This window comes from Oncorhynchus nerka, linkage group LG15 (genome assembly GCF_034236695.1).
Source record: "Oncorhynchus nerka isolate Pitt River linkage group LG15, Oner_Uvic_2.0, whole genome shotgun sequence".
NCBI lineage: Eukaryota > Metazoa > Chordata > Actinopteri > Salmoniformes > Salmonidae > Oncorhynchus > Oncorhynchus nerka.
In genome coordinates this window covers 16,984,713-17,054,530 of record NC_088410.1, presented here as the reverse complement: position 1 = coordinate 17,054,530, position 69,818 = coordinate 16,984,713, and the positions used below count along the sequence as shown (strand labels likewise).

Below are 69,818 nucleotides of genomic sequence, written 5' to 3'. Positions count from 1 at the left end.
CCCAGTCTGTTGTTGAGTTGTTCCACATCTAAATAATAGATCATGTAATGTGAGTACACATCCCTACAGTTATAGGTTCTATAGACTGTCCCAAATAGCACCCTATTCCTACATACTGCACTACTTTCAACCAGAGCCTCATGGTCTTGGTCAAGCACTGTGTTGGGGATAGGGTGCCATTTAGGTCACATTCATAATGTTGGGTTGTTGTAAGGTTGCTGTAATGGATTTATTCTGACCATGGTCCCCTCCCTTCCTCTCCTCCTCTGGTCCCCCTGTCCCTGTCTCTGGGTGGGGAACGTCACCATGGACCTCACTGAGAAACACATATTGGACCTTTTCAAAACGTATGACCATCATGCCCCATTTCTATCTGTTTTAGTTCTGTATCTGCATCTCTAACTACATGTTAGTCAACAGACGCTCTAATACAGAGAGACTTACAGGACGACTTTCAGAGTTCCACATTCTAATTCTATCTCCCCTCGTCTACAGTAAATAACATATAAATAGAATGTAGAACTCTAATACTCTCAATGTTCTGTCTCTCTAGATGTGGTTATGTGTGTGGTGAGATAGAGAGTATCAGAGTTCTACATGAGAGATTCTGTGCCTTTGTCAACTTCAAGAATGCCAACATGGCCGCTGTCGCCTTAGAGAGGCTCCAGGTGAGTGGTGGGATGAAACATAATGCTGTCTAAATGCATTTTACTATGTGAGATGTGCTTTCAATTATTTAGCTTAATTAAACTACAGGAGATTGTACTTTTGGGAATATTCTATTGGTTCCTTTGTACTATTGGGACAATGCTATTGGTTCCATTTCACTATTGGGACTAGGCTATTGGTTTCACTGTACTATTGAGACTAGGCTATTGGTTCCATTGTACTATTGGGACTAGGCTATTGGTTCCATTGTACTATTGGGACTAGGCTATTGGTTCCATTTCACTATTGGGACTAGGCTATTGGTTTCACTGTACTATTGGGACTAGGCAATTGGTTCCATTGTACTATTGGGACTAGGCTATTGGTTCCATTGTACTATTGGGACTAGGCTATTGGTTCCATTGTACTATTGGGACTAGGCTATTGGTTCCATTGTACTATTGGGACTAGGCTATTGGTTCCATTTCATGTATTTTGACAGTGGCTGCTGTTGTATGGATGTTCAGAGATGTGTACATGTCACTGTTGGGGTCAGGATGGGGACTACCCAGACCACCGAGACTACCCTGACCACCTTGACCCACAGACCACCCTGAACACCACGCACCGTCCGGATATAACAGAGGGAAGAAGAAGAGGAGGAAGAGGAAGAACAGAATAATGAATATGAAGATTGAGGTAGAGGAATAGAGACTGTGTACCTACCTTAAAAGGGAACAGAAAGCTTGGACAGAATGGGGGTGTTGGGGGGGCCACCACTTTTGTAGTCCTCTGACACACAGCACAGACAGAACACTGGACATACAGTATGAGTGTGTGAAGTGTCAATCAAAGTGAAGAGCTCCTCTGATTTCTTTGCCCCGCTCCCTCAGCCTGAGCTGATTTTGAATTGAATTGCAAATGAATATAGGGCCTGTTCCAGGCAGACTATATTACAGTCGCCTGCCAGATCTCACAATGCCTGGATAGGTGTTTGTGTTTAAGATATCAGTTAACCTGCGTTTCCTGACTGCGCAATCGATGATGTGGCACACAACCATTGGTTGCTGCGCACAGAATGACTGCAATATAGTCAGCCTGGAACGCCCTCAGTGTCCATGTGGTGTTCTAACATTCACACTAGACCACTTTAACTGAAACAAGTAGTGTGCTACTGTGGATATTGGATCAAGGCCCGTATCTTCAGTTCAGTGATTTTATACTGTACATGATGTTCAGTGGACTAATTCAATTCAAGTTGACTAAATGGACAATATGAGGAGCACAGAATGATTGATTGAGAGCATCAATGTAACAAGACAATCTGTCTGTATCCTCTCAGAATGTGGGGGAGCTGAGTGTACAAATGACTTAGTGTTTTATTATGTCAATCAGTTGTATTCATTCATAATAAAATACAGTTTAATCAAATCAGATGTAGTGTCATTATTAATGTAATGTCATTATTCAGAAAGGCTATGGATACTGGTGTTATAAAAACCAAAAACCGTTTTACCCACATGTTTGGGGAATGAACAGCACCCCCACCAGAACTAGTGTTTCTCAAAACTCTCAGGAGGGACCCATCTATCCACTCTCCATATTGTAGCCACCAATGAAGAAATACAAGTAGCCTATGACATATCAGACAGACATTTCTTGTAAAGTCTCTCTCCTCATGAAGATGTTCACACCGTTCTTAAAGCCCTTCACTGGCGTGTTGGTTGCCAGGAAGAGGCATCATGAAGACAGGAAGTCAGCTCTGCAGCACCTTTCAGCCCCTCAGTACATCTAGTTGCTGTCAACCACAGAACTCACAGCATTCTGTTTCATTCTCTGCTTGGACAGTGAGCTCACCTCCCCTCTCTCTCCTCACACTGTAAGTACGCTTGATGATGTCTATATTCTCATTATTACTTGTTTCTAGTCATCAAACTTCTGCCAGGCATGACAATTCAAACGTCTGCAGGGCCTGACTATTCAAACTTCTGACAATATTTTTATATTGTTGTTTTGTTTGTCTGTTAACCTAGATATACATAATGTAGACCTACACACAGTGTGTTTGTCTGTTAACCTAGATATACATAATGTAGACCTACACACAGTGTGTTTGTCTGTTAACCTACACATACATAATGTAGACCTACACACAGTGTGTTTGTCTGTTAACCTAGACATACATAATGTAGACCTACACACAGTGTGTTTGTCTGTTAGCCTAGACATAAATAATGTAGACCTACACACAGTGTGTTTGTCTATTAACCTAGACATACATAATGTAGACCTACACACAGTGTGTTTGTATGTTAACCTAGATATACATAATGTAGACCTACACACAGTGTGTTTGTCTGTTAACCTAGACATACATAATGTAAACCTACACACAGTGTGTTTGTCTGTTAACCTAGATATACATAATGTAGACCTACACACAGTGTGTTTGTCTGTTAACCTACACATACATAATGTAGACCTACACACAGTGTGTTTGTCTGTTAACCTAGACATACATAATGTAGACCTACACACAGTGTGTTTGTCTGTTAGCCTAGACATAAATAATGTAGACCTACACACAGTGTGTTTGTCTATTAACCTAGACATACATAATGTAGACCTACACACAGTGTGTTTGTATGTTAACCTAGATATACATAATGTAGACCTACACACAGTGTGTTTGTCTGTTAACCTAGACATACATAATGTAAACCTACACACAGTGTGTTTGTCTGTTAACCTAGATATACATAATGTAGACCTACACACAGTGTGTTTGTCTGTTAACCTAGACATACATAATGTAGACCTACATAGAGTTTGTTTGTCTGTTAACCTAGACATACATAATGTAGATCTACATACAGTTTGTTTGTCTGTTAGCCTAGACATACATAATGTAGACCTACATACAGTTTGTTTGTCTGTTAACCTAGACATACATAATGAGACCAACATACAGTTTGTCTGTTAACCCAGACATACATCATGTAGACCTACATACAGTTTGTTTGTCTGTTAGCCTAGACATACATAATGTAGACCTACATACAGTTTGTTTCTCTGTTAACCTAGACATACATAATGTAGACCTACATACAGTTTGTTTGTTAACCTAGACATACATAATGTAGACCTACATACAGTTTGTTTGTCGGTTAGCCTAAACAAACATAATGTAGACCTACATAAAGTTTGTTTCTCTGTTAACCTAGACATATATAATGTAGATCAACATACAGTTTGTTTGTCTGTTAACATAGACAAACATAATGAGACCAACATACAGTTTGTCTGTTAACCTAGACATACATAATGTAGACCTACATACAGTTTGTTTGTCTGTTAGCCTAGACATACACAATGTAGACCTACATACAGTTTGTTTGCCTGTTAACCTCGACAGACATAATGTAGACATACATACGGTTTGTTTGTCTGTTAGCCTAGACATACATAATGTAGACCTACATACAGTTTGTTTGTCTTTTAGCCTAGACGCACATAATGTAGACCAACATACAGTTTGTCTGTTAACCTATATATACATAATGTAGACCTACATACAGTTTGTTTGTCTGTTAACCTAGACATACGTAATGTAGACCTACATACAGTTTGTTTGTCTTTTTGCCTAGACGCACATAATGTAGACCAACATACAGTTTGTCTGTTAACCTAGATATACATAATGTAGACCTACATACAGTTTGTTTGTCTGTTAACCTAGACATACATAATGTAGACCGACATAAAGTTTGTTTGTCTGTTAGCCTAGACATACATAATGTAGACCAACATGCAGTTTGTTTGTCTGTTAGCCTAGACATACATCATGTAAACCAACATACAGTTTGTTTGTCTGTTAACCTAGACATACATAATGTAGACCTACATACAGTTTGTTTGTCTGTTAACCTAGACATACATAATGTAGACCTACATACAGTTTGTTTGTCTTTTAGCCTAGACGCACATAATGTAGACCAACATACAGTTTGTCTGTTAACCTAGATATACATAATGTAGACCTACATACAGTTTGTTTGTCTGTTAGCCTAGACATACATAATGTAGACCAACATACAGTTTGTTTGTCTGTTAACCTAGACATACATAATGTAGACCTACATACAGTTTGTTTGTCTGTTAGCCTAGACATACATAATGTAGACCTACATACAGTTTGTTTCTCTGTTAACCTAGACATACATAATGTAGACCAACATACAGTTTGTTTGTCTGTTAGCCTAGACATACATAATGTAGACCTACATACAGTTTGTTTGCCTGTTAACATAGACATACATAATGTAGACATACATACAGTTTGTTTGTCTGTTAACCTAGACATACGTAATGTAGACCTACATACAGTTTGTTTGTCTTTTTGCCTAGACGCACATAATGTAGACCAACATACAGTTTGTCTGTTAACCTAGATATACATAATGTAGACCTACATACAGTTTGTTTGTCTGTTAACCTAGACATACATAATGTAGACCGACATAAAGTTTGTTTGTCTGTTAGCCTAGACATACATAATGTAGACCAACATGCAGTTTGTTTGTCTGTTAGCCTAGACATACATCATGTAAACCAACATACAGTTTGTTTGTCTGTTAACCTAGACATACATAATGTAGACCTACATACAGTTTGTTTGTCTGTTAACCTAGACATACATAATGTAGACCTACATACAGTTTGTTTGTCTTTTAGCCTAGACGCACATAATGTAGACCAACATACAGTTTGTCTGTTAACCTAGATATACATAATGTAGACCTACATACAGTTTGTTTGTCTGTTAGCCTAGACATACATAATGTAGACCAACATACAGTTTGTTTGTCTGTTAACCTAGACATACATAATGTAGACCTACATACAGTTTGTTTGTCTGTTAGCCTAGACATACATAATGTAGACCTACATACAGTTTGTTTCTCTGTTAACCTAGACATACATAATGTAGACCAACATACAGTTTGTTTGTCTGTTAGCCTAGACATACATAATGTAGACCTACATACAGTTTGTTTGCCTGTTAACATAGACATACATAATGTAGACATACATACGGTTTGTTTGTCTGTTAGCCTAAACATACATAATGTAGACCTACATCCAGTTTGTTTGTCTTTTAGCCTAGACGCACATAATGTAGACCAACATACAGTTTGTCTGTTAACCTATATATACATAATGTAGACCTACATACAGTTTGTTTGTCTGTTAACCTAGACATACGTAATGTAGACCTACATACAGTTTGTTTGTCTTTTAGCCTAGACGCACATAATGTAGACCAACATACAGTTTGTCTGTTAACCTAGATATACATAATGTAGACCTACATACAGTTTGTTTGTCTGTTAACCTAGACATACATAATGTAGACCTACATACAGTTTGTTTGTCTGTTAGCCTAGACATACATAATGTAGACCAACATACAGTTTGTTTGTCTGTTAGCCTAGACATACATAATGTAAACCAACATACAGTTTGTCTGTTAACCTAGATATACATAATGTAGACCTACATACAGTTTGTTTGTCTGTTAACCTAGACATACATAATGTAGACCTACATACAGTTTGTTTGTAAGTCGCTCTGGATAAGAGCGTCTGCTAAATGACTTAAATGTAAATGTAAATGTATGTTAGCCTAAACATACATAATGTAGACCGACATAAAGTTTGTTTGTCTGTTAGCCTAGACATACATAATGTAGACCAACATACAGTTTGTTTGTCTGTTAGCCTAGACATACATCATAAAGCCAACATACAGTTTGTTTGTCTGTTAACCTAGACATACATAATGTAGACCTACATACAGTTTGTTTGTCTGTTAACCTAGACATACATAATGTAGACCTACATACAGTTTGTTTGCCTGTTTGTCATAATGTTATACGGTTTGTTTGTCTGTTAGCCTAAACATACATAATGTAGACCTACATACAGTTTGTTTGTCTTTTAGCCTAGACGCACATAATGTAGACCAACATACAGTTTGTCTGTTAACCTATATATACATAATGTAGACCTACATACAGTTTGTTTGTCTGTTAACCTAGACATACGTAATGTAGACCTACATACAGTTTGTTTGTCTTTTAACATAATGTAGACCAACATACAGTTTGTCTGTTAACCTAGACATACATAATGTAGACCTACATACAGTTTGTTTGTCTGTTAGCCTAGACATACATAATAGACCAACATACAGTTTGTTTGTCTGTTAGCCTAGACATACATAATGTAAACCAACATACAGTTTGTCTGTTAACCTAGATATACATAATGTAGACCTACATACAGTTTGTTTGTCTGTTAACCTAGACATACATAATGTGACCTACATACAGTTTGTTTTGTAAGTCGCTCTGGATAAGGCGTCTGCTAAATGACTTAAATGTAAATGTAAATGTATGTTAGCCTAGACATACATAATGTAGACCGACATAAAGTTTGTTTGTCTGTTAGCCTAGACATACATAATGTAGACCAACATACCGTTTGTTTGTCTGTTAGCCTAGACATACATCATGTAAACCAACATACAGTTTGTTTGTCTGTTAACCTAGACATACATAATGTAGACCTACATACAGTTTGTTTGTCTGTTAGCCTAGACATACATAATGTAGACCTACATACAGTTTGTTTGTCTTTTAGCCTGCACATAATATAGACCAACATACAGTTTGTCTGTTAACCTAGATATACATAATGTAGACCTACATACAGTTTGTTTGTCTGTTAGCCTAGACATACATAATGTAGACCAACATACAGTTTGTTTGTCTGTTAACCTAGACATACATAATGTAGACCTACATACAGTTTGTTTGTCTGTTAGCCTAGACATACATAATGTAGACCTACATACAGTTTGTTTCTCTGTTAACCTAGACATACATAATGTAGACCAACATACAGTTTGTTTGTCTGTTAGCCTAGACATACATAATGTAGACCAACATACAGTTTGTGTGTCTGTTAGCCTAAACCAAACATAATGTAGACCTACATACAGTTTGTTTTGTCTGTTAACCTAGACATACGTAATGTAGACCTACATACAGTTTGTTTGTCTTTTAGCCTAGACGCACATAATGTAGACCAACATACAGTTTGTCTGTTAACCTAGATATACATAATGTAGACCTACATACAGTTTGTTTGTCTGTTAACCTAGACATACATAATGTAGACCTACATACAGTTTGTTTGTCTGTTAGCCTAGACATACATAATGTAGACCAACATACAGTTTGTTTGTCTGTTAGCCTAGACATACATAATGTAAACCAACATACAGTTTGTCTGTTAACCTAGATATACATAATGTAGACCTACATACAGTTTGTTTGTCTGTTAACCTAGACATACATAATGTAGACCTACATACAGTTTGTTTGTAAGTCGCTCTGGATAAGAGCGTCTGCTAAATGACTTAAATGTAAATGTAAATGTATGTTAGCCTAGACATACATAATGTAGACCGACATAAAGTTTGTTTGTCTGTTAGCCTAGACATACATAATGTAGACCAACATACAGTTTGTTTTTGTTTGTCTGTAAACCAACATTAGTTTGTTTGTCTGTTAACCTAGACATACATAATGTAGACCTACATACAGTTTGTTTGTCTACATACATAAGTTTACAGTTTGTTTGTCTTTTAGCCTAGACGCACATAATGTAGACCAACATACAGTTTGTCTGTTAACCTAGATATACATAATGTAGACCTACAGTTTGTTTGTCTTTTAGCCAGTTTACAGTTTGTCTGTTAACCTAGATATACATAATGTAGACCTACATACAGTTTGTTTGTCTGTTAGCCTAGACATACATAATGTAGACCAACATACAGTTTGTTTGTCTGTTAACCTAGACATACATAATGTAGACCTACATACAGTTTGTTTGTCTGTTAGCCTAGACATACATAATGTAGACCTACATACAGTTTGTTTCTCTGTTAACCTAGACATACATAATGTAGACCTACATACAGTGAGTGTGAGTTTTGCATGTGAATCTACGTGTAAGATATTTGGATAGTGTTTCATTTATTTAGGGTTAATATTTTACATGCATTTTTAAGTGCAGAGAAACAGCATGGGCAGTGCCATTAAGGGCTGTCTCCATTTTAAAGTAGTTAATTTACTCTTCTTCGTCTTTGGTGAGTTTAATGACGTGGTTTCAAGTATAAGACTTGTGGAAGCTATTTTGAGGCCTCTGAGAGCAATATATTGTTCGGGAGACTTTTTTGTAAGAGTGAAATTAGGAGTAAGATTGATTGAGTGGATACTTCATAAGAGCTTTAGGAGTAGTATTAACATGAGACAGTGATGGTGGGTTGTGTTTAGGAGTAGTATTAACATGAGACAGTGATGGTGGGTTGTGTTTAGGAGAAGTATTAACATGAGACACAGTGATGGTGGGTTGTGTATTAACATGAGACACAGTGATGGTGGGATGTGTTTAGGAGTAGTATTCACATGAGACACAGTGATGGTGGGTTGTGTTTAGGAGTAGTATTAACATGAGACACAGTGATGGTGGGTTGTGTTTAGGAGTAGTATTAACATGGGACACAGTGATGGTGGGTTGTGTTTAGGAGTAGTATTAACATGAGACACAGTGATGGTGGGTTGTGTTTAGGAGTAGTATTAACATGAGACACAGTGATGGTGGATTGTGTTTAGGAGTAGTATTAACATGAGACACAGTGATGGTGGATTGTGTTTGGAGTTGTTAACATGAGACACAGTGATGGTGGGTTGTGTTTAGGAGTAGTATTAACATGAGACACAGTGATGGTGGGTTGTGGTTTTGTTGGTTTAGATGCACACACTCAGTGTGACTTCCCTGTTCTACTTTCCAAATGAATGAGGGCATCATGAGGACTGGAGGCTGCAGTATTGTTGAGATGCCAGTAGGGGGAGCTCTAGTCTAGAACACTGAACCTTCAGTACCACTTTGATGCAGCTGATGAGGAGTGATGGTCATGGGTGTGTAAATTGAATGGGTTCTAATTGAATAACATCATGGAACTTTGACCTGTATATACAGAACTCTGTTATAAATAGAATAGTCAACACATTGTTTAAAAGACCACAGTGAAAATTGACACATTTTTTTAATATAATTAATATATGCCCAGACTTGTCTTTTACAATAATTTCTGTTCAAATACAGTAACAGCCCTTTTCTGGCGTGTTGGTCTGGTTGTCATGTTAATGTCTTTAATAAACAGGAAGGACAGTTCTGCATCCACTACTTGTGTTCTGACTGCTTTTATAAGGTTTCAACACTTACTTCTTGTTTTCACTCACTAACAGACAGTTGACTCACTGTACAAGACCTCTCCTCTTCACTTCACTCTGGAACTACTCTTGACAATATCTTGAAATATAGTTACTTGAGTCTCACTTGGGGTAATGTATCAAGAGCCTCACAGCTTGATGATAGGTGCTGTCATTCTGGTGGTCAGTCTTTAGTCACTGGCTGTTTAGAACTTAGGGATAGGTGCTGTCTTGACCTGGTGGTCAATATCTGGCTGTTTAACCTCACAGCTTGGGGAAGGTGCTGTCATTGAAGTCTTTGGTGGTTGTTTTTAGTCATAAGTCTGTTTAGCCTCACAGCTTGAGGATAGGTGCTGTCATTGAACCTGGTGGTCATACTTTAGTCACTGGCTGTTTAACCTCACAGCTTTGGGATATGTCATTGAACCTGGTGGTGGTCTTTGTCATTGAGCCTCACCTGGTGCTGTCAGTCTTTAGTCACTGGCTGTTTAGCCTCACAGCTTGAGGATAGGTGGATTGAACCTGGTGGTGCTGTCATTGAACAGCTGGTGGTCATTGAGGATAGGTGCTGTCATTGAACCTGGTGGTTGGTCTTTAGTCACTGGCTGTTTGCCTCACAGCTTGAGGATGTTTCATTGAACCCAGTCTTTAGTCAGCTGTTTAGCCTCACAGCTTGAGGAGGTGCTGTCATTGAACCTGGTGGTCAGTCTGTTTTTCACAGTCACTGTAGAACCTGGTGGATTTGGTCTTTAGTCACTGGCTGTTTAGCCTCACAGCTTTGAACCTGGTGGTCAGTCTTTGTCACTGTCTGTTTAGCCTCACAGCTTGAGGATGGTGCTGTCATTGAACCTGGTGGTCAGTCTTTTCACTGTCTGGCCTCACAGCTTGAGGATAGGTGTGCTGTCTTTAGTCACTGTCTGTTTAGCCTCACAGCTTGAGGATAGGTGCTGTCATTGAACCTGGTGGTCAGTCTTTAGACTGTCTGTTTAGCCTCACAGCTTGAGGATAGGTGCTGTAGACCTGGTGGTCAGTCTTTAGTCACTGTCTGTTTAGATTGAACCTGGAACCTGGTCAGTCTTTAGTCACTGTCTGTTTAGCCTCCTAGGTGCTGTCATTGAACCTGGTGGTCATTCTTTAGGCTGCTGTACAGCTTGAAGGACCGTAGAGGATTGAACATTTATCCTCCTGTATTTGGGGTTCTGAGAATAAAACAGCTTCAGAATAATCAATGTAGAAATATGTGTTTACAGTTCTACAGATCTGTTCAATAAGTTGTTGTTGTTGATGATGCATTTATTGTATCCATTATGAAGTAATGTTTGCATCATACAGCATATCATCTTTAATAGACAGACGTAGACAGACATGCAACACATCACACACATTACAAACAAAGTGGAATAGACTTACAGACAGACAGTATTCACATAGACAACCATATAGCACAATACAACACAACACAATATGAGCCTGGTTCATTTTCAGTAATGAGGCCATGGACCCCATTTACAGTTTCTACTTCAATGTATCAGGTGGAGTTATTCACCAGCTATAGAGTGAGTTGTTGTTTATGTTTCTAAGACTGCAGGGTGGGAGATGCAACAATGGCCTTGAGAACAGCAGGAAGTGTGTCGGTGGTCTTTCTCTGGTCTGTAGCAGGTATGATCTTTCTCTGGTCTGTAGCAGGTATGGTCTTTCTCTGGTCTGTAGCAGGTATGATCTTTCTCTGGTCTGTAGCAGGTATGGTCTCATTCTTATCTTTTAGTTGCTCTGTTTAATAATCTAAAGACATTTCTAAAAGGATAAGAATCATAATGTTATTCTGGTGTGTTCTGTTAGGAGTCTCCACTTCACTTTAAATAGTTATCTTTCACACCTCACTGAGTGATGCTTATCTGTGGTTTCCATTCACAGTCAACTCAGCAACTATGGCAACAAAGTGTGGACAAACCTTACTGTCAGTGTGAGCCAAAAGACCTTGACTTCATTCTGATTCCCTTTTGTTGTGTGACTGTGTTTCAGGGATTCTGGGTCAGAATAGCAGCATTGTGACCTACACCAAGAATAGTACCTGTACCTTGAAGGGGTCAACAGTGGATCTGTCCTGCTCTTACACATATCCCAGAGGTCAAACAGTCACAACAACCACATGGTATAAATGGAATAGTTTGACCTGGACTCAAATCCAAGATAAATATGAGGATCGTATAGAGTACCGGGGAATAAGGAGAATGACTGCACCCTGAGAATCACAGACCTGAGAGAGGAGGATTCAGCATCATATTACTTCGCATTTACAACAGGCTCAGGACATCTGGCTCAGATGTCACTCTCTCTGTCACAGGTTCTGTAATCTGACATAAAGAGAACAGTTACCACTTCTAATGATTTATTACATTTTCAATGAGAACTTGGAAGGGTGCCGACTGACAGATGTTCTCCATTGTTGTTTCATAACTACAGATCTAAAGGTGACTGGGGGAATGTGGACAAGAGGGGAGTATTGGACGACACTGACCTGTAGCACCACCTGTACTCTGACTGACAACCCCACCTACATCTGGTACAAGAACGGACACAAAGTAAAGGAGGACACCTCCAGCCTGGACTCAGACTCCTTTAGTGATGCAGACAGTTACTCCTGTGCTGTAAAAGGCCATGAGGATCTCCTCTCTCCTGCAGTGTGTGAGTGTGGATTCAACTCAGTATTCTAGTATACCTTTTCAAGTGTAATTATTCTGTCTAATAAACAGTCCTCATAGATAACACTTAGCATAACAGTAACACAGGATGGCAGAACTATTTTGGATTACTGATGCTCACGATCCCACTGTGTAAATCATGCATTCTTATCATTATATTTCAGTTGTCCAGGGTCAGAGCTGCAACAGAGTGACTTACACCAAGAGGAGAATCTGTGTCTTGAAGGGGTCAACAGTGGACATATCATGTACTTATTTCAGTCTTTATAACATCACATCATCACTCTGGTTTAGTCCAAAACAGAGTGACAGCTGGAGGGATGAGTTGATCCCTGAGGACCTAACCACAGACCCAGGGTATGCAGGTCGTGTGGAGTATGTTGGAGAGAAGGAGAGAGGTCACTCCACCCTGAGAATCACAGATCTGAGAGAGGAGGACTCTGCTGAGTACAAGTTCATATTCAACACACAAACCTCAGGATGGGGGTACAGCTTCCCTGGAACAACTCTGACTGTCACAGGTAACACTGGATCATGTTTATACACACAGGATCATGTTTATACACACAGGATCATGTTTATACACACAGGATCATGTTTATACACACAGGATCATGTTTATACACACAGGATCATGTTTATACATACAGGATCATGTTTATACATACATTTCTATTAGATGTTTAATTATACATGTTTTTATCCATAATACACTATTGGTTTAATGATGTTATTGTCATTTACTCTGTATTCAGACCTGCAGGTGAAGGTGACTCCTGCCACAGAGGCAGGGAAGAGGACACTGACCTGTATCACCACCTGTACTCTGACTGACAACTCCACCTACATCTGGTACAAGAACGGACACAAAGTAAAGGAGGACACTTCCAGACTGGACTCAGACTCCTTTAGTGATGCAGACAGTTACTCCTGTGCTGTAAAAGGCCATGAGGATCTCCACTCTCCTGCAAAGTGTAACTGTGGACTTTTACATACAATATTTGTTTCAGGTTGTCAGACAATCATTATTGAATTTTCTGTGAATGTGACGTCCACTTCTGCTTTAGATCCGTATGCTTTGCCACGCAGTGTTGAATGGGCTTCAAGATATATCATCAAATTCATGAAAATGCAGTCAATGGATGAATTTACTTTTATCAAATACCTTTCATTATTCATGTTGTGCCTGTACACCACTGCACTTCTTTCTTTGAGCACTGAAGACCCATGAAAAAATAACTACAAAAGTTTAAAAACTACAAAGCTGAATGATAGTCACTTCCTGGTTACTTTCACAGCATATGATTTAAACATTGTTGTTTTGTTTTTTTCATTGATACTTGGAGGTGAGGTGCCCTGATTGGTGTCACTCGTTAGTCAGAATGTGTTACAACTGTGGGGTTTTATTTTGTTTGCCTCTTCTTGGGTAAATGTTGTGGGCGCTCATGTCTTTTTGTTCCAGTTGTTGTTGACAGTACATTTTCAATGGACTCACCCATGAGTGTCTTTCAGAGCCCACTGGTCTCATTTTTGTCTTTGTCAGTGACTCTTTTATTAATTCCCATTTTTGTTTTGGTTACATTTGAGGTTTTCTTGCTGGGGAACGTAACAGCATAAGTGAATACAGTAGATATTGTAATTAAGAATTTTATAAAGGTGTTATATTGTCTTGTATTTCAGGTCAGAAGTGTTGGAGTGTGACTTACACCCATCAGAGTATCTGTGCCTTGAAGGGGTCAACAGTGGACATATCCTGCTCTTACACATGTCCCAGTTACCATGAGATCAAACAAGCTTTCTGGTTTACTAAATGGTCTGGTATGGAGGCTGAAGATCTGAGCTCAATGCCAGGGTATGAGGGTCATATAGAGTACCTTGGGGATAAGGAGAGTGACTGTACCCTGAGAATCACAGACCTGAGATTGAGTGACTCTGCTGGGTTCAGGTTCAGATTCATAACATCTGGAAGAAAGTTTTCTGGCTCACCTGTCTCCCTGACTGTCTCAGGTAATCTGTCACTCATCTCACATCTATGACACATATCTAGATAGCTGTAATGTGAGTGTGGTATTGTATGTATGCTAATGCATATAACGTATGTGCTTCAGTGTTTGCTGTGATTTTAGCTGTGCTTTTGTATGTGCCATTAATAAGGTAATTACAGTCATTAATTTAATGAATTTGAATGATTTAGTCAGGATAGTCAACTCCGTAATATTTTCCACTGTTTTCCAGGAAGTCCTGGGTTTAATAGAATCAATTTAATCAGATTAATAAAACACAACATTCTGATTAGCATACTATACAGACACTGCAGTGTTATGTAACAGGGAAAAAAACATATCATATTTCACATAAGAGGACATATATAGGAGGAGAATAATGATTTGGTTCCTTTTACTCTAGATGTTGTGTTGGAGATGGATCCTACATCCCTGTCAGAGGGAGAATGTCACACTGAGATGTAGAACCAACTGTACACTGAACCCCATCACAGTCTACAGTTGGTATAAGAATAGACAGTCTATACCAAACAGCAACACCTCCTCTCCTGTCTATATCCTATTCTCAGTCAGCAGTGAGGATACAGGCAGATACTCCTGTTCTGTAGAAGGACATGAGGATCTCCCCTCTGCTGAAGAGACTCTCAATGTCACATGTAAGTACAAGGGGTTTAAACCTTTAGTTTGGTATATTAACATTGTAGTGACAGATATTAGCTTCACATGATACTTGAATAGAGAATCTTCAATAAGAGGGTGAATCTAAAAGTAATTGTGTGGAAAAGTACATTTGTGGAAAGTTAATAGAATATTTGCAACTAACCTAATTTGTACTCCTTCTAAATCCACTGTCTTTTACATCAGATAAACCAAAGAACACCTCAGTGTCAGTCAGTCCCTCTGGTGAAATAGTGGAGGGCAGTTCAGTGACTCTAACCTGCAGCAGTGATGCCAACCCACCTGTGGACAAATACACCTGGTACAAGAAGAACGTAACCTCACCAAAAGCATCAGGACAGAGTTACAGCATCACTAACATCATCTCTGAGGACAGAGGAGAATATTACTGTGAGGCCCAGAATGGAAGAGGATCTATGAGCTCTACAGCTCTGATGATCATTGTAGCAGGTAAAGTTACATCTCAGTACAAAACTACATGTTTCAAGCTAATTTTAATCATTATGTTTTGGCTTAGTTTAGAACTATACATTGGGTTATAAGATCCCTTAACAAGTATTGGATGAATTCCTTCATTAAGTTATAGGCCCAATGCCCTTAACCACTAGGCCACCTGGGGTGGCAGGTAGCTTAGTGGTTAGAGCGTTGAACTTGCAACCAAGATTGAATCTCTGAGCTGAAAATATAAAAATCTGTCATTCTGCCTCTGAACAAGACAGTTAACCCACTCTTCCTAGGCTGTCATTGTAAATAAGAGTTTGTTCTTAACTGACTTGCCTAGTTAAATAAAGGTACAAAAAACTGTTAAAATGTATTTGTAATATATCAACTTACTTACTTACAGAGCAGAACTCACTCTGTTCCTCTTTACAGGAGATTCACAGGAGGAAGTGATGCCACAGCAGACACACAGGTGATTCTATTAGTTGCAACAGGGTTTCAGCTGTGTCGTGCTGGACAAAAAACTAAATGTTCACCCAGGGGGTTACAACTCCATTTTCATTCATTTACAGTGACATGACAGTCTCTCTCATACTATTTTCATTGTTCTCTCTCTCTCTCTCTCTCTCTACCCCCCTCTCTCTCTGTCTCTCTCTCTCTCCCTCTCCACAGAGTGTCCGTCCTGACTGTAACAGTGACACGTACACAGCTCTGAACTTGAGGACCATGTCCCCTGACTATGACACTCTGATAGTAAGTCTCTTTTAATGAATTTGGTTTGCTTATGAGTGTGTGTTTTATACAGTACTTGAATGTTTTAGAGTAAATTATGGAAAGACTGGTGTTTCAAAGAACTCATGCATTTCCTCTCTGTTACGGCTTTATTGTGGAGAAGGAGAGTCGGACCAAAATGCAGCGTGATGATGATTCATGATATTTTAATGAAGGAAAAAACTATACATGAAGAAACTACAAAATAATGAAATGTGAAAACCGAAACAGCCCTATCTGGTGCAAACACAAAGACAGCAACAATCACCCACAAAACACTCAAAGAATATGGCTGCCTAAATATGGTTCCCAATCAGAGACAACGATAATCACCTGCCTCTGATTAAGAACCGCCTCAAGGCAACCATAGACTTTCCTAGACAACCCTACTCAGCCACAATCCCAATACCTACTAAAACCCCAATACAAAAACACACCACAAAATAAACCCATGTCACACCCTGGCCTGACCAAATAAATAAAGAAAACACAAAATACTAAGACCAAGGCGTGACACTCTCTCCCTCCCTCTCCCTCCCTCTCCTTCTATCTCTTTCTCGCTCTCTCTCTTTCTGTCTGCAGAGTGTCCATCCTGACCCCAAAAGTGACATGTACACAGCTCTGAACATGAAGACCAGGTCACCAGAGTATGACACCCTGGCAGTAAGTGTGTGTGTGTGTGTGTGTGTGTGTGTGTGTGTGTGTGTGTGTGTGTGTGTGTGTGTAAAATGTTTAGTGGGAGTGCTACTGCAGTATGTCTTTTTTCAGAATGTGAGGGGAATCTCCCACTGAAGAGAAGCAACACAGAACCTGGACTGAAGAGAACACCCACAGATCCTGGACTGAAGAGAACAATCACAGATCCTGGACTGAAGAGAATCACCACAGAACCTGGACTGAAGAGAACCACCACAGATCCTGGACTGAAGAGAAGCACCACAGAACCTGGACTGAAGAGAACCACCAACATTGAACCTGGACTGAAAATGATCACCACACAACCTGGACTGAAGGTTCCAATACAAAATGAGGCTCTATTCTATTCTATTGCTGTCATATCTAGAAGTTTTTACACACCATGAACTTTAACTTTTCAGTAAATACTGGAATATATATTTTGGAATGGAATATATTGATGATAAATTAGATGTGTTATATTTTTTTAATGTAAATAGCCACATTTTCTTGTGTACCAATCTGTTTACTATCTTTAGTTTTATTTCTGATCTTTTTCTGTGGGATTTTGTCATATACAGATGTTTTATAACATCAATAGTCCTACTTTCCTCAGCAACTAATATGCTTAATATTGATAACAGCTTTTTAATATATTTAGCTCTTGGACCATGTTTCTCCTGATGTGTTTAATGATGATTTACTTTGTATTGCTGTCAGATATTATTACTAATGTTATATTACATAATAACATATTGTTCCGTGTCATTATATTTTTTATATAAAAATAAATATAATCAGTCCATTATTATAATTTTCAACATTTTGGTAGGCTATTTGTTAGTCAACTTGTCTATCATTTCTAAATACATGCAGTGACGACACATCATTCAAGGCAGCTGAGGCAGAGCTAAATCTGTTTTCAGCCCCATGGTTAGCTTTTTTTGTTGCTTGTTTTGCATGTTTTGAAATGAATACGTGACATATCAGTTTGCAAATAAAGTTAATAAATAAATAAAGCATTGAGTTAATAAAGTCGCAAAGAAACATGGTCTCTTTTTTCCTTTCTTTAGTTAAGGCAGCTCCAAAATGCAGGTGTTGCAGCCTAGCTCAGTGCTTTCTGTGGTGGTGGGGCAGCCAGTATAAAATACGGAGCGTAGGGGTTGGTAATGTTCTCTAGTTGTGCTCAGTGTTCTGTCACTCATGGGGACACTACGTAACCGCAAAATCTACGCAAAATCTACGGGTAGAGCTCGAAATGTCAAGCCCCTTGGGTGCTGCCATAGAATTATATTAGAAATGCCCATTCAACAAGGCTCAAGGTCATTGGCTTAGACAAAATTACGTCAAATCGCCTTAAATCTACCGTAGCTTTGATTGGTCAAACTTTCAAAATCTTAGCTGGAAGCTAGACAAGCAGTCATCATCATGCATCAAGTCGACAATCTACTGACAAATGCTTATCAATCCTTGTCATATGAAATTATAGATAAAACGTATCAGTGCTCATTGGCCATTGGACATAAACATTACACAACAAGTTGGAAATCACAAATTCAACAATTAGTGCTAAGGCAGCACTGCAGGCCCGGGTTTGATCCCGGACTGTTACAGCCGGCTGTGACCAGGAGACCTATGAGGCGGAGCACAATTGTCCCAGGGTCATCTGGGTTAGGGGAGGGTTTAGCCGGCCAGGATGTCCTTGTCTCATCAGGCTCTAGTAACTCCTTGTGGCCTGGTGCCTACAAGCTGACGTCGGTCGTCAGTTAAACAGTGTTTCCTGCGACACATTGGTGCCTGCTGTTTGTCCTCCTGTCCAAGGGGTGGAGCTGGAGAGCACAGGCTGGTGATCAGGTACCTAGACCGCTGGATGCAGAGAACCCCTCACTCTCATCAGAAGACCAACCCTATAGGCCTCAACACCTCCTCAGCCTCCCAGTACGCCTCCACATGGTAAGGACATCTGTTTTTGAGGAGAATACTACTGTGAGGCTGAGAATACAATTGCATCTATGAACTCTGCAGCTCTGATGATCATTGTAGCAGGTAAAGTTTCATCCTTAATACCTCAATACAAAATTACTTAATAATTATACTTTGGATTATTACACTTGTGTTAATAATTACAGGATTGTTTATAAAATCCCCAAATATTAACAAGTATTACATTGATATTCTGTTTTATTATCATAATAATATTCAGTTCATTAGAACATGCTGTGTTCTCATATCATCCATATTTTATTGTAGGGAAACAGACCTCAGTTCTGACTGCAGCTGTAGGAATCATAGTGGTTGTTCTGGTTCTCATCCTCTGTCTCTCTGGCTTCATGTGCTTCAGGTGCGTTTTGAGGATGACGATGTCCACTATGCTGCTGTGAAATTCAACCTCCCCTGTGCTTCCACCTGGTGAGCTTATACTGCATTAATGTCATTCATATGCTGCAGTTTATTGTAGGAGATGTCATCAATAAGCAAAACAGTTGACCCTTTGAGACCGCTATGAACCCAAACTATGAACCCAACAATGGACATCTCAGGACATTACTATGACATGTCTAAAATGAGGGAGTGATGTGATGATGGTGTTGATGAATGTTTTCTGTTCTAAATGGCACCCTATTCCCTATTTAGTGCACTACTTTAGACAGAGCCCTATAGGGTGCCAACATTTGGGACGATGTCTTTGTTTCATTTCGGTTTCTCTCTCTTCAGCAGCACAAGCAGCTAAGGAGGACTCCTCTGTTCTCTACAGTACAGTCAACAAACCCTGAACCAAGAAGACCCCAACACAACAAACCCAGAACCAAGAAGACCTGAACGCACCAAACCCAGAACCAAGAAGACCCTAACACAACAAACCCAGAACCAAGAAGACCTGAACACAACAAACCCAGAAAGAAGACCTGAACACAACAAGTTTAATGCGTTTATATGGGCTATAAGTAAAGGAGTGTTAATTGCTTTTGCAGTATTTTTACAAAAAAAAAAATTATGGATATTTTTATTCCTAAAGGGGAACTGAAATTTAAAATCAAATATCCAAATGATCCACGGTATGACCACCTTAAAACAATTCCATATGTCAGCTAGTGGAACCCCCCAAACGGCTTAGACTTTTAGAGGTTCAGATTCCCAGTGTCAGAGGGAGCAATGACCAACACCTAGACACATAAATCAAATCAAATCAAATCAAATTGTATTTGTCACGTGTGAAATGGTGAAGGACACGCTCTTAAGCAACAATGCAGTTGTTTATATGTAAGAAAATATTAGATTTCTTTAAATTAAAAAGTGCAAAAAATAACTATATAAATGACACAATAAAATGTAAATAACGAAGGAGCAATAAACATTTACATGAAAGATTATTCATTGTCATTTTCGAAAAACACCCGTCACTCAGACACAATAGGACACAATAATCCCAGACAGACAGACAGACAGACTTAGTTATATTCATGTCAGGGTTCACTTTGGGTCCATTGCTCTGAAGATCAGTGAGCTGAAGACATCTCTTTCACACAAGAACACAGTGGACATTCAGAGCAGCTTGCCTTGGCCTTGGCATAATGACAGCTCACTGTTGTCTGTTGTTTCTAGCTAGCTAATGTTGGTAGCTAAATGTTAGCTAACTAACTAGCTCACTAGTTAACTATGGGGTGTTGCTGTAATTCAGCGGCAGCGCATCATATTGTTCACAATCCAGTCCATTCAGAGTAGCTGTGTGATGCACAAAAATGCTTGTTTATCGCTGAATAACAGCAGCTTCATGTAGCTAACAAGCTAGTTGAGCTCACTAGTTCACTCAATTCAAACGCCAGTTCAATATAAGTCCCAATAACACATGACTTTTACGTGCGTGACTATTATATTCTATATATATTTTTTACATTTTCTACCTTCTATTTTAGATATTTTCATCGGACTAGTAGGGACAGGCCTGGAAGCTGCAGTAATGTTGAGATGTCAGTGGGGAGAGCTCTAGTCTAGAACACTGGTACCAAAGATACTCCCCTTTCATCTGTTCTGGAACCTTCAGTACCAGCTGATGAGGAGTGATGGGAATGGGTCACATTTTGTCTCTTGTAGAACATGTAGGTCCACTCCTCAAATAAAGAAATGTAACTACAGTTTTCTGACTATAGACCATTTTCTATTTAGATACAGTAACATCCCTTATGTGACATGCTGTTCCTGCATGTTAATGCCCTGACTATGCTACTTTAAAATGTTTCAACCACAGAACTCACACATAGGCTACACCTGCTTCTACTAACACTTACAGTAGACTACTTCTTGTTTCCACGCAGTGACAGTAAGTTGACTAACTGTTCAAGACCTCTCCCCTTCACTTCACTCTGTAAGTACACTTGACGATATCTTGAAATATAGTTTTAGTTTTGATGTTTTTAGCCAAACATCACATGACTTCCTGTATCTTTGTACTTGTTGGTTAATTTTGAACTGTGTTTTGGTTGTTACATCAGGGCCTGTATTCATAAAGTGTCTCAGACGGTCCATATAATTATGATCTAAAAGGCTAAACTGATCCCAGATCAGCTCTCCTACTCTGATACACTTCGTGAAAACTGATCCTGGACTGTGGTTTCATGTGTTTAGTTTAGTTCAGTTTATTCATTTACACGTTTAAAACATGATCAGTAGAGTTTGCCAGTAATATTATAATAGGGTCAAGTATAACTGTGTGTGTTTGTGTGTGTGTGTGTGTGTGGGGGGGGGTTGTGTTTAGGAGTAGTATGAACATGAGACACAGTGATGGTGGGTTGTGTATAGGAGTAGTATTAACATGAGACAGTGATGGTGGGTTGTGTTTAGGAGTAGTATTAACATGAGACACAGTGATGGTGGGTTGTATTTAGGAGTAGTATTAACATGAGACACAGTGATGGTGGGTTATGTTTAGGAGCAGTATTAACATGAGACACAGTGATGGTGGGTTGTGTTCAGGAGTAGTGTTAACATGAGACAGTGATGGTGGGTTGTGTTTAGGAGTAGTATTAACATGAGACACAGTGATGGTGGGTTGTGTTTAGGAGTAGTATTAACATGAGACACAGTGATGGTGGGTTGTATTTAGGAGTAGTATTAACATGAGACACAGTGATGGTGGGTTGTGTTTAGGAGTAGTTTTACCATGAGACAGTGAAGGTGGTTCTGGCTTTGTTGGTATAGATCACACTCAACATCACTCTCCTGTTCTACCTTCCTGTCCTATATGGACCTATTACAGGCCTCCTGAATCATGTCAGAGTACTTTACACAGAGATTCTATGAAATTACTAGTTATTAGATCTAATAAGTAATTTTATGCTTCTTTACAAGGACATGATAAGCACTTTATATGCACTTTACAGTATCTCGATGTGACGAATCCGGCCGAAGATGGTGCCTCTTCCTGTTCAGGCTGCGCTCTGCGGTCGTCGTCGCCGGCCTATTAACTGCCATCGATTCCCTTTCCTTTTGTTTCTGTTAATTGGGTCTAATTGGGTACACCTGTTTTGAGTTAGTTTTGTTTATAGGCTATTTAAGGGCACTAGACCCGCTGGGTGTTGTGCGGGATTGTTCTCTGTTTATTTGGTGTTGGTGTATTAGTGTGATCGCTATTTTCCGGACAGTTTTAGTCATGTGTATTTTGGACGGGTTGTTTCATGCGCCCTTGTGTTTTGCATGTCCATGTCTCCGCTGTCGTTGGCATAAAAGATCCACGTACGGAATTACCTGCTCTCTGCGCTTGACTCCTCCACTCACCATTCATAGAAGTCGTAACACTGGACAGCATGCTACATTAGACTATATGTATAACGGGCTACATTAGACCATATATGGAAACAGGCTACATTAGACTATATATGTATAACAGGCTACATTAGACTATATATGGGTAACAGGCTACATTAGACTATATATGGGTAACAGGCTACATTAAACTATATATGTATAACAGGCTACATTAGACTATATATGTATAACATGTTACACTAGACTATATATGGATAACAGGCTACATTAGACTATATATGGATAACATGTTACACTAGACTATATATGGATAACAGGCTACATTAAACTATATATGTATAACAGGCTACATTAGACTATATATGTATAACATGTTACACTAGACTATATATGGATAACAGGCTACATTAGACTATATATGGATAACATGTTACACTAGACTATATATGGATAACAGGCTACACTAGACTATATATGGATAACAGGCTACATTAGACTATATATGGATAACATGTTACACTAGACTATATATGGATAACAGGCTACATTAGACTATATATGGATAACAGGCTACACTAGACTATATATGGATAACAGGCTACATTAGACATTATATGGATAACAGGCTACATTAGACTATATATGGATAACAGGCTACATTAGACTATATATGGATAACAGGCTACATTAGACATTATATGGATAACAGGCTACATTAGACTATATATGGATAACAGGTTACATTAGACTATATATGGATAACAGGCTACATTAGACTATATATGGATAACAGGTTACATTAGACTATATATGGATAACATGCTACATTAGACTATGTATTATATATGGATAACAGGCTACACTAGACTACATATGGATAACAGGCTACATTAGACTATATATGGATAACAGGCTACATTAGACTATATATGGATAACAGGCTACATTAGACTATATATGGATAACAGGCTACATTAGACATTATATGGATAACATGCTACACTAGACTATATATGGATAACAGGCTACATTAGACTATATATGGATAACATGCTACATTAGACTATATATGGATAACAGGCTACATTAGACTATATATGGATAACAGGCTACATTAGACTATATATGGATAACATGCTACACTAGACTATATATGGATAACAGGCTACATTAGACTATATATGGATAACATGCTACATTAGACTATATATGGATAACAGGCTACATTAGACTATATATGGATAACAGGCTACATTAGACTATATATGGATAACAGGCTACATTAGACTATATATGGATAACAGGCTACATTAGACATTATATGGATAACATGCTACATTAGACTATATATGGATAACAGGCTACACTAGACTACATATGGATAACACGCTACATTAGACTATATATGGATAACATGCTACACTAGACTATATATGGATAACAGGCTACATTAGACTATATATGGATAACAGGCTTCATTAGTCTATATATGGATAACAGGCTACATTAGACATTATATGGATAACAGGCTATATTAGACTATATATATATGTATAACAGGCTACATTAGACTATATATGGATAACAGGCTACACTAGACTACATATGGATAACAGGCTACATTAGACTATATATGGATAACAGGCTACATTAGACTATATATGGATAACAGGCTACATTAGACTATATATGGATAACAGGCTACACTAGACTATATATGGATAACAGGCTACATTAGACATTATATGGATAACATGCTACATTAGACTATATATGGATAACAGGCTACATTAGACTATATATGGATAACAGGCTACACTAGACTACATATGGATAACAGGCTACATTAGACTATATATGGATAACAGGCTACATTAGACTATATATGGATAACAGGCTACACTAGACTACATATGGATAACAGGCTACATTAGACTATATATGGATAACAGCTACTAGCTACACTAGACTACATATGGATAACAGGCTACATTAGACTATATATGGATAACAGGCTACATTAGACTATATATGGATAACAGGCTACATTAGACTATATATGGATAACAGGCTACATTAGACTATATATGGATAACAGGCTACACTAGACTACATATGGATAACAGGCTACATTAGACTATATATGGATAACAGGCTACATTAGACTATATATGGATTACAGGCTACATTAGACATTATATGGATAACATGCTACATTAGACTATATATGGATAACAGGCTACATTAGACTATATATGGATAACAGGCTACATTAGACTATATATGGGTAACAGGCTACATTAAACTATATATGTATAACAGGCTACACTAGACCATATATGGAAACAGGCTTCATTAGTCTATATGGAAACAGGCTTCATTAGTCTATATGGAAACAATCTACATTAGACTATATATGGATAACAGGCTACATTAGACTATATATGGATAACATGCTACATTAGACTATATATGTATAACAGGCTACATTAGACTATATATGTATAACAGGCTACACTAGACCATATATGGATAACATGCTACATTAGACTATATATGGATAACATGCTACATTAGACTATATATGGATAACATGCTACATTAGACTATATATGGATAACAGGCTACATTAGACATTATATGGATAACAGGCTACATTAGACTATATATGTACAACAGGCTACACTAGACCATATATGGATAACATTCTACATTAGACTATATATGGATAACATGCTACATTAGACTATATATGGATAACAGGCTACATTAGACTATATATGGATAACAGGCTACATTAGACATTATATGGATAACATGCTACATTAGACTATATATGGATAACAGGCTACACTAGACTACATATGGATAACAGGCTACATTAGACTATATATGGATAACATGCTACACTAGACTATATATGGATAACAGGCTACATTAGACTATATATGGATAACAGGCTTCTTTTAGTCTATATATGGATAACAGGCTACATTAGACATTATATGGATAACAGGCTATATTAGACTATATATGTATAACAGGCTACATTAGACTATATATGGATAACAGGCTACACTAGACTACATATGGATAACAGGCTACATTAGACTATATATGGATTACAGGCTACATTAGACTATATATGGATAACAGGCTACATTAGACATTATATGCATAACATGCTACATTAGACTATATATGGATAACAGGCTACACTAGACTACATATGGATAACAGGCTACACTAGACTACATATGGATAACAGGCTACATTAGACTATATATGGATAACAGGCTACATTAGACTATATATGGATTACAGGCTACATTAGACTATATATGGATAACATGCTACATTAGACTATATATGGATAACAGGCTACACTAGACTACATATGGATAACAGGCTACATTAGACTATATATGGATAACAGGCTACATTAGACTATATATGGATAACAGGCTACACTAGACTACATATGGATAACAGGCTACATTAGACTACATATGGATAACAGGCTACATTAGACTATATATGGATAACAGGCTACATTAGACTATATATGGATTACAGGCTACATTAGACATTATATGGATAACATGCTACATTAGACTATATATGGATAACAGGCTACATTAGACTATATGGATAACATGCTACATTAGACTATATATGGATAACAGGCTACATTAGACTATATGGATAACATGCTACATTAGACTATATATAGATAACAGGCTACATTAGACTATATATGGATAACAGGCTACATTAGACTATATATGGATAACAGGCTACACTAGACTACATATGGATAACAGGCTACATTAGACTATATATGGAAAACAGGCTACATTAGACTATATATGGATAACAGGCTACACTAGACTATATATGGATAACAGGCTACATTAGAATATGTCACATCAGGGCCAGTATTCATAAGGTGTCTCCCCCGGTGTGGTTGAGTGTGTGTGTGTGAATGACACAGTGGATTTATCTGAAGACCCTTCAGGACCAGACTGATAGGGAGGAGGGTTGACATATATACTGATACTACATACTACATATATGTGTGTGTGTGTGTGTGTGTGTGTGTGTGTGTGTGTGTGTGTGTGTGTGTGTGTGTGTGTGTGTGTGTGTGTGTGTGTGAGTCACTTGCTGTTTATTCTCACAGATAGGAGTTATCATTGAACCTGGTGGTCAGTCTTTAGGCCCCTCACTCCTCAGTCCTGGGCTGCTTCTGTCCCGAGCTGCCCCTCTATCCCGAGCTGCCCCTCTGTCCCGAGCTGCCCCTCTGTCCCGAGCTGCCCCTCTGTCCCGAGCTGCCCCTCAGTCCCGAGCTGCCCCTCAGTCACGAGCTGCCCCTTGGTCCGGTGGGGATCTGGGTGAGGACTATTAGGCCATGGTCGGCGGAGAGGGTGGATTATCCCAGGACGCGAAGGGGAGGAACAAGGACATTAATGGAGTGGGGTCCGTCCCGAGCCGAGCCGCCACCATGGACAGACGCCACCGGACCCTCCCTATGGTTTGAGGTGCGTCCGGGAGTCCGCACCTTAGGGGGGTTCTGTCACGCCTTGGTCATTGTATTTTGTGTTTTTGTTATATGTTTGGGTAGGCCAGGGTGTGACATGGGTTTATATGTTGTTTTTCGTATTGGGGTTTGTAGTTTTGGGATCGCGGCTGATTAGGGGTGTTGTATAGGCTTGGCTGCCTGAGGCGATTCTCAATCAGAGTCAGGTGATTCTAGTTGTCTCTGATTGGGAACCGTATTTAGGTAGCCTCAGTTTCGCTTTGTATTTTGTGGGTGATTGTTCCTGTCTCTGTGTAGTTTCACCAGATAGCCTGTAATATGTTTCACGTTCCGTTTGTTGTTTTTGTATTCACAGTTATTTCATGTATCGTTCCGTTTTCTTTCATTAAAGTAACATAAGTAACCACCACGCTGCATTTCGGTCCGACTCTCTTTCTACAACAGACGAACGCCGTTACACATTTTTGCTTAAGTTTCATTTAATTAATGTTGTGTGGCTGTGTTTCTGCTTTAGTTCCGTATGCTTTGCCACGCAGTGTTGAATGGGCTTCAAGGTATATAATCAAATTCATGAAAATGCAGGCAAATGGATGAATTTACTTCTATCAAATACCTTTCATTATGTTTTTACACTTGTACACCATTGCACTACATTTTTGAGCAGTGAAGACCCATGAAAAAAACTACAAAAGTTTAAAAACTACAAAGCTGAGGGGATAGTCACTTCCTGGTTACTTTCACAGCATGTGATTTACACATTGTTGATTTTTTCTTTTTTTTACTTGGAGGTGAGGTGCCCTGATTGGTGTCACTCGTTAGTCAGAATGTGTTACAACTGTTGGGTTTTATTTTGTTTGCCTCTTCTTGGGTAAATGTTGTGGGCGCTCATGTCTTTTTGTTCCAGTTGTTGTTGATAGTACATTTTCAATGGACTCCCCCATGAGTGTCTTTCAGAGCCCACTAGTCTCATTTTTGTCTTTGTCAGTGACTCTTATTAATTCCCATTTTTGTTTGGTTAGATTTGAGGTTTTCTTGCTGGGGAACGTAACAGCATAAGTGAATACAGTAGATTCAGCCCAGTCAAAACTGTTCGCTGCTCTGGCCCCCCAATGGTGGAACAAACTCCCTCACGACGCCAGGACAGCGGAGTCAATCACCACCTTCCGGAGACACCTGAAACCCCACCTCTTTGGGGAATACCTAGGATAGGATAGAGTAATCCCTCTCACCCCCCCTCCCCCTGAAAAGATTTAGATGCACTACTGTTCCACTGGAGGTCATAAGGTGAATGCACCAATTTGTAAGTCGCTCTGGATAAGAGCGTCTGCTAAATGACTTAAATGTAATGTAAAAATGTAGATATTGTAATTAAGAATTTTATAAAGGTGTTATATTGTCTTGTATTTCAGGTCAGAAGTGTTGGAGTGTGACTTACACCCATCAGAGTATCTGTGTCTTGAAGGGGTCAACAGTGGACATATCCTGCTCTTACACATATCCCAGTTATCATGAGATAAAAAAAGCTTTCTGGTTTACTAAATGGTCTGGTATGGACACTGAAGAGCTGAGCTCAATGCCAGGGTATGAAGGTCATATAGAGTACCTTGGGGATAAGAAGAGTGACTGTACCCTGAGAATCACAGACCTGAGATTGAGTGACTCTGCTGGGTTCAGGTTCAGATTCATAACATCTGGAGGAAAGTTTTCTGGCTCACCTGTCTCCCTGACTGTCACAAGTAATTTGTCACTCATCTCACATCTATGACACATATCTAGATAGCTGTAATGTGAGTGTTGTTTTGTATGTATGCTAATGAGAATGTTGTGTTTTAATCTGTTTTATTGATTCTATGGAACCCAGGACTTCCTGAAAACAGTGGAAATGATTACAGAGTTGACTGTCCTGTCTAAATATATCATATGAATGACCGTAATGACCTTATTTAAGGGCAGTCATGCAGACACTGCAGTGTTATGTAACAGGGGAAAATTATATAATATTTCACATAAGAGGACATATATAGGAGGAGAATAATGATTTGGTTCCTTTTACTCTAGATGTTGTGTTGGAGATGGATCCTACATCTGTGTCAGAGGGGGAGAATGTCACACTGAGATGTAGAACCAAATGTACACTGAACCCCATCACAGCCTACAGTTGGGATAAGAATGGACAGCCTATACCAAACAGCAACACCTCCTCTCCTGTCTATATCCTATTCTCAGTCAGCAGTGAGGATACAGGCAGATACTCCTGTTCTGTAGAAGGACATGAGGATCTCCACTCTGCTGAAGAGACTCTCACTGTCACATGTAAGTACATTGAGGGTTTTAATGTCCACTTTGATGTACTGACAATGTTGATACTTGAATTTAGAAGAGATTGTTTTACACATAAATATATATATCAATACATATTTTAGTGTGTAACATCCTGTCGCTCCCTGACCATAGAGAGCCCTCGGATCTCTATGGTGTTTAGGTCAGAGCGTGACTAGGGGGGTGTTCTAGTCATTTATTTTCTATATGGCTGGTTCATGTTGCACCTCAGTACTGTCGGTCGTTGTTAGTTTATTGGTTTATTTTAAGTTTCACTAAAAATAAAGATGTAGAACTCCAATCATGCTGCGCCTTGGTCCGTCTCTCCACACGATCGTGACTCATCCATTTCCCTGAATGTGCATTACCACAATATCTTCATTATTTTTAGTGATTGTGTTTCACATTTTCTTTTGCTCTGAATAAATAATTTATTATAATTTATAAATGATTTCAAACTCACCCGTAAAATGTAAACACAACTGTTGCTATAAATAAATACAATGTATTTTACACCAGATGGACCAAAGAACACCTCAGTATCAGTCAGTCCCTCTGGTGAACTAGTGGAGGGCAGGTCAGTGACTCTGACCTGCAGCAGTGATGCCAACCCACCTGTGGACAAATACACCTGGTACAAGAAGAACGTAACCTCACCAAAAGCATCAGGACAGAGTTACAACATCACTAACATCATCTCTGAGGACAGAGGAGAATATTACTGTGAGGCCCAGAATGGAAGAGGATCTATGAACTCTACAGCTCTGATGATCATTGTAGCAGGTAAAGTTACATCTTCAATACTTCAATACAAATTGATGTTCAATAAGAAATGATGTTTCAAGGTAATCTTCTTCTAGTTTGCCTCATTACACTTTGGTTTATAACTATACATAGGCTTCTATATACAAGAATTGCATTCATGTCCTGTTTTGCTGTATATTCGTTTTCACTTCATAATAACCTGTACTCATATCATCCATTTGATCTTTTAGGGAAACAGACCTCAGTTCTGACTGCAGCTGTAGGAATCATAGTGGTTGTTCTGGGTGTCATACTGGCTTCATGTCTCTCTGGACTCATGTGGTTCAGGTGAGTGAAAATGTATATTTTAAAGATGATTTTACTTTATTATCTTCATTACTTTATTAATATATTCATTCATTCACTCATTCATTTACAAAACAGGAAGAAGGTCTTCAAAACCACCTCTGACACAAGACACATGACAGGCAATGGACAGGTGAGTCTGTTGAAACAGATGTAGGATTGTTTTTATTGCTTTGTGGGACATTTCCACTCTTCTTGCTGTCTGTCACCAGGTCTATTTATATTGTCTGTTCTCTCTCTCCATCAGCGAGACTCTAGTCCAGTGTATGACAACATCTCAGGCATGGCCTTCACCCCTACTGCAGCACAGACAGCGGCCACCGTCGACCAAGATGACATTCACTTCACCAGCATCCACGTCTCTCACTCCAAAAACCAGGAAGTGCCTCTGTACTCCACCGTCCAGCTGCTTCAACCCCAGAAAGAGGATGAGGATGTCCAGTACGCTGCTGTGAATTTCAACCTCCCCAGTGCTGTCACCTGGTGAGCATATTCTGCCATTACAACAACATAGAATATATACTATGTAGAACATGTGAACACACAGACAACATCAAGGCCATTCATATGCTGCTGCTTATTGGAGGAGAGGACAATGATGTCATTAAAATAAGCAAAACAGTTGACCCCTAGTGACCCCTCATTGCTCCCTGATAACTCCATCACTATCTGAGGGTTGAAGGAGAAATCTTCATGTCAAGTGACATTTCATTGAACTCTATGGTGAACTCTAGGGGCATACTATGGTGTGACAGTGAACATTTTGAAAAGTCACAGTTTTAATGTCTAAAAGGTTCCAGTAGTATTCTTCAGGCCAAATGGCATTTCCTGAAACTACAAACTCAACCATTTACATCTCAAGACAGTTACAAAGACATGTCTATAATGAAGGAGGGATGTGATGATGGTTTTGAGTAACTGTTCTGCTTGCATTCCAAATGGCACCCTATTCCCTATTTAGTTCACTACTGGTCTAAAGTAGTGCATGCAACAAGGGAGTAGGGTGCCATTTGGGACTCACTTTCAGTTTAACGTCTGTTTCTTTCTCCAGGTCCACGGTGGAACAAGCAGCTGAGGAGGATCCCTCTGTTCTCTACAGTACAGTCAACAAACCCAGAACCAAGAAGACCTGAACACAACAAACCCAGAACCAAGAAGACCTGAACACAATAAACCCAGAACCAAGAAGACCTGAACACAACAAACCCAGAACCAAGAAGACCTGAACACAACAAACCCAGAACCAAGAAGACCTGAACACAACAAACCCAGAACCAAGAAGACCTGAAAACAACAAACCCAGAACCAAGAAGACCTGAACACAATAAACCCAGAACCAAGAAGACCTGAACACAACAAACCCAGAACCAAGAAGACCTGAACACAATAAACCCAGAACCAAGAAGACCTGAATACAATAAACCCAGAACCAAGAAGACCTGAACACAATAAACCCAGAACCAAGAAGACCTGAACACAACAAACCCAGAACCAAGAAGACCTGAACACAATAAACCCAGAACCAAGAAGACCTGAACACAACAAACCCAGAACCAAGAAGACCTGAACACAACAAACCCAGAACCAAGAAGACCTGAACACAACAAACCCAGAACCAAGAAGACCTGAACACAACAAACCCAGAACCAAGAAGACCTGAACACAATAAACCCAGAACCAAGAAGACCTGAACACAACAAACCCAGAACCAAGAAGACCTGAACACAACAAACCCAGAACCAAGAAGACCTGAACACAATAAACCCAGAACAAAGAAGACCTGAACACAACAAACCCAGAACCAAGAAGACCTGAACACAACAAACCCAAAACCAAGAAGACCTGACAAACCCAGAACCAAGAACTGAAAACAACAAACCCAGAACCAAGAAGACCTTGTATATCTGGACCCGTATATTATAACTAGTGGTATAATTAAGCAATAAGGTCAGAGGCGGTGTGGTATATTGGCATATATACTGTACCACGGCTAAGGACTGTTCTTAAGCACGACACAACGCAGAGTTCCTGGATACAGCCCTTAGCTGTGGTATATTGGCCTATATACTGTACCACGGCTAAGGACTGTTCTTAAGCACGACACAACGCAGAGTGCCTTGATACAGCCCTTAGCTGTGGTATATTGGTCTATATACTGTACCACGGCTAATGACTGTTGTTCTGCACAACGCAGAGTGCCTTGATACAGCCCTTAGCCGTGGTATATTGACCATATACTACAACCCAGAGGGCCTTATTGCTATTATAAACTGGTTACCAACATAAATAGAAAGTAAACAAATATTTTTGTGTTATACCAGTGTTCTATTGTCTGATATACTGTATGTGAAATGAAATGCTTATTCAGCCAATCAGCATTCAGGACCTAAACTACCTGGTTTATAATAGTATCTAGTAATATACAGTGCATTCAGAAAGTTTTCAGACCCCTTGACTTTTTCCACATTTTGTTATGTTACAGCCTTATTCTAAAATTGAATAAATAGTTTTTTTCCCTCATCAATCTACACACAATACCCCATAATGACAAAGAAAAAACAGGTTTTTAGAAAGGTTTGCAAATGGATAAAAAATACAAAATGGAAGTATCACATTACGTAAGTATACATACCCTTTACTCAGTACTTTGTTAAAGCACCATTGGCAGCAAGTCTTTCTTGGGTATCATGATACCAGCTCAAATTTTTTTTTGTTAATTTTGGTTGTCTGTTACCCAAATAAATTAAATTAGTTTCTATACACTTTATATATAGTTTGCTTGATTTAAAAAAATGTTTAAAAGTTTTTATGACAGTTATAGCACCATTTTGCCTCAAAATTCAGGACGTAGTTCTGCTTGATGCAATGTTTCTTATTACTTTTGTTAAACATTACTAATGTGTGAAGTGTAAACAAATCATACAAATGCTGCTGTGATTCAGTGTCAACGCACCGTATAGTTCACAATCCACTTTGTCCAGAGCAGCTGTGTGATGCACAAAAATGCCAGTTTATGGAAGCCACTTTACTTGATTGTCAGAGGTAACAGAGTTAACTTCTAGCTGGCTAGCTAGCTTTCGGTATCACTGAACAACGTCTGCTTCATGTAGCTAACAAGCCAACTGAGATAGCTAGTTCACTGAATTCATATGCAAGTCCAACGTCAACTCTTAATAACACAGTATCTTTACATGTTTGGTTTATTCTGTCCCAATTTTTTACATTTTCAAATGTTATTTGACATTTTATTTTGTGTATTTTCATTTGTATCTTTATCTGCTGCCATCTTTTCTTTGAATCCTCCCCTGACTCCGCCCACATCTTCCCGAAGTAGACCTGACCCCGCCCCCCCCCCCCCGAAGTAGACCTTGTGAGCATCGTAGATTTGCATGTTTCGCTCTCTGATCGGATTGTCTGAATTCACTAGTTGAGTGTCAATCACAACATTGATGAAAATACATTTTGAGAATATGTGAATCCCTCGTCCATTTCCCTGACCCCTGGCAAAGACATAGAATGTGTAAAGGGCAAAGATTTCAGCTTCGCCTGTTCCACTGATATGGATTCAGTTAAAACAAATATGGAAACTCCAATGTTCCCACCAGTCTCATACTTTTAAATCCATGACGGGAAGAATGAACTTGCACACTTGGGAAAGGGTTGGGAATCGGGACCTCAGTCTCAGGCACATTATTACCAGTTTGATATTTTGTTATTGATCCAAATGGATGAGGACATGATTGGGACATATGAAGAGAGACAGGAGGCTGCAGTAATGTTGAGATGCCAGTAGGAGGAGATGTGAGATGCCAGTGGGAGGAGATGTTGAGATGTGTTGAGATGCCAGTAGGGGGAGCTCTAGTCTAGAACACTGGAACCTTCAGTAGCACTTTGATGGAGATGATGAGGAGTGGTGGGTCACATCTTGTGAGGAAACACATTAAGAAACCATATATCACAGTCAACACTTTGTTGTGGATCTGTATTTAAAGAAAATACTATGTTGAAAATGGGCTGCATTTAGCCCCTTTAAAAAATGTAGTCCCACTCCTCAAATGAAGAAATGTAAATAGCTATGCAGTCTTTAGCAGTACATCCAGTACATCCCTTTCTGACATGCTGTTGATGCATGTGATTGTCTTAAATCCCTGACTAGGCTACTTTCACAATGTGTCAGTCACTAAAATCACACTTCTTGTTTCTATGCACAGCTACGACAGTAAGTTGACTCACTGTACAAGACCTCCCCCCTTCACTCTGTAAGTACGGTTGACGAGATCATTAAATACATATATATTTATTTATTTTTTGACACTTTGTGAATATGGACCCTGGACTGTTTTAATGGATCAGGTGGAGTTATTCACCAGCTATAGAGTGAGTTGTTGTTTATGTTTCTAAGACTGCAGGGTGGGAGATGCAATAATGGCCTTGAGAACAGCAGGAAGTGTGTTGGGGGTCTTTCTCTGGTCTGTAGCAGGTCTGGTCTCATTCATAATGTTTTAGTAATGTTATCTTAATGTTATTCTGTGTGTTCAGGGACATCGTCTGTTAGGGGCTTCTTCTTTTCTGGAATAGTTGTCTTTTACACCTCACTGAGTAACACTTAGGTCCTTTCTGTGGTTTCCATTCACACTCAGCAAGTAGAGTACGGCAACAAAATGTGGACAAATGCTGTTAGTGTGAGGAAATGGGTCTGCAATGTATAATCACTATCATGTGTGATTGTGTTTCAGTGTTACTTGGTCAGGATGGCTGGAGTGTGAAGTACATCACTCAGAGTATCTGTACCATGAAGGGGTTAACAGTGGGGATGTCCTGCTGTTACACATATCCCAGTGGTACAGTCACAACAACCTTCTGTTTCACTAGAAATGATGCTGAGGGGAATCCTGTGACTCTGAGTGATGAACCAGACTACACAGGTCATGTGACGTACTGTAGCAACAAGAAGAATGGCCACACCCTGACAATCAGAGATCTGAGAGAGTGTGACTCAGCTATGTACAAGTTCAGATTTATAACAGATCAGACCGTAAGGAAATATAGTGGTGATCCTGGAGTCACTCTGACTGTCACAGGTACAGTTACATTCAATATAGTTAAACTGCTGAATTCCATTTATTTCAGGAAATTGTCTTGGTTTGCATTTATGTCTGTATAACATAGGATTTCTTCCATCTGTGTATTAGAGGGAAAACTCAGTGATAAAGGGATTTACAGTGATATAGTTTTTTAGTCACTTTATTTGGATAGTCTGGATAGATGCTCTACAGATAGTCATGATATCAACACACTTCCTGTTGATAAGTTACTGCCTTTTCTTTACTCTTTCTACTATTTTCCCTGTACCTTGACACAGCTCTCTCTCCACAGAGTGTCCATCCTGACCCTAACTGGAAAACACACACCACTGAAAATGAGGATCAGACACTCTGGCAGTAAGTATGTTATAACATATTCATTAATGTGTTTATTTTGTATATAGTATTTGTGTTTGTTTGTGTGAGTGAGTGGGTAAGTGGGTGAGTGAGAGAAAGACAGACACAGAGGAGAGAGATGAACACAGAAAGTAGAAGTGAGAGTGAATACTATAGAGCAGTGTGTAAAGTGCTCATACTGTGTTTCCTTTGTCGCTGTCTCTCTCTTTGAGTGTGAAAATCTCCCACAGTGACACGTTCACATCTCTTCAGAGAGACGCTCAGCACTCCGTGTATCAGACCATCCAGGGAAGAGAACCACCACAGAACCTGGAGGGAAGAGAACCACCACAGAACCTGGAGCGAAGAGAACCACTACAGAACCTGGACTAAAGAGAACCACCACAGAATTTGGACTGAAGAGAACCACCACAGAACCTGGACTGAAGAGAACCACCACAGAACATGGACTAAAGAGCTATGGCCCCAAACCAAAGCTAGTCCTTACACTCTATTCTCTTGCTAATATATTGTTATAATATCTTGAAGTTTCACCCAAATGACAAAATGACACATTGGTTTCCCTTCCCTTTTATCAGTCTATGAACATGGTGTGACATCAGTCCCTGCTTTGGTTTAGTTTCCCCTGACACTGTTTCCACTTGCTAACGTTTTAGCATTTGTGGCACAAATCCCATTCGTCATGTGACTGAGAGGCATTTCTCGCACATCATTTCGAAATCAATCAAAAGTTATTTTTAAATGTGTTGTGAAGCTCAACAAAATCACTTACAGATGATTTGAACATGATGAGAGAATGTTAATATGTGAAATCTTAATATCAGTCCTGTGACTTGAATGGGATTTTTGTAAATGTGGGAGTGTTCGACATTGTAGCCAACTTTATAGGCGAGTCGAGATCTACAAATCACCTTGCATGATGAATAACTACTCAATATTATTTATAGATCATTCATTCAGTCACAATTTACCCATGACACATCAGTTTTGATGCTCTCGAACACTGTCTGTGTGACTGCTGAAGGAAGCCTTCTCTGCATAAGCTTCTTGGTCCCTGACATAGAGTTGGATAGAAGGTACATCTTGACATCTTTGTCATGATGTCTTCTGTGACAGAATGAGCAGCACCATTGAGGGATATTTCAATATTCAAGTTGTTAATATCTTCAACTTCCATAAGTTTAATAACAGTCGGTATACCAACTGAAATGGGGTATTCAATGGCTTAGCTATGCTAAAACAGGCTTTGAAGCAAGTACGCCCTCTATTCAACTCTATTGTCCCTGACTGCTTCAATGTTGTGTCAACCACAGACTTCAAACCTGACACTCAGTGTCTATTTACATAGACTTCCAGTAAGTGAACTTACAACACATCTCCCCTTCACTCTGTAAGTCTGCTTGACTATATCTTACAATATGTTTATTTTATCATTTGTTTGTTTCCATGAACTTCTGTATCCTGTTATCTGCATGGTGATGCTGTTGTAATGTATGTTTTGTTTTTCTGTTATTTACAGTATAATCTATAGATGTATTTCTGCGTATTTAATCTGATACAGTATTGTACATGGGGTTACACATGTAATATTTTTGTATGGTATTTTAAGGACTCTCAAAGCAATAGATTGTTGTGGAGACTTGTTTGAAAATGACCTAAAGTAAGATTGAGAGTAACAGTGATTAGGTGTATGCTTCGTAAGAGCTTTAGGAGTAATATTAACATGAGACACAGTGATGGTGTGTTGTGTTTAGGAGTAGTATTAACATGAGACACAGTGATGGTGGGTTGTGTTTAGGAGTAGTATTAACATGAGACACAGTGATGGTGTGTTGTGTTTAGGAGTAGTATTAACATGAGACACAGTGATGGTGGGTTGTGTTTAGGAGTAGTATAAACCTAAGACACAGTGATGGTGGGTTGTGTTTAGGAGTAGTATTAACATGAGACACAATGATGGTGGGTTGTGTTTAGGAGTAGCATTAACATGAGACAGTGATGGTGGGTTGTGTTTAGGAGTAGTATTAACATGAGACAGTGATGGTGGGTTGTGTAGGAGTAGTATTAACATGAGACAGTGATGGTGGGTTGTGTTTAGGAGTAGGATTAACATGAGACACAGTGATGGTGGGTTGTGTTTAGGAGTAGTATTAACATGAGACACAGTGATGGTGGGTTGTGTTTAGGAGTAGTATTAACATGAGACACAGTGATGGTGGGTTGTGTTTAGGAGTAGTATTAACATGAGACACAGTGATGGTGGGTTGTGTTTAGGAGTAGTTTTAACATGAGACACAGTGATGGTTGGTTGTGTTTAGGAGTAGTATTAACATGAGACACAGTGATGGTGGGTTGTGTTTAGGAGTAGTATTAACATGAGACACAGTGATGGTGGGTTGTGTTTAGGAGTAGTATTAACATGAGACACAGTGATGGTGGGTTGTGTTTAGGAGTAGTATTAACATGAGACACAGTGATGGTGGGTTGTGTTTGGGAGTAGTATTATCATGAGACACAGTGATGGTGGGTTGTGTTTAGGAGTAGTATTAACATGAGACAGTGATGGTGGGTTGTGTAGGAGTAGTTTTAACATGAGACACAGTGATGGTGGTTTGTGTTTAGGAGTAGTATTAACATGAGACAGTGATGGTGGGTTGTGTTTAGGAGTAGTTTAAACATGAGACAGTGATGGTGGTTTGTGTTTAGGAGTAGGATTAACATGAGACAGTGATGGTGGGTTGTGTTTAGGAGTAGTTTAAACATGAGACACAGTGATGGTGGGTTGTGTTTAGGAGTAGTATTAACATGAGACACAGTGATGGTGGGTTGTGTTTAGGAGTAGTATAAACATGAGACACAGTGACGGTGGGTTGTGTTTAGGAGTAGTATTAACATGAGACACAGTGATGGTGGGTTGTGTTTAGGAGTAGTATTAACATGAGACAGTGATGGTGGGTTGTGTAGGAGTAGTTTTAACATGAGACACAGTGATGGTACTTTGTGTTTAGGAGTAGTATTAACATGAGACAGTGATGGTGGTTTGTGTTTAGGAGTAGGATTAACATGAGACAGTGATGGTGGGTTGTGTTTAGGAGTAGTTTAAACATGAGACAGTGATGGTGGTTTGTGTTTAGGAGTAGGATTAACATGAGACACAGTGATGGTGGGTTGTGTTTAGGAGTAGTATTAACATGAGACACAGTGATGGTGGGTTGTGTTTAGGAGTAGTATTAACATGAGACACAGTGATGGTGGGTTGTGTTTAGGAGTAGTATTAACATGAGACACAGTGATGGTGGGTTGTGTTTAGGAGTAGTATTAACATGAGACAGTGATGGTGGGTTGTGTTTAGGAGTAGTTTTAACATGAGACACAGTGATGGTTGGTTGTGTTTAGGAGTAGTATTAACATGAGACACAGTGAAGTTGGGTTGTGTTTAGGAGTAGTAGAGATGGTGGGTTGTGTTTAGGAGTAGTATTAACATGAGACAGTGATGGTGGGTTGTGTAGGAGTAGTTTTAACATGAGACAGTGATGGTGGGTTGTGTTTAGGAGTAGTTTAAACATGAGACAGTGATGGTGGTTTGTTTTTAGGAGTAGTATTAACATGAGACAGTGATGGTGGGTTGTGTTTAGGAGTAGTTTAAACATGAGACAGTGATGGTGGTTTGTGTTTAGGAGTAGGATTAACATGAGACAGTGATGGTGGGTTGTGTTTAGGAGTAGTTTAAACATGAGACAGTGATGGTGGTTTGTGTTTAGGAGTAGGATTAACATGAGACACAGTGATGGTGGGTTGTGTTTAGGAGTAGTATTAACATGAGACACAGTGATGGTGGGTTGTGTTTAGGAGTAGTATTAACATGAGACACAGTGATGGTGGGTTGTGTTTAGGAGTAGTATTAACATGAGACACAGTGATGGTGGGTTGTGTTTAGGAGTAGTATTAACATGAGACAGTGATGGTGGGTTGTGTTTAGGAGTAGTTTTAACATGAGACACAGTGATGGTTGGTTGTGTTTATGAGTAGTATTAACATGAGACACAGTGATGGTGGGTTGTGTTTAGGAGTAGTATTAACATGAGACACAGTGATGGTGGGTTGTGTTTAGGAGTAGTATTAACATGAGACACAGTGATGGTGGGTTGTGTTCAGGAGTAGTATTAACATGAGACACAGTGATGGTGGGTTGTGTTTAGGAGTAGTATTAACATGAGACACAGTGATGGTGGGTTGTGTTTAGGAGTAGTATTAACATGAGACAGTGATGGTGGGTTGTGTAGGAGTAGTTTTAACATGAGACACAGTGATGGTGGTTTGTGTTTAGGAGTAGTATTAACATGAGACAGTGATGGTGGGTTGTGTTTAGGAGTAGTTTAAACATGAGACACAGTGATGGTGGGTTGTGTTTAGGAGTAGTATTAACATGAGACACAGTGATGGTGGGTTGTGTTTAGGAGTAGTATAAACATGAGACACAGTGACGGTGGGTTGTGTTTAGGAGTAGTATTAACATGAGACACAGTGATGGTGGGTTGTGTTTAGGAGTAGTATTAACATGAGACAGTGATGGTGGGTTGTGTAGGAGTAGTTTTAACATGAGACACAGTGATGGTACTTTGTGTTTAGGAGTAGTATTAACATGAGACAGTGATGGTGGTTTGTGTTTAGGAGTAGGATTAACATGAGACAGTGATGGTGGGTTGTGTTTAGGAGTAGTTTAAACATGAGACAGTGATGGTGGTTTGTGTTTAGGAGTAGGATTAACATGAGACACAGTGATGGTGGGTTGTGTTTAGGAGTAGTATTAACATGAGACACAGTGATGGTGGGTTGTGTTTAGGAGTAGTATTAACATGAGACACAGTGATGGTGGGTTGTATTTAGGAGTAGTATTAACATGAGACACAGTGATGGTGGGTTGTGTTTAAGAGTAGTATTAACATGAGACAGTGATGGTGGGTTGTGTTTAGGAGTAGTTTTAACATGAGACACAGTGATGGTTGGTTGTGTTTAGGAGTAGTATTAACATGAGACACAGTGAAGTTGGGTTGTGTTTAGGAGTAGTAGAGATGGTGGGTTGTGTTTAGGAGTAGTATTAACATGAGACACAGTGATGGTGGCTTGTGTTTAGGAGTAGTATTAACATGAGACAGTGATGGTGGGTTGTGTAGGAGTAGTTTTAACATGAGACAGTGATGGTGGGTTGTGTTTAGGAGTAGTTTAAACATGAGACAGTGATGGTGGTTTGTTTTTAGGAGTAGTATTAACATGAGACAGTGATGGTGGGTTGTGTTTAGGAGTAGTTTAAACATGAGACAGTGATGGTGGTTTGTGTTTAGGAGTAGGATTAACATGAGACAGTGATGGTGGGTTGTGTTTAGGAGTAGTTTAAACATGAGACAGTGATGGTGGTTTGTGTTTAGGAGTAGGATTAACATGAGACACAGTGATGGTGGGTTGTGTTTAGGAGTAGTATTAACATGAGACACAGTGATGGTGGGTTGTGTTTAGGAGTAGTATTAACATGAGACACAGTGATGGTGGGTTGTGTTTAGGAGTAGTATTAACATGAGACACAGTGATGGTGGGTTGTGTTTAGGAGTAGTATTAACATGAGACAGTGATGGTGGGTTGTGTTTAGGAGTAGTTTTAACATGAGACACAGTGATGGTTGGTTGTGTTTATGAGTAGTATTAACATGAGACACAGTGATGGTGGGTTGTGTTTAGGAGTAGTATTAACATGAGACACAGTGATGGTGGGTTGTGTTTAGGAGTAGTATTAACATGAGACACAGTGATGGTGGGTTGTGTTCAGGAGTAGTATTAACATGAGACACAGTGATGGTGGGTTGTGTTTAGGAGTAGTATTAACATGAGACACAGTGATGGTGGGTTGTGTTTAGGAGTAGTATTAACATGAGACAGTGATGGTGGGTTGTGTAGGAGTAGTTTTAACATGAGACACAGTGATGGTGGTTTGTGTTTAGGAGTAGTATTAACATGAGACAGTGATGGTGGGTTGTGTTTAGGAGTAGTTTAAACATTAGACAGTGATGGTGGTTTGTGTTTAGGAGTAGGATTAACATGAGACAGTGATGGTGGGTTGTGTTTAGGAGTAGTTTAAACATGAGACAGTGATGGTGGTTTGTGTTTAGGAGTAGGATTAACATGAGACACAGTAATGGTGGGTTGTGTTTTTTTTGGTTTAGTTGCACACACTGACTGTCAATTTCCTGTTCTGCTTTCTTGTCTGTCCTCTCACAGGCCTGAATCATATCAGACATTTATATATGCACATTAGACTATACAGAATGTATTCCTCTGTAGCTCAGTTGGTAGAACATGGCACCTGCAACGTTATGGGTTTGGTTACCAGGACCACCCATAGGTAAAATATATGCACAAAGACTGTACATTGCTTTTGATAACTAAATGGCAATATTTATTGACAGCAGACTACAATAGACCACACAGTCAGTACAGCAGGCTGTGGTGATGTTCAATCCTGCCTCTCCTAGATACAGCTTCTACCAGTACTGTACAACAGAGGAGGCTCGTATATAGGAGGATGGACTCATTACAATGGCTGGAATGACATGAACAATCTAGAAGAAAAAGAAACGCACACCTATTTAGGCGAGGTGCTGGCTAGCGGAGTAGAAAACTTGAAAATAAAAGAGATCCGCACACTAGGAGCTCAGATTCAAAAATGTCATCATCAACGTTTCGACAACCAAGCTGTCTTCACAAGGGTGTAATCACAAACACTGCGGGATGACTCGGTTATGTAGTGTCAAAAGACACAGGTGTCTGTAATCATGGCCAAGAGTGGCCTAATATCATTGGTTAATTATCAAATATTAAAATGGCATACAAAGAACAGCATCCAAACAACAAATGGATAGCATACGATCATACATTACTTTGACTACACAAGCTTCTAAACAGTTACAATGGCAAAGTCACAATATTCACAAGAATGGCTTCAGATCAAAGTCTACGTTGAGACCGAAGGGAGCAAGGGTCTTTAAGTTAAAGATCCAGGCAGCCTCTCGTCTTAACAATAAATTATCAAGGTCACCCCCTCTCCTAGGGAGGGTGACATGTTCGATGCCAATATTACCCAGAGACGAAATCGAGTGGCCTGCCTCCAAGAAGTGGGCCGCAACTGGGTAAGTGAAGTTTTTACACCTAATGGTGCTACGATGCTCTGAGATACGTACTTTTAATTTGCGCTTTGTTTTACCCCATCATTTTTACCACAAGTACAAGTTATAAGATAAATAACTGCCTTAGTGGAGCACGTGATAACACCTTTTATTGGGATCTGTTTCCCTGTTTGTGGGTGTTTGAAGGATCTACATTTATAAGTGCTATTGCATTGAGAACAGCCATTACTTTTGTATTTACCATCCAGTAGGGGCGCAAATAGACGTTGTTCACGAATATCTTGGGGTGGTAAATCAGAGCGGACCGGTCTATCCTGTGCCTCCTCCAAGGACCAGGCCTCCAGTAGATCTCTCCCGCCTTGTGAGTACTGTGCCTGTTCTAAGAACAAAGTCTCCTGCGTGTCCCTCCAGTCCGGATCTGCCAGAGCCTCCCTCCAGTCCGGATCTGCCAGAGCGTCCCTCCAGTCCGGATCTGCCAGAGCCTCCCTCCAGTCCGGACACTCCAGAGCCTCCCTCCAGTACGGACGCTCCAGAGCCTCCCTCCAGTCCGGATCTGCCAGAGCCTCCCTCCAGTCTGGATCTGCCAGAGCCTCCCTCCAGTCTGGATGCTCCAGAGCCTCCCTCCAGTCCGGACGCTCCAGAGCCTCCCTCCAGTCCGGATCTGCCAGAGCCTCCCTCCAGTCCGGACGCTCCAGAGCCTCCCTCCAGTCCGGATCTGCCAGAGCCTCCCTTCAGTCAGGAGCTAACGGAGCCGCCCGTCACTCTGGCACCGCCGGAGTCGCCCTTCACTCTGGCGTGGCCGGAGTCGCCCTTCACTCCGGTGCTGCCGGAGCTTCCCGTCTGTCCGGTGCTGCTGGAGTCTCCCGTCCATTCGGGACCCATGGCTAGGGTCCCCAGTCCGAGGTCGGCGGCGAGGGTCGCCGCTCTAAAGAGGCCACGGAGGCGGGCTAAGAGTCGGACAACGACTATGGTGGAGTAGGGTCCACGTCCCGCGCCAGAGCAGCCACCGCGGACAGACACCCACCCAGAACATCCCCTATAGGTTCAGGTTTTGCGGCCGGAGTCCGCACCTTTGGGGGGGTACTGTCACGTTCTGACCTTAGTTATTTTGTTACATCTTTATTTTAGTATGGTCAGGGCGTGAGTTGGGTGGGTTGTCTATGTTAGTTTTCTATGATTTGCTATTTCTGTGTTTGGCCTGGTATGGCTCTCAATCAGAGGCAGCTGTCAATCGTTGTCCCTAATTGAGAACCATATTCAGGGAGCCAGTTTTCTATTGCGTTTCGTGGGTGATTGTTTTTCTGTTGTGTGTCTGGACCGGCCAGAACTGTTTTCGGTTGTTTCTCTTTGTTATTTTTGTTATTTCTATGTTCATTTTAATAAATATAGACACATACCACGCTGCACCTTGGTCCTCCTCTTCCCCTTCATACGACGACCGTTAAATTGTGTAATTTCGGCAAAGTATAGAAAGTGGCAATTTTAGGGTGTTGAATAGCCAAAAAGTCATGTTCTTTTTGGTTATCTGACCAGAACTTAAATACCCATCTAGGACAGTAAAGATAGTATTGGGAAGTGGGGTCACTTCTGAGTATCTTGTAAAAGGCAGCTGTCTATGACACTCATATACATAAACTGTCCTATCCATGAGTACAACCGACCCACCCTTATCAGCAGGACGAATAAGTACTGACGTATCAGATTGTAAATCAAGCAAAGCTTGTTTTTCATCCTTAGGTAAATTATGGAAAGATTTGGACCCCTGTTTATTCTTAAGGAGATGTCCAACATCTTCTTCCACAAGTCTGCAATATGTCTCGATAGAGTGATTGCGATTGGCTGGAGGTATAAAATAACTCTTGCTTCTAAAAGGAGCCGGAGTATGTGCAGGAGAGCAACGTACTGGTTCAATAGAAGTGTCAGAATTAGGGGAGCTAAAGTATTCCCTTAAACAGATGTTTCTAAAAAACTTTAACATGTCTACATCAAAACATGAAAATCGTTGCACTGGGTTGTAGGCGCAAAAGATAACCCTTTATTAAGCAAAGAGTCATGGGCAGAGCTCAATATCTTGGAATGACAGGAACATCATTCATTTTATTCCCATTACTTCCCAAATGAATGAGGACTGGAGGCTGCAGTAATGTTGAGATGCCAGTAGGGGGAGCTCTAGTCTAGAACACTGAACCTTCAGTACCACTTTGATGCAACTGATGAGGAGTGATGGTCATGGGTGTGTAAATGGAATGGGTTCTAATTTAATAACATCATGGAACTTTGACCTGTATATACAGATGTCAGAAGGGCAAGGTAGGTCATTAAAATGTTAATGTTATAAATAGTTTAGTCAACACAGTGTTTACATGGTTCTGTATGTAGTATAAAGATCACATTGGAAATGGACAATTTTTAAAAATAAAATAAATATATGCCCAGACATGTCTTTTACACAATTTCTATTCTATTACATTAACAGCCCTTTTCTGGCGTGTTGGTCTGGTTGTCGTGGATGTTAATGTCTTTACTAAACAGGAAGGACAGTTCTACATCCACTACTTGTGTTCTGACTGCTTTTACAAGGTTTCAACACTTGTTTTCACTCACTACCAGCCAGTTGACTCACTGTTCCAGACCTCTCCTCTTCACTTCACTCTGTAACTACTCTTGACAATATCTTGAAATATAGTGTTTGGTTATTTGTTTTTAGTCATAAGTCAAATACTTGAGGGTAATGTATCATTTTACTTCTCGTTATGTTTTGAGCTGTGTTTTGGTTGTTACATCAGGGCCAGTATTCATAAAGTGTCTCCCCCGGTGTGGGTGATTGTGTGACACAGTGGATTTATCTGAGGGCCCTTTAGGACCAGACTGATAGGGAGGAGGGTTGACATCTATACTGTGTAGGATGTGTGTTTGAACTTTTCTACATCCATAACAACCAACTCTTTAGACTTTGATACAGACTCCATGGGCCTTCACTACAGACACTGTGTGTGTGTGTGTGTGTGTGTGTGTGTGTGTGTGTGTGTGTGTGTGTGTGTGTGTGTGTGTGTTTGAATCACTGTCTGTTTAGCCTCACAGCTTGGGGATAGGTGCTGTCATTGAACCTGGTGGTCAGTCTTTAGGCTGCTGTACAGCTTGACGGACCGTAGAGGATTGAACATTTATCCTCCTGTATTTGGGGTTCTGAGAATAAAACAGCTTCAGAACATTCAGAAATATGTGTTTACAGTAATACAGACCTGTTGAATAAGTTGTTGTTGTTGATGATATAATGATGATTACTACGTAGTTATTCACCAGCTATAGAGTGAGTTGTTGTTTATGTTTCTAAGACTGCAGGGTGGGAGATGCAACAATGTCCTTGAGAACAACAGGAAGTGTGTTGGTGTTCTTTCTCTGGTCTGTAGCAGGTATGGTCCCTTTCATAACTGTTTTAGTTGCCCTGTGTTTCAATGTATAAACATGTCTAAAAGGTTAAGAGTCATAATATTGTTCTGTTTGGCATATCTACTTCACTTTATATATTGGTCTTCTACTCCTCACTGAGCGATGCTTATCTGTGGTTTCCATTCACATCCAACTCAGAAACTATGGCAACAAAATGTGGACCAACAATACTGTTAGTGAGAGCCATTTTTGTATTCATTTTCATTTAATAGATGTTGTGTTGTGTGACTGTGTTTCAGTTGTACTGGGTCAGGATGGATGGACTGTGACATACACCACTCAGAGAATCTGTGCCTTGAAGGGGTCAACAGTGGATCTGACCTGCTCTTTCAGATATCCCAGTGGTCATGAAGTCACATCAACCTTCTGGTTCACTAAAATTGAGACTGAAGACCTAGGTCAGAACCCAGAGTATGCAGGTCGTCTGGAGTATCATGGAGATAAGAAGAAAGACTGTACCCTGAAAATCACAGACCTGAGAGAGAGAGACTCAGCTACGTACAAGTTCAGATTATTAACAGATCAGGAAGGAGGGAAATATTATGGAAGTCCTGGAGTCACTTTGTCTGTCACAGGTATAGTAAAGGTGTTTTTATGTTCAATTACAATTAGTTCTGACAGTTGTTGTGGTGTGTATGTATTATAGTCTGTATAATATAGGATTTCTTCCATCTTTGTATTAGAGTGATAAGTCAGTGATAAAGGGATTTACAGTGATATTGATTTTTCTCCAGGTCTTCAGGTGAAGGTGACTGGTGGACATCAGGATAAGACACTGACCTGTATCACCACCTGTACTCTGACTGACAACCCCACCTACATCTGGTACAAGAACGGACAACATCTACATGAGCCCACTTCCCATCAACACTCTGTCAATAGTTATTCTTCAGACAGTTACTCCTGTGCTGTAAAAGGCCATGAGGATCACCACTCTCCTGCAGTGTGTGAGTCTGAATGAAACTGGTATTTTATGTAGTATCATTTAGAACCAATAAGAATGGTTTTACTTTCTCTGTCAATATTCTTAACTATATATATTGGAATGATAAACAGTTTTATAGATCTATGTCAATATACATATTGTTTATTATTCAAAATGAACCTGTCCAATACATCTATAACATTGAGTCTCATTATGGTTTCAGGAAATGATCAGTTACATTTTGTTTCAGGTGTTGTGGGTGAGAGCTGTATGAATGTGACTTACACCCATCAGAGTATCTGTGCTTTGAAAGGGTCAACAGTGGACATATCCTGCTTTTACACACATCCCAGTTGGCATAACGTCACAGAAGTGTCCTGGTTCAACAAATGGGAGTCTGGTGTCACTAAAGACCTGAGCCTGAACCCAGAGTATGCAGATCGTGTGGAATACCATCGACAAACAGAAAAGGACTCCACCCTGAGAATCACAGATCTGAGAGAGGAGGACTCAGCTGAGTATCGCTTCACTTTTAAAACAAACAACATTGAATGGGGTCATAGTTTCCCAGGAACAACTCTGACTGTCACAGGTAATATTACACTTACAGAACATTATGATATACTGGTAATACTACACTTACAGAACATGATGATATACTGGTTATACTACACTTACAGAACATTATGATATACAGGTAATACTACACTTACAGAACATGATGATATACTGGTAATACTACACTTACAGAGCATTATGATATACTGGTAATACTACACTTACAGAACATTATGATATACTGGTTATACTACACTTACAGAACATTGTGATATACTGGTAATACTACACTTACAGAACATTATGATATACTGGTAATACTACACTTACATTACATGATGATATACTGGTAATACTACACTTACAGAACATGATGATATACTGGTAATACTGCACTTACAGAACATTGTGATATACTGGTAATAATACACTTACAGAACATTGTGATATACTGGTAATACTACACTTACAGAACATTATGATATACTGGTAATACTACACTTACAGAACATTGTGATATACTGGTAATACTACACTTACAGAACATTATGATATACTGGTAATACTACACTTACAGAACATGATGATATACTGGTAACACTACACTTACAGAACATGATGATATACTGGTAATACTACACTTACAGAACATTATAATATACTGGTAATACTACACTTACATTACATTATGACATACTGTCACTACTTTATCTCTAGTTGTTGGAGGTTGAAATTATGAGGTTTGTTCTTTTATGTTGTTATTCTCTCTTCATTCAGACCTGCAGGTGAAGGTGACTCCTGGCACAGTGACAGAAGGATCATGGGTTATACTGACATGTAGCACCACCTGTACTCTGACTGAAATCCCCAACCCCACCTACATCTGGTACAAGAATGGAGAAGAGCTATTTTCTGACTCCTCTCCCCAGTATCAATACTCAGTCAGTAGAGGAGGTTCTGACAGCTACTCCTGTGCCTTAATAAGAGGCCATGACAAACTCAGCTCTCCTGAAGTCACAGTGGGTGAGTTTGGTGATTTACCTCCAGAGTTTTCCTCTCTTACGGTAAACAGACTTGATATTTTCAGTCAATTCAGATTACTGATTTATAAGTAACTATAGCTCATTACTATCTAACATGTTGGTCATACTGAGAATCATACAGATAAGCTAATATCATCACCATCTTCACCATCACCATCAACATCATCATCATCATCATCATCATCATCACCATCACCATCAACATCATCATCATCATCATCATCATGTGCTTCATCATTTGTTCCAGATACTTCTTCTCTGAGCTGCTTAAGGGTGACCTACACCAGTAGAGGCATCTGTTCCTTGATACCATCAGTGGACCTGCGTTGCACTACCATATATCCCACAGGTTAGACTGTGTTATCTTTAAGTCTGGTAGAGTCATTGTGTCAACTACAGAAGGAAACCAGAAAGTGTGTTTTTATTTGCTCTCATTCAGACCTGCAGGTGAAGGTGACTCCTGACACAGAGGCAGGGAAGAGGACACTGACCTGTAGCACCACCTGTACTCTGACTGGTAACCCCACCTACATCTGGTACAGGAATGGACAGTCTCTTGCTTGGCTCACTTCCCAACAACACTCTGTCTGGAGTTCTGAAACAGAAAGTTACTCCTGTGCTGTTAAAGGCCATGAGGATCTCCGCTCTCCTGCAGTGTGTGAGTCTGGATTCTATTGGGATAATTTGTAGCTAACCTTTCTTTATAACAAAGTAAGGCAATTTTCTAACTTCAAGGTATATCTGAACAAAACTATTTAATGTATTTTCAGGTGTTCAGGGTCACAACTGCTGGAGGGTGACTTACACCAAGAGGAGAATCTGTGTCTTGAAGGGCTCCACAGTGAACATATCCTGCTCTTACACTCATCCCACTAGTTATATAGAACAAGGTTCATTCTGGTTTACACGGAAACACCCTGTAGATGTCAGGTCATATCCAGAGTCTGCAGGTCGTGTTCAGTACAATAGGAACACAGAGAACCACCACACCATGACAATAACACACCTGACAGAGAAAGACTCGGCTGAATACAAATTCAGATTAATAACAACAGATGAGGGGAGATTTTCTGGTCTTCCTGGTGTGATGTTGACTGTCACAGGTAAAACTCCACCTACAGTTGTTACTGTAATAGGACAAGTCTAATCACATGACAAGCCAGTCGGGAGTCAAATATGACTGATGTTTCCTCTTAGATATCCTGTTGGAGATGGATCCTACGTCTGTGTCAGAGGGGGAGAGAGTCACGCTGAGATGTAGAACCCAATGTACAGTCGGTCTCAACCCCACCTACATCTGGTACAAGAATGGACAAAGTCTGACCAACCCAATCACCAGTTATAACAGCCTGATCCTAGACCCAGTCAGCAGTGAGGATGCAGGGAACTACTCCTGTGCTGTAGAAGGCTTAGAGAGAATCCTCTCTCCAGAAGAGACTCTCACTGTCAGATGTCAGTACATGGGGTGTTGATATATCTACAGTGAAAGTCATTGATATCATCTCTACAATACATGGTTCTACATGTCAGTGTAATATACTAATTTACATAATCTCTGTCATACATGGTTCTACATGTCAGTGTATTATACGAATCTATACTAATTTACATAATCTCTGTAATACATGGTTCTACATGTCAGTGTATTATACGAATCTATACTAATTTACATCATCTCTGTAATACATGGTTCTACATGTCAGTGTAATATACTAATCTCTACTAATTTACATAATCTCTGTAATACATGGTTCTACATGTCAGTGTATTATACGAATCTATACTAATTTACATCATCTCTGTAATACATGGTTCTACATGTCAGTGTAATATACTAATCTCCACTAATTTACATCATCTCTCTAATACATGGTTCTACATGTCAGTGTAATATACTAATCTCTACTAATTTACATCATCTCTGTAATACATGGTTCTACATGTCAGTGTAATATACTAATCTCTACTAATTTACATAATCTCTGTAATACATGGTTCTACATGTCAGTGTATTATACTAATCTATACTAATTTACATCATCTCTGTAATACATGGTTCTACATGTCAGTGTAATATACTAATCTATACTAATTTACATCATCTCTTGCTTCCAAATTGACAGGTTTCAAGCTGATCTTAATCATTGCGTTTTGACTGATAACACTTTGGTTTATAATTATGTTTTGGCTTATGATGTCACAAGTATTATAAGATCCCAAAGTATTAACACGTATTGTGGTGATATTCTATAATGTGTTCGATTTTAGACTATAAGAACATGACATGTCCTCATATCATCCATATTATATTATAGGGAAACAAATATCAGTTCTGACTGCAGCTGTAGGAATCATTGTTGTTGTTCTGGTTCTCATCCTCTGTCTCTCTGGACTCATGTGGTTCAGGTGAGTGAGATTGCATATTTTTTAAATATAATTTCACTTTAGTCATTGTAAATTTGAATTTGTTCTTTAACTGACTTGCCTAGTTAAATAAAGGTTAAATAAAAATGAATAAAAGTAACTTAATGTATTAATTGATTGATTGATATCTTCATACATTCATTCATTTACAAAACAGGAAGAAGAACTCCACATCCACCTCCAACACAAGAGACACAGCAGATGATGGACAGGTGAGTCTGTTGGAATCAGAAGGTGACTGTGATGACTGTGTATTCTTTGTGGAACTTTCCACTCCTCATGTTGTCTGTTCTTTCTTTCCATCAGGGAGACTCTAGTCCAGTGTATGACAACATCTCAAACATGGCCATGAACCCTACTGCAGCACAGACAGAGTCCACAGACAACCAGGATGATGTTCACTACGCCAGCGTCCACTTCTCTCACTCCAAAAACCAGGAAGTGCCTCTGTACTCCACCGTCCAGCTGCATCAACCCCAGAAACAGGATGAGGATGTCCACTACGCTGCTGTGAAATTCAACCTCCCCAGTTCTGCCACCCAGTGAGCATATTCTGCCATTACAACAACATAGAGTCAATACTAGAACATTGTGAACAAACAGCATTAAAGGAGAAGCTTGTTAACAACCTAATCTGGATGAGGGGGGGGGTGGGAGTTGAATCTCATTTACTGCATTTCTACACAATTAAAACACTTTTAAATGGTATTTGGAAAACAGAAAAAAACAAGCAAAAATGACCCCAGCCGTTATCACCTTGGCTGCTGAGGGTTATCTCACCTCAGTCCATTATCACCTTGGCTGCTGAGGGTTATCTCACCTCAGTCCATTATCACCTTGGCTGCTGAGGGTTATCTCACCTCAATCCATTATCACCTTGGCTGCTGAGGTTATCTCACCTCAGTCCATTATCACCTTGTCTGCTGAGGGTTATCTCACCTCAGTCCATTTTCCCCCTGGCTGCGGAGGGTTATCTCACCTCAATCCATTATCACCTTGGCTGCTGAGGTTATCTCACCTCAGTCCATTATCACCTTGTCTGCTGAGGGTTATCTCACCTCAGTCCATTTTCCCCCTGGCTGCGGAGGGTTATCTCACCTCAGTCCATTATCACCTTGGCTGCTGAGGTTATCTCACCTCAGTCCATTATCACCTTGGCTGCTGAGGGTTATCTCACCTCAGTCCATTATCACCCTGGCTGCTGAGGGTTATCTCACCTCAGTCCATTATCACCTTGGCTGCTGAGGGTTTTCTCACCTCAGTCCATTATCACCTTGGCTGTTGAGGTTAACTCACCTCAGTCCATTATCACCGTGGCTGCTGAGGTTATCTCACCCCTGTCCATTATCACCCTGGCTGCTGAGGGTTATTTCACCTCAGTCCATTATCACCTTGGCTGCTGAGGTTTATCTCACCTCAGTCCATTATCACCTTGGCTGCTGAGGTTATCTCACCTCAGTCCATTATCACCTTGGCTGCTGAGGTTATCTCACCTCAGTCCATTATCACCTTGAAAGCTGAGGGTTATCTCACCCCAGTCCATTATCACCTTGGCTGCTGAGGGTTTTCTCACCTCAGTCTATTATCACCTTGGCTGCTGAGGTTTATCTCACCTCGGTCCATTATCACCTTGGCTGCTGTAGGTTAATTCACCTCAGTCCATCTACAAACACATAACCTATTAGCTACACAGTTGTAATGTTATACACCTGAAAGGGAGGAAATATGGGAAATGATTCACACTGACACACTAATCAGAGAAGAAATAAAAACATGTGACATTTTTAGAACTGTATTGTTTACATGTTGATAGTATTATAATGTAGAACTATAGGGAAGATAGGTGCTGTGAAGATGTTCATATTGTATTGAAACATATCTTTATATATATATATATATAGCTATATAGGGAAGATAGGTCCTGTGAAGAGTTTCATATTGAAACATGTATTTTTTTTATGTTTGATTAGATTAGTACAGATTTTCTCAGGGGACCCCACATGGGGCCCTGACCCCAAGTTTGGGAACCAATGTAAAAACCTCTCTCTCTGCTTGCTTCCTCTCTCTCTTGGTCTCCTCTACTTCTACCTGCATTGCAGCCTGCCTCAGCCTCTCCACTGAGCCCCACATCACTGTCTGTCTCAGTAGCCTGTTCTCTGTAAAGGACTTAGTAGTGTATTGTTTGCTGAGTTAGGCTCCATTTAACGTAAGCATCTTACTTCATCCTTCTAGCTGGCTAACATGCTGACCAGACCGGACACGTCGTGTGTGCGAGCGTCACAAAATAAATGTAGAAATCCATGTTATTAAATTATAGCACCCACACTGCTCCCGCACGCCAAGGAGCGACTCCTCATTGGTTTATAGAAGCAGGTACCCACGTGCCATCTCCTCATTGGTTATACCCACGTGGGTGATTGAAAGACTAACTTTTTTGCCGGTCTTCGTGGTAATACTATGAAAGTTTAGATGCGATCACCATTTAAGTTCAAAGATGAAAAGGCCTGGAAGGAGGAGAGATGACTAGAAATTATTCAGTTGGCCGTTTATGTGTGGATTAATTGTCGGAGTAGAGGACCTTGTGCATTTCAGGTAAAATAACAACTCAATGTTTATATCCCAGGACAAATTAGCTAGCAAGAGCAAGCTAGCTAAATAGGACAAATTAGCTAGCGTGTGCAAGCTAACTAGCTAAATTGGCATATATGTTTAATGCTTTTCGACTTGTCCCCAAATTAATGTCATTTGTTTTGATTTAGATTTTAACCTGCGTGTCGTGATCGCGTTTGGTGTAGGGGGAGAAAATAAATGTTTGCACGATAGCGCACGATGGCGCAGGCGCGAAGCCGGTTTGGGTTCCGTGTAAGTAATATTAACCAGACCCCTTCAATGTTACTGCAATAGAAATGTCAGCTGGCAGCTATGCCCCCGACCTGACTGACATGTCTATGAGCGACTACTAACCAGTCATTCTCAGAGAGTGATGTTTTTGTTTGGTGGATGTCTGTAGAAGCGGCAGGAGTTGCGAGATAGATTTTTAAAAAGCCTTTTGTCCGGCATCTCGCTAACAGATTGTCAGCAGAGCTATCTGCTAGTTGGGGTATTTAGTTTCACGTCGCCCTCGGCCTGTTCAGCGAGAAGGAGAATTAGCCATTTGAGAGAATGGTGAATGTGCTGCTGAAAAGCAAATCAGGGAGGAAGATCCGGGGGCAAACATAACAAACAAATCACAGTTAATGATTCCAATCGTTCACAAAGAGGCAGGAGAGATTAGTCAGATCAAGAAAATAAGCTTTGAACAACACTGGGAGCAATATTTAGATGTTCATTTCTTTATTATTATTTTCAAAATAAACATTCGGAGTCCTCATATGTAGTTATGACCATGTGCTCATTGGAGGAGTAGACAATGATGATGTCATAAATAATACATATTCTGCATTAAGGTAATTCATGCCTCAACAACAGAAACAGGACGAGTATCTGCAATAAACTGCTGTGAAATGTAACCACCTCACTGCTGCCCCCCTGTGACCATATTCTGCATTAAGGTCATTCATATGCTGCTGCTTATTGTAGGGGATGTCATCAATACGCAAAACAGTTGACCCCTAGTGACTACTAGTGATGTCATTTCCTTAATCTACCAACCCAACAATGGACATTTCAAGACAATTACCATGACATGACTATAATGAGAGAGTGATGAGTTCCAAATGGCACTCAATTCCCTATTTAGTGCACTACTTTTAACCGAGCCCTATCGGCCCTGGTCAAACGTAGTGCACTATAAAGGGTATAGGGTTCCTTTGTTTCATTTCTGTTTCTCTCTCATCAGACCAGCCGCAGCACAAGCAGCTGAGGTGGATGCCTCTGGGATCTACAGTACAGTCAACAAACCCAGAACCAAGAAGACTTGAACATAACAAACCAAGAACCAAGAAGACCTGAACACAACAAACCCAGAACCAAGAAGACATGAACACAAAGGCCCGGAACCACAAACCCAGAACCAGGAAGAACTGAACACAACAAAACCAGAACCAAGAAGACCTGAACACAACAAACCCATAAACAAGAAGACATGAACAGAACAAGTTTGACAAAAACCTTGTATAAATATAAATAAAACCTTGTATCGGGGGTTTGTGGTATGCGGCCAATATACCATGGCTAAGGGCTGTATCCAAGTACTCAGTGTTGTGCATAAGAACAGCCCTTAGCCATGGTATATTGGCCATATACCACACCTCCTCAGGCCTTATTGCTTAAGTTTATAATAGCAATAACAAACTTCAGGGGTTTGTGGTATATGGACAATATACTGTACCACGGCTAAGGGCTGTTCTTGAGTGAATATGCCGTGGTATATTGACCATATACTGCAATCCCCTGGGGTACCTTATTGCTATTATAAACTGGTTACCAACATAAATTGAACAGTAAACAAGTATTTTTGCATCATACCTTGTGGTATATTGTCTGATATACAGTATACACTTCTGAAATGCTGTTTCAGCCAATCAGCATCTAGGACCCAAACCACCCAGTTTATAATGGTATGTAATAATATTTTCCATCCAGCAGACACTTTTATCCAAATTCACTCAGTCATTACAGTCATGTTCAAATACATGTATCGTATGTGTAGTCCCAGCAGTGTCACGCTCGTTAAAATGGACGGACCAAGGCACAGCGTTAGTTGGGTTCCACATATTTATTTGCAGTGAAACTTAAACAAAAAACAAGAAACATACAACAACCGTGAACTATGTGGTGATGAATGAACTCACACAAAACAATATCCCACAAAGCAGGTGGAAACAGGGAACCCTTAAGTATGATCCCCAATTACAGACAACGAACATCAGCTGCCTCTAATTTGGAACCATACTAAGAGCACCAACATATAAATGAAAAGACTAGAACACCCCCTAGTCATGCCCTGACCTACAACACCACAGAGAACCAAGTGCTCTCTATGGTCAGGGCGTGACAAGCAGGAATTGAACCCATGCACCATGCTGTACAAACTAGGCCACACAGAACTACTCTATTCACACTTAGAGTAGGAGTTCTGATCCCGGGTCAGTTTTGCCTTTTAAACTATGATGAATAAGTAGGACCTTAACATTTATTTTTAATTTTTATTGTAAACATTTCTGCTTACAGCATCTTTTTCCCAAAATGTTATATTTCTGAAGTAGGCAACCTCAAGGTCCAGTTGTATTTTATATAACTATATATGTTTGTATGTTATATTTCTGAAGTAGACAACCTCAAGGTCCAGTTGTATTTTATATAACTATATATGTTTGTATGTTATATTTCTGAAGTAGACAACCTCAAGGTCCAGTTGTATTTTATATAACTATATATGTTTGTATGTTATATTTCTGAAGTAGACAACCTCAAGGTCCAGTTGTATTTTATATAACTATATATGTCTGTATGTTATATTTCTGAAGTAGACAACCTCAAGGTCCAGTTGTATTTTATATAACTATATATGTTTGTATGTTATATTTCTGAAGTAGACAACCTCAAGGTCCAGTTGTATTTTATATAACTATATATGTCTGTATGTTATATTTCTGAAGTAGACAACCTCAAGGTCCAGTTGTATTTTATATAACTATATATGTCTGTATGTTATATTTCTGAAGTAGGCAACCTCAAGGTCCAGTTGTATTTTATATAACTATATATGTTTGTATGTTATATTTCTGAAGTAGACAACCTCAAGGTCCAGTTGTATTTTATATAACTATATATGTTTGTATGTTATATTTCTGAAGTAGACAACCTCAAGGTCCAGTTGTATTTTATATAACTATATATGTTTGTATGTTATATTTCTGAAGTAGGCAACCTCAAGGTCCAGTTGTATTTTATATAACTATATATGTCTGTATGTTATATTTCTGAAGTAGACAACCTCAAGGTCCAGTTGTATTTTATATAACTATATATGTTTGTATGTTATATTTCTGAAGTAGGCAACCTCAAGGTCCAGTTGTATTTTATATAACTATATATGTTTGTATGTTATATTTCTGAAGTAGGCAACCTCAAGGTCCAGTTGTATTTTATATAACTATATATGTTTGTATGTTATATTTCTGAAGTAGACAACCTCAAGGTCCAGTTGTATTTTATATAACTATATATGTTTGTATGTTATATTTCTGAAGTAGGCAACCTCAAGGTCCAGTTGTATTTTATATAACTATATATGTTTGTATGTTGTATTTCTGAAGTAGACAACCTCAAGGTCCAGTTGTATTTTATATAACTATATATGTTTGTATGTTATATTTCTGAAGTAGGCAACCTCAAGGTCCAGTTGTATTTTATATAACTATATATGTTTGTATGTTGTATTTCTGAAGTAGACAACCTCAAGGTCCAGTTGTATTTTATATAACTATATATGTCTGTATGTTGTATTTCTGAAGTAGACAACCTCAAGGTCCAGTTGTATTTTATATAACTATATATGTCTGTATGTTATATTTCTGAAGTAGACAACCTCAAAGGTCCAGTTGTATTTTATATAACTATATATGTCTGTATGTTATATTTCTGAAGTAGACAACCCTCCAGTTGTATTTTATATAACAACCTCAAGGTCCAGTTGTATTTTATATAACTATATATGTTTGTATGTTATATTTCTGAAGTAGACAACCTCAAGGTCCAGTTGTATTTTATATAACTATATATGTTTGTATGTTATATTTCTGAAGTAGACAACCTCAAGGTCCAGTTGTATTTTATATAACTATATATGTTTGTATGTTATATTTCTGAAGTAGACAACCTCAAGGTCCAGTTGTATTTTATATAACTATATATGTTTGTATGTTATATTTCTGAAGTAGACAACCTCAAGGTCCAGTTGTATTTTATATAACTATATATGTTTGTATGTTATATTTCTGAAGTAGACAACCTCAAGGTCCAGTTGTATTTTATATAACTATATATGTTTGTATGTTATATTTCTGAAGTAGACAACCTCAAGGTCAGTTGTATTTTATATAACTATATATGTTTGTATGTTATATTTCTGAAGTAGACAACCTCAAGGTCCAGTTGTATTTTATATAACTATATATGTTTGTATGTTATATTTCTGAAGTAGACAACCTCAAGGTCCAGTTGTATTTTATATAACTATATATGTTGTATGTTATATTTCTGAAGTAGACAACCTCAAGGTCAGTTGTATTTTATATAACTATATATGTTTGTATGTTATATTTCTGAAGTAGGCAACCTCAAGGTCCAGTTGTATTTTATATAACTATATATGTTTGTATGTTATATTTCTGAAGTAGACAACCTCAAGGTCCAGTTGTATTTTATATAACTATATATGTTTGTATGTTATATTTCTGAAGTAGACAACCTCAAGGTCCAGTTGTATTTTATATAACTATATATGTTTGTATGTTATATTTCTGAAGTAGACAACCTCAAGGTCCAGTTGTATTTTATATAACTATATATGTTTGTATGTTATATTTCTGAAGTAGACAACCTCAAGGTCCAGTTGTATTTTATATAACTTTATATGTTTGTATATTATATTTCTGAAACAATCATGAGACTTGTGAGACTATATGCTGTATGAAGCTTAGAACCAGAAAGTCATTATATCTGCTTCTATTATATTGTATTAATTCACATGGTACTATTAGATTATACACGTAGTATAAGTTTGGTATATTTGTTTGTTTTTATGTCCAGGAAAGAGTTCTGCTTGATTCAAGGTTTCTTATCGCTTTTATCAAATGTTGTTGTTTTAAGCTGGTGTGAAGTGTGACTTTAATGAATAAACTTCATCGTCATTGTTTTCACCTTGTTATAACATTATCTTCAATGGAGACAAAATGAAAAGCTTTCAATATCACACCTCCTCTACTTCTACTCATACAGTAACTACAAATAAAACATGTACATTGGTTTGGAGAGCAATAGTGGTTAATTCACCTTCATCACCATCATCATGAATGCACAAAATATACAGACACTTTCAGAAGGAGCAATAGGCGGCAGGTAGCCTAGTGGTTAGAGCATTGGACAAGTAACCGAGAGGTTGAAAGATCAAATCCCTGAGCTGACAAGATAAAAATCTGACGTTCTACCCCTGACAAGGCAGTTAACCCACTGTTCCTAGACCAGTTAACCCACTGTTCCTAGACCAGTTAACCCAAACCAGTTAACCCACTGTTCCTAGACCAGTTAACCCACTGTTCCTAGACCAGTTAACCCACTGTTCCTAGACCAGTTAACCCACTGTTCCTAGACCAGTTAACCCACTGTTCCTAGGCTGTCATTGAAAATAAGAATTTGTTCTAAACTGACTTCTAAAATTACTAGTATAATAAAGGTAAAAAAAAATATCCGCACCTAGACACACAACCAGTTACATTAAATATTATTCATTGTCATTTCTAAAACACACAGACACAATATGACATAACATGGATGTTTGTAGTGTGGAGGGTAATTCAGTCAGTGATGGTATTCCATTCCAGAACACTGAGAGATGATGGAACATTATGGAATGTTCAGTCATTGATAATAATACATCTCACAGTTAACAAATTCAGACCAAGCAGTGAGATTATTGATGGTTTAAAGGCTTTTGTTCTTCGAAGAATAACAGTCCACGATTTTGTCCAACTAGTAGTTAGAGAATATAATACATCATTGTTTAGTGAGAATATAATACATCATTGTTTAGTGAGAATAAAATACATCATTGTTTAGTGAGAATGGGATGTCATATAGAATGAGTGCTATGGCCTCCAACATGGCGTGGCTCTTGATCCCCTAACTGTTCACTGACCTTCCAAGGTAGGTGTCTCTCTTTGGGGACATAGAGGGTTAGAAGGGAGAATGGAGATCCCATGGAGAGGTACATTTTATCATACTCATACCCAAATAACATTTGTTTATTTTATTTAACCTTTATTTTAACATGGAGTACATATTGAGAACTAGGTCTCTTTTTCAAATGTGCCCTGTATATACACCATACATTTACACATTATACACTATATACAGCACCATTCAAAAGTTTGGACACACTTACTCATTCCAGGGTTTTTCTTTATTTGTACTAGTTTTACATTGTAGAATAATAGTGAAGAATAACACATATGGAATCATGTAGTAACCAAAAAAGTGTTAAACAAATCAAAATATATTTAATATTTGAGATTCTTCAAAGTAGCCACCCATCAAGCGCTGGCGTCCGCAGTCTGTAGGGCCGTAGGGAGACTGGGCAGAGGGAGGAGATGGCAGGACTTAGAGAAACGATCCACAACTACCAGGATCGTGGTGTTTCCCTGTGAGGAGGGGAGATTGGTGATGAAATCGACTGACAGGTGCGACCATGGCCGTTGTGGAATGGGTAAAGGGTGTAGCTTACCTCTGGGCAGGTGCCTATGAGCCTTACACTGGGTGCACACCGAGCAGCAGGAAACATAAACCCTCACGTCATTGGCCAAGGTAGGCTACCAGTACTTCCCACTCAAACAGCGCACTGTCTGACCGATGCCTGGATGACCAGAGGAGGGTAGGAGGCCTAGTAGATCAACCGGTCACGGACAGCAGACGGAATGTACAGATGCCCAGCGGGAAACTGGAGGGGAGCGGGCTCTGCACGCAACGCCTGTTCAATGTCCGCGTCCAGATCCCATACTACCGGCGCCACCAGGCAGGAGGCCAGGAGTATGGGGTTAGGATCCATGGGCCGCTCCTCTGTGTCATACAGCCGGGACAGTGTGTCTGCCTTCACATTCTGGGAACCTGGTCTGTAGGAAAGGGTGAAAACAAACGGGTAAAAACATGGCCCACCTTGCCTGACGAGGATTCATTCTCCTCGCTGCCCGGATGAACTCCATGGTGCGGTGGTCCGTCCAGATTTGAAAAGGGTGTTTAGCACCCCTCAAGCCAATGTCTCCACGCCTTCAACGCCATGACAACAGCCAACAACTCCCGGTACCCCACATCATAGTTTCGCTCCGCCGGGCTGAGCTTCCTCGAGAAGAAGGCACAGGGGCGGAGCTTCGGTGGCGTGCCCGAGCGCTGAGAGAGCACGGCTCCTATACCAGCCTCGGACTCGTCCACCTCCACCTTGAACGCCAAAGAGGGATCCGGATGGGCCAGCATGGGAGCCGAGGTAAACAGAGCCCTTAGGTGACCAAAAGCCCTGTCCGTTATCCTCTTTTCCTCTCATGTCTTGGGAGGAACTGTTTAAAAAATGCTTGCTATTTCCTACTAGAATATGATGTCATACTCCTGAGGAGGATGAGCTGGCCAATAAGTGGTCTACTGTAACTATTCTGTCAGCTAAATAGCCCTCACAGTTAGCATAACTGTAATACAGGATGGCAGAACAATTTTACAGGCTGCATTACCAGACCCGACCACAGGGGACATAGTACCAGACCCCCACCAGAGGGACAGGCTGCACTACCAGACCGCACCAGAGGGACATAGTATACATGGCGTCCAATACCAGACCCCACCACAGGGACATAGTACAGACAGGCTGCACTACCAGACCCCACCAGAGGGACATAGTATAGACAGGCTGCACTACCAGACCGCACCACAGGGACATAGTATAGACAGGCTGCACTACCAGACCCCACTCCAAGGTGGCATAGCCATTGACTATAGAGAAGTTTGATTTATGATTTACCCAAAATACTACAACAATATAGAAATACATACTGTACATCTAACATGGATTTATTTTGAAGATTAGCTACAACGTAGTTTAGCTGCAAAGATTGTAAATTCGAACGACTCTCTGTTTTTACAAATAATGAGTGAACCTTTTCTTGTAGTTTTGGGACAAATCTATTGGTTTCATTGGACTTTTGGGATAATGCTTTTGGTTCATTGTACTTTTGGGACTATGTTATTGGTTCCATTGTAAGTATTTTGGCTGTTCCTGTTGTTTGTCCTGCTGTCCAAAGGGTGGAGCTGGAGAGCACCAGGCTGGTGATCAGGTACCCAGACCGCAGAGGACCTACCCTATAGGCCTCAACACCTCCTTAGCCTCCCATTACACCTCCACAGGGTAAGGACATCTATGCATCTGTCAAAATGTCAACTATAATTTATAAACATATAAAAGCATTTATAATGGGTTAATTATGAGTCATTCTGAAGTTTTACCAATCAACTCAAATCATACATTTTGATACAGAAAAATGACAGACAAATGACGGATTGTGCCGGTGGGAGCAAAGGCATGCGGGTGCAGGTGTTTTCATATGTCCTCCATAGAGATAGATAGAGGACTTTAGTTCCCAAAAAGCCCTTTTTAGCATGGGCAGCGCCATTGAGGACCTTCAGTTTCAAGTGGGACTTCCTATGTGTTAAGGAAGGATCACATAATTCCATCCGGATCATCAGGAGGGATCAGCCAATTAATTATACTCATGAGTAAACATTCCATAACTGCACGTGGCAGTAAATCGCCAACCTTGGCTTTACACCTGTTCAAACAACACACTCTAGGTGGCAGGATGCACCCTTTTAGTTTGTTTACCCACTCATAGAAGTAGTAGAAGAAGAAAATGGAATACTTCAAAATGGAGATGGCATAAGGTGAAAGGTGAAAGGTGAAAGGTGAAAGCACCAATTTGTAAGTCGCTCTGGATAAGAGTGTCTGCTAAATGACTTAAATGCCTCAATGGCACTGCTTAGTTCAAACTGCCCGCGAGCTCACTGAAGCAAAAATGGGACAGATACAAATGGTTCTTTATCATTCTCTATGGTGACATGTAGACTATCATCACTTCTGTATGTGTAATGTTTACTGTTCATTTTTATTGTTTATTTCACTTTTGTATATTATCTACCCCACTTTCTTTGGCAATGTTAACACATGTTTCCCATGCCAATAAAGCCCCTTGAATTGAATTGTAGACCTCTCTCTCTCTCTCCCTCTCCCTCTCTCCCTCTCTCTCTGTCTCTCTCTCTCTCTCTCTCTCCCTCTCCCTCTCTCCCTCTCTCTCTCTCTCTCTCTCTCTCTCTCTCTCTCTCTGTCTCTCTCTCTCTGTCTCTCTCTCTCTGTCTCTCAAGCCTGACCAGAGAAGACGAGACATGACACCATTGCAACCCTGACCACCGTGCATCAAGGGAGTAAGAGCAGTATGAGGAAGAGCAGAATAATGCATTTTGAAGAAGAGGATGAGGGACTGTGTGATGAGGGTAAGGGACTGTTCCCTATTTTAAAAGGGAACAGGAGGCTTGGATAGAATGGGGGGTGTTGGGTTGTATCACCCCTTTTGTAGTCCCCTGACACACAGACAGAACACTGGACATACAGTATGAGTGTGTGAAGTGTCAGTCAAAATGAAGAGGAGTGCACCTCTGATTTCCGTCCCCCTCGACCTGAGCTGTGAAACATGTCATCATTGATGTCACATGATCAACATCATCTTTAGACCATATTGTGGACACTGTCTGACCTGCTAATTTACTGACAATTCAATCTTCTGCCTGGACAAGACAATTCAAACTTCTGCCTGGACAAGACAATTCAAACTTCTGCCTGGACAAGACAATTCAAACTTCTGCCTGGACAAGACAATTCAAACTTCTGGCTGGACAAGACAATTCAAACTTCTGCCTGGACAAGACAATTCAAACTTCTGCCTGGACAAGACAATTCAAACTTCTGCCGGACAAGACAATTCAAACTTTTGCCAGACATGGTCAGGCGTGAGTTGGGGTGGGCAGTCTATGTTTGTTTTTCTATGATTTAGGTATTTCTATGTTTTGGCCTAGTATGGTTCTAAATCAGAGGCAGGTGTCATTAGTTGTCTCTGATTCAGAATCATACTTAGGTAGCCTGGGTTTCACTGTGTGTTTGTGGGTGATTGTTCCTGTCTCTGTGTTTGCACCAGATAGGACTGTTTAGGTTTTCGCACATTTATTGTTTTGTTAGTTATTTCATGTATAGTTCCTTTATTAAAGAACATGAATAACCACCATGCTGCATTTTGGTCCGCCTCTGCTTCACCACAGGAAAACCCTTACAGAATCACCCACCACAACAGGACCAAGCGGCGTGGTGACGGGCAACAGCAAAAGCAGCAGCAGGAGAAGGAACAGAGGCAGCAGCAGCAGGAACAGCAGCAGCAGCAGTGGGAGAGGCTGCACTATTTGGAGAGATGGACTTGGGAGGAGATTCTAGACGGGAAAGGACCCTGGGCAGAGCCAGGGGAATATTGCCGCCCCAAAGCCGAGCTGGAGGCAGCAAAAGCAGGGAGGCGGCATTATGAGGAACTAGCACGGCAGAGCGGATGGAAGCCCGAGAGTCAGCCCCAAAAATGTCTTGGGGGGGCACACAGGAGGGGGGCGAGAGAGACCGGGCAGGCACCGTGTTATGCTGTGGAGCGCACGGTGTCCCCAGTGCAGGTGCATAGCCCGGTGCGGTACATACCAGCTCCGTGTATTGGCCAGGCTAGAGTGAGCATTGAGCCAAGTGCCATGAAGCCGGCTCTACGCATCTGGTCCCCAGTGCGTCTCCTTGGGCAGGCTTACATGGCACCAGCCTTGCGCACGGTGTCCCCGGTTCGCCTGCATAGCCCAGTGCAGGTTATTCCACCTCGCCGCACTGGCCCATTCAACCGGGTAAGGTTGGGCAGGCTCGGTGCTCAAGAGCTCCAGTGCGCCTGCACGGTCCGGTCTATCCGGTATCACCTCCACGCACCAGCCCTCCAGTGGCAGCCCCCCGCACCAGGCTGTCTCTCCGTCTCATCCTTACAGGTGCTCCCGCCTGCCCAGCGCCGCCAGTGCCGCCAGTCTGCCCAGCGCCGCCAGTCTGCCAGGAGCCGCCAGTGCCGCCAGTCTGCCAGTAGCCGCCAGCGCCGCCTGAGCCACCCATCTGCCCAGCGCCGCCTGAGCCGCCCGTCTGCCCAGCGCCGCCTGAGCCGCCCGTCTGCCCAGCGCCGCCTGAGCCGCCCGTCTGCCCGCGCGCCTGAGCCGCCCGTCTGCCGGCGCCGCCAGTGCCGCCCGTCTGCCAGGGGGCCGCCAGTGCCGCCAGTCTGCCAGGGGCCGCCAGTGCCGCCAGTCTGCCAGGGGCCGCCAGTGCCGCCAGTCTGCCAGGGGCCGCCAGTGCCGCCAGTCTGCCAGGGGCCGCCAGTGCCGCCAGTCTGCCAGGGGCGCCAGTGCCGCCAGTCTGCCAGGGGCCGCCAGTGCCGCCAGTCTGCCAGGGGCCGCCAGTGCCGCCAGTCTGCCAGGGGCCGCCCAGTGCCGCCAGTCTGCCAGGGGCCGCCAGTGCCGCCAGTCTGCCAGGGCCGCCAGTGCCGCCAGTCTGCCAGGGGCCGCCAGTGCCGCCAGTCTGCCAGGGGCCGCCAGTGCCGCCAGTCTGCCAGGGGCCGCCAGTGCCGCCAGTCTGCCAGGGGCCGCCAGTGCCGCCAGTCTGCCAGGGGCCGCCAGTGCCGCCAGTCTGCCAGGGGCCGCCAGTGCCGCCAGTCTGCCAGGGGCCGCCAGTGCCGCCAGTCTGCCAGGGGCCGCCAGTCTGCCAGGGGCCGCCAGTGCCGCCAGTCTGCCAGGGGCCGCCAGTGCCGCCAGTCTGCCAGGGGCCGCCAGTGCCGCCAGTCAGCCAGGGGCCGCCAGTGCCGCAGTCTGCCAGGGCCGCCAGTGCCGCCAGTCTGCCAGGGGGCCGCCAGTGCCGCCAGTCTGCCAGGGGCCGCCAGTGCCGCCAGTCTGCCAGGGGCCGCCAGAGTGCCAGGGGCCGCCAGTCAGCCAGGGGCCGCCAGAGCCTCAGCCCAGAGGCGCCAGAGCCCCTCAGCCCAGAGGCGCCAGAGCCCCTCAGCCCAGAGGCGCCAGAGCCCCTCAGCCCAGAGGCGCCAGAGCCCCTCAGCCCAGAGGCGCCAGAGCCCCTCAGCCTAGAGGCGCCAGAGCCCCTCAGCCCAGAGCTTCCGCCCCTCTTAACAAGAGACACAGTGATGGTGGGTTGTGTTTAGGAGTAGTATTAACATGAGACACAGTGATGGTGGGTTGTGTTTAGGAGTAGTATTAACATGAGACACAGTGATGGTGGGTTGTGTTTAGGAGTAGTATTAACATGAGACACAGTGATGGTGGGTTGTGTTTAGGAGTAGTATTAACATGAGACACAGTGATGGTGGGTTGTGTTTAGGAGTAGTATTAACATGAGACAGTGATGGTGGGTTGTGGTTTTGTTGGTTTAGATGCACTTCAGATGTCACTTCCCTGTTCTACTTTCCTGTCTGTCCTCTGACAGGCCTCCTGAATCATATCAGAAATCTATATATACACATTAGACTATCGAGAATATGTTCTTCTGTGGCTCAGTTGGTAGAACATGGCACCTGCAACGTTATGGGTTTGGTTCCCTGGACCTGTACATTGCTTTTGATAAGTAAATGGCAATATTTTTGGACAGCAGACTACAATAGACCACACAGTCAGTACAGCAGGCTGTGGTGATGTTCAATCATGCAACTCCTAGATACAGATTCTACCAGTACTGTACAACAGAGGAGGCTGGTATACAGGAGGATGGGCTCATTATAATGGCTGGAATGACAGGAACATCATTCAATTAATTCCTATTACTTCCCAAATGAAAGAGGACATCATGAGGACTGGGGGCTGCAGTAATGTAGCAATGCCAGTAGGTGGATCTCTAGTCTAGAACACTGAACCTTCAGTGCCACTTTGATGCAGCTAATTAGGAGTTATGGTCATGGGTGTTTAAATTGAATGGGTTCTAATTGAATAACATCATGGAACTTTGACCTGTATATACAGAACTCAGAAGGGCAAGGTAGGTCATTAAAATGTTAATGTTATAAATAGTTTAGTCAACACATTTGTTTAAATGGTTCTGTATGTAGTATAAAAGACCACAGTGAAAATTGACACATTTTTTAAATAAAATAAATATATGCCCAGACTTGTCTTTTACACCATTTCTGTTCTATTACAGTAACAGCCCTTTTCTGGCGTGTTGGTCTGGTTGTCATGTTAATGTCTTTAATAAACAGGAAGGACAGTTCTGCATCCACTACTTGTGTTCTGACTGCTTTTATAAGGTTTCAACACTTACTTCTTGTTTTCACTCACTACCAGACAGTTGACTCAATGTACAAGACCTCTCCTCTTCATTTCACTCTGGAACTACTCTTGACAATATCTTGAAATATAGTTTTTGGTTATTTGTTTTTAGTCATAAGTCAAATACATGAGGGTAATGTATCAAGTGTGTGTGTGTGTGTGTGTGTGTGTGTGAGAGAGAGAGAGTGTCCTGTTGCCACGAGAAAAGGGCAACCAGTGAAGAACAAATACCATTGTAAATACAACCTATAGTTATGCTTATTTAGTTTATCTTGTGTGCTTTAACCATTTGTACATTGTTAAAACACTGTATATATATAATATGACATTTGCAGGGTCTTTATTGTTTTGAAACTTATGTATGTGTAATGTTTACTGTTAATTTGTATTGTTTATTTCACGTTATATATTCACTTTATATATTATCAACCTCACTAAACACATGTTTCCCATGCCAGTAAAGCCCTTGAATTGAATTGAGTGAGAGAGAGAGAAAGAGAGTGAGAGAGTGAAAGTCACTGGCTGTTTAGCCTCACAGCTTGAGGATAGGTGCTGTCATTGAACCTGGTGGTCATTCTTTAGTCACTGGCTGTTTAGCCTCACAGCTTGAGGATAGGTGCTGTCATTGAACCTGGTGGTCATTCTTTAGTCACTGGCTGTTTACCCTCACAGCTTGAGGATAGGTGCTGTCATTGAACCTGGCGGTCAGTCTTTAGTCACTGGCTGTTTAGCCTCACAGCTTGAGGATAGGTGCTGTCATTGAACCTGGTGGTTGGTCTTTAGTCACTGGCTGTTTTGCCTCACAGCTTGAGGATAGGTGCTGTCATTGAACCTGGTGGTTGGTCTTTAGTCACTGGCTGTTTAGCCTCACAGCTTGAGGATAGGTGCTGTCATTGAACCTGGTGGTCGGTCTTTAGTCACTGGCTGTTTAGCCTCACAGCTTGAGGATAGGTGCTGTCATTGAACCTGGTGGTCATTCTTTAGGCTGCTGTACAGCTTGATGGACCGTAGAGAGGATTGATACATTTCAATGTATCAGGTGGAGTTAATCACCAGCTATAGAGTGAGTTGTTGTTTATGTTTCTAAGACTGCAGGGTGGGAGATGCAACAATGTCCTTGAGAACAGCAGGAAGTGTGTTGGGGGTCTTTCTCTGGTCTGTAGCAGGTCTGGTCTCATTCATAATGTTTTAGTAATGTTATCTTAATGTTATTCTGTGTGTTCAGTGACATCGTCTGTTAGGGGCTACTTCTTTTCTGGAATAGTTGTCTTTCACACCTCACTGAGTAACACTTAGGTCCTTTCTGTGGTTTCCATTCACACTCAGCAAGTAGAGTACGGCAACAAAGTATGGACAAATGCTGTTAGTGTGAGGAAATGGGTCTGTAATGTGTAATCACTATCATGTGTGATTGTGTTTCAGTGTTACTGGATCAGGACGGAGGAAGTGTACACCACTCAGAGTATCTGTGTCTTGAAGGGGTCAACAGTGGAGCTGTCCTGCTCTTACACATATCCCAGTGGCTATACAATCACAACCTTCTGGCTCACAAAAATGATGCTGAGGGAATCATGTGACTGAGTGATGCACCAGACTACACACGTCATGTGAAGTACTGTAGCAACAAGAAGAATGGCCACATCCTGACAATCAGAGATCTGAGAGAGTGTGACTCAGCTATG

The 69,818-nt window shown here is 40.6% G+C and overlaps 2 protein-coding genes and 1 long non-coding RNA gene across 4 annotated transcripts; all 3 read left to right on the top strand.

Moving 5' to 3' along the window:
* Positions 1-12,448: 12,448 nt before the first annotated feature.
* Positions 12,449-58,538, top strand: LOC115126155 (uncharacterized). 2 transcript variants are annotated; one of them, XM_065001105.1, is made up of 13 exons: positions 12,449-12,679; positions 12,861-13,217; positions 47,793-48,005; positions 48,234-48,575; positions 49,319-49,564; positions 49,832-49,933; positions 50,024-50,242; positions 50,355-50,687; positions 50,782-51,036; positions 51,900-51,990; positions 52,166-52,220; positions 52,315-52,550; positions 55,847-58,538. In XM_065001105.1, the coding sequence occupies exons 1-13, from the start codon at positions 12,478-12,480 to the stop codon at positions 55,926-55,928; spliced, it is 2,733 nt and encodes a 910-aa protein (XP_064857177.1). In that variant the 5' UTR covers positions 12,449-12,477; the 3' UTR covers positions 55,929-58,538. The 2 variants fall into 2 exon arrangements, with proteins under 2 accessions (XP_064857177.1, XP_064857178.1); XM_065001106.1 differs by lacking the exons at positions 12,449-12,679; positions 12,861-13,217 and adding exons at positions 46,748-47,021; positions 47,298-47,633.
* On the top strand, positions 28,973-33,513 carry LOC115124501 (B-cell receptor CD22-like). The gene is made up of 7 exons (XM_029653939.2): positions 28,973-29,300; positions 29,623-29,877; positions 30,403-30,666; positions 30,879-30,975; positions 31,072-31,126; positions 31,241-31,476; positions 32,045-33,513. The coding sequence occupies exons 1-7, from the start codon at positions 29,114-29,116 to the stop codon at positions 32,124-32,126; spliced, it is 1,176 nt and encodes a 391-aa protein (XP_029509799.2). The 5' UTR covers positions 28,973-29,113; the 3' UTR covers positions 32,127-33,513.
* On the top strand, positions 34,833-38,116 carry LOC115124673 (uncharacterized). Its single transcript, XR_010458671.1, has 4 exons — positions 34,833-35,252; positions 35,396-36,074; positions 36,370-36,434; positions 36,647-38,116. It is a non-coding gene; the product is annotated as an uncharacterized LOC115124673 (long non-coding RNA).
* Positions 58,539-69,818: the final 11,280 nt, after the last annotated feature.

Excerpts from the sequence above, each read along its gene's own strand:
- LOC115126155 (XM_065001105.1), top strand. The coding sequence starts at position 12,478 with ATGTGGACAAGAGGGGAGTATTGGACGACACTGACCTGTAGCACCACC. Across the intron at positions 51,037-51,899 it reads AGAGACTCTCACTGTCAGAT|GGAAACAAATATCAGTTCTG; the intron begins GTCAGTACATGG and ends ATTATATTATAG. Across the intron at positions 52,551-55,846 it reads CTCCCCAGTTCTGCCACCCA|ACCAGCCGCAGCACAAGCAG; the intron begins GTGAGCATATTC and ends CTCTCTCATCAG.
- LOC115124501 (XM_029653939.2), top strand. The coding sequence starts at position 29,114 with ATGGACACTGAAGAGCTGAGCTCAATGCCAGGGTATGAAGGTCATATA. Across the intron at positions 29,878-30,402 it reads AGAGACTCTCACTGTCACAT|ATGGACCAAAGAACACCTCA; the intron begins GTAAGTACATTG and ends ATTTTACACCAG. Across the intron at positions 30,667-30,878 it reads TCTGATGATCATTGTAGCAG|GGAAACAGACCTCAGTTCTG; the intron begins GTAAAGTTACAT and ends TTGATCTTTTAG.